We start from the raw sequence: 60,948 nt of genomic DNA, 5'->3' as shown, positions 1-60,948 counted from the left end.
CTGCAGAAGATCATCGACCAACGAAGAAGAAAGTGACAAAGGATGAGGGAAGTACTTTGAAGAGAAGAGTTACAGAAAAAGAAAAAAAATTGACTGAGTTGGTCATTTCTGGAGGGCATAAATGGAATCAACCCTAAGTTTACCATCTAAGGAAGCTAGTGGAATGGGACATTAAACTGGACCTAATGTTTGAAGAGATTTTGGAAGACATTGAAAATATAATGAGATATAGATTAGACAAGAGATAGGGGAGAGACATCTTTTTCTTTTCTCCCTTCCTCTCTTTTCCCTCTCTAGCCATAAAGGTAGTTATAAACTAAAGTTGAGTTTGATTGGCATGATTCCTAGGGATTTTGCCTTCAAGTTAAAGGATTGTTGTTTAACTTTCATTAAAATTTGGAAAATGAAAGATTAATTATTTCTCAGAAATAATGGTTCTTAAATAATATTTCATCTTTTTCACCTGCTGCCTTATACAAATAGAATTTCTTATTTGTCTTTGGTTTCTCATTTTCGGTGTTTTGTTACGAGTAGAAACATATTTGAAAAAAAATATTTAGGATATAGGAAGTTGTTACGTTATTACGTGGATGCACTTTTCTTCCCCATGGCAACAAAAATGAGCACTATAAGAGACATAAAAAGGTTTCGTATAGGACTCCATAAAGAAAATAGTGGATGAAAATGCAACAAGAAAATTTATCATAACATTTCAAGTTGTCAATCTGTTTAGCTATAAGAGTGAGAAAGGTGACTTCCAGCTTGAGCTTGACGAAGGTGTAAACCGATTGCAAACCCTTACAAAGAAGACAAATAGAGGAGTGTAAGCGTGCTGTACTAACAACGGTGAGGATGTTGACATAAACTCCAGAAAGCCCTGGAGGTTCCAGGTTCGAATCCCAGAGAAGGTGGAATCTTTGGTTATTTGAATTGGGATTATTAGGGTGTAAATAATGTTGTTGGCCTTTAGGGCATGTTCTAGTTGGGCTATAGGCCCGGTCCTGTTAGTGTTTGAGTGGGCGGTTATCGAGCTTATCACATCTATGATGTATCAAGTGCCAAATGTAACGACATACGTAGATCGTAGTCGACTTCCAAAAAAAAAAAAAAAAATATAAACAACAGTGAGGATGTTTAGAATTTCAATGTAACTGTTAGGTCAGCAGTTAGTTCATTAGGTCTGACTCTTTTGTTTCTATTAGTGATCAATACCATATAACTTGATTCTCTCTTGCTCCACGTCATCCGAAAAAAAAAAAAGATAAGGTGTATGCGATGAATGCCACACATGAGTATGTGAGATTAGTCCAACGTGGAGAAATACTGATCTAATAACTAAGAATAAGAATATAATATCTAGGTCATCTCCACTTGTTGGAGGTATGGGTTTTGGTTTTCTTCATGAGCTATCGTAAGTTGTTGTATTGTTGTGTGGCAATTTCTATCATCCCTACTCTAGTGAAATTCTCAAAGAAAGCAAATGATTGTTAAAAACTTAAAGATGAAGAAAACAGGTGGAAAATTGAAATTAATACCATATCTCCAAAAAAGAGTGGTCAATAGCTAACAACCAACTACATCATAATTGGTCACATTATTAATGGGAAAGCCTGATCAAAGCATCTTCTTATCAATATCGAAGATCTTATCTTATCTAAACTGTTCTAACCAAAACCCAGGCAATCGACCGGGTCCACATTTAACAAAGACATACATAGAGGATAGAAGATGACTCTCACTTGGCAGCATCGTCGAGAGCGAGAACTCCAGGGAGTGGCTTGCCCTCTAGTAGCTCCAAGCTAGCACCACCTCCGGTTGAGATGTGGCTCATCTTATCTGCAAGACCTACTTTCTCAACAGCAGCAACAGAGTCACCACCTCCGATGATTGTTGTAACGCCATTTCCGCTCAGATCTGCCAACTTCTTAGCAATTGCCTGAGATATGGGAAATGGACAACCATTAGAGAACACGAAGCAAGTTATAGATCATGACACTATTTAGCCATCTTGATTCATAAAAGAAGTATCAGGCGTCCCCTGAAAAGACTACAGCCAGGAAATAGTAAAATTGATGTCTGACTTATGAAACTCCCAAGAGATTATTTGTCGTGAAGCTTCCTCAGTTGGTTTTTTCTGAAAATTTGAATGAATATTTGAACAGAAAAAGAGAATATGCAAGGAGATCAGATCTTATTCAAACCAAACAACTTTGAAATGAAAAAATGTACCAAAAAAGCACACCAAAATGAGCCTCTAGATTGGCCAAAAAAGTTATCTACACTAGCCGTACGGTAGTAAAGCTATGATAAATGAAAACATAAGTTATTAAATTTCAGTTCTAGTGTGATACTCCAAAAAATTTAACAGATTCTGATATTCTAATTGATATAAAATACCTCAGTTCCACTAGCGAACTTCTCAAACTCGAACACTCCCATTGGTCCGTTCCAAATGACAGTCTTGGTAGTATCAAGAGCTTCACTGAATGTCTTGATGGAATCAGGTCCGATGTCCAATCCCATCCAGCCATCTGGGATAGCAGATGCTGACACAGTCTGCAACAACATCAAGACATTAATTTACCCATTTCTGAGACTCGGCAAAAACATTTAGCCGTCTAATTAGGAGCCATGATTTAAAACATAGAGTGAAGAAAGAACCTTGCTGTTAGCATCAGGAGCAAATTTATCAGCAATAACTACATCAGTTGGTAACAAGAGAGACACTCCCTTGGTCTTGGCCTTCTCAAGAAGTGAAGTCGCAAGATCGAGCTTGTCTTCTTCTACAAGGGATGATCCTACTGAGAGCCCTTGGGCCTTGTAGAATGTGAAGATCATTCCTCCTCCCAGCAATAGGATATCAACCTTCTCCAACAAAGACTCTATGACTCCAATTTTGGATGAGACCTTTGATCCTCCAACAATGGCAGCAAATGGCTTCTTTGGGTTGGAAACAGCTCCAACAAGATAATCAAGTTCCTAACCAGACAGAAACGAAGACAAGTTTTTAAGAGTTTGAAATACCACAAACCCAACACTTAAACTGATACCCTTGGCCTAATTATTAAGGGAAAAACGGCAGAGCTCCCTAGGCCAAATTTTCTTTTGTATAACAGGATCCATCAATTATTTTCGGCTTCTGAATTCCTAATCCCTATACAAGGTTTGCACATGGTAAACTTCGCACAAGTTTGCGCATAATATGCAATGTTTGCACTAGCTTTCACAGGTTTGCATAGTCTCTACCTAGTTTCCGCATGCCTAAGAAAATATTGACTTCTTTTAACTAAAATAGCAAGTAGGATCGGATCAACTTTCTGAATTATTAAAGTTGGCCAAATGAATTCAATCAGCTAACTGTAGTTAAACACCTAGACTGGAACAAAATCAGAACGACAAATAGGAGCACTAAAAAAACAACCAGTTGTTGAACCATACCTTCTGCATAAGAAATCCAGCTACAGAAGGCTTTAAGAACTTTGTAACTCCTTCAGTAGAAGCATGAGCCCTATGGGCAGTACCAAAAGCATCATTCACATAGAGATCAGCAAGAGAAGCTAACTTCTTCGCAAACTCGGGATCATTTTTCTCTTCCTCCTTGTAGAACCTGACATTCTCAAGGAGAAGAACACCTCCTTCCGGGATCGCAGCAACCAACTTCTCGACTTCCTCGCCAATACAATCATTGGCCATTTCAACCTTGATACCTAAAAGTTCAGATAGTCTCGGCACAAGAGGCTTCAAGCTGTACTTAGGGGTAACACCTTTCGGGCGACCCTGAAACAGGAAAACGGGTAAACATTATAGCTTCTGAAATGGAACTTCAATTTTAACTAACACACCAAAATACTGTTAATTCCGTCGTATAATTCCTTAAGTACAATGCTAGCACTACAAATTGTGAGAATAGTCTCACATGGGAGAAGGGTGACTTGGTAAGAAAGAATATAATATCTAGGTCCTCTCCACTCATCGCTAATTGGTTTTTGAGTTGGATGCTCACAAACTTAACATGGTGACAGAGCTAACCCACGTATAATAAGTTTAAAAATATCCAGCCTCGAGTATGACTCGTTAAGTATTATGCTAGCACTAGAGATTGCGAGAATAGTAATACACGGGAGAAGGGTAATCTACTGACTAGTTGGTGGTTTTGAGTTAGATAATTACAAACTTAACACAGATCTTGGTTTCGAAACACCAAATGAGAAGAGGAAAAGATTAAAATCCAGGAAATATCTTCTCCAAGTTTAGCTAACCATAAATCAATATGAACTAGAACTATAAATCAATATGAAAGTTACATCATTTGAAAACCTAAAAATAGATAAATGGGTTATATAATCTAATTGTCAAAAAGTACAGATCTTTTACTAGTAATCCTATTTACTAATCAAAACAATAAGATTAGTCATGATGATCTTCATCTATCTCCAATCAATCAAAATATAAATACTGATTTGCATTAAAAAAAAAAGAATCACTAGGGCTTACAAGATGGCTGGATAAAATGACTTTAGCTCCATTACTAATCAAATACTTGATTGTTGGAACAGCAGCTCTAACCCTAGTATCATCAGTGATATTCAAATTATCATCCAAAGGAACATTAAGATCAACCCTAACAAAAACTTTTTTTCCTTTCAAATCAGCTTCTTTTAAATCACCAACGCTTCTCTTTGTTGCCATTTTTTATCCAATCAAATATCTACAAATAAAAAAAAAATTGATTAGATCAATAACCCATTACTGATTAACAAACCCCATCTTAATTAAATCGAATCGGACTTACCGATGAGCAAGAACGAGATCAAGGTCGGTAAGGAAGGAGAAATGTGATGGTTCTCAAAGGCACTGTCTATCTAAGTGATTTATAGAGAGTGAAGATGAGATGAGGTTGGGTGAAGTTAATGTGGTTCTGGGCATAAAGTAAGGTATCAATTATGAGATCTGAACCGTTCATTTTCCACGACAAAATCATTCTGTGAGACATCCGACTAAAAAACTAGAGAATAAGTAAAACTAGGCAGACTCTGTTCGATCTGCGACTTGTTACAATTAGCAGTTCAATGGTCAGATACTATAAATTTTGTCCTAATTCCACGGCATTTTTCAATACATGATGACTCGAGAAACTAATTAGTTCGTTCAATTATCTATTGTACGGTTTCGTCTTGGGTCTCAGCTCCATCCGAAATGATAATGTTACTCTTCATTATATGGAACTTGTTTTTCTACCGTTGATCTACGGCATTATTTGCCGATTTGAAAACCAATAATTTGGCGTTATCATCCAGATGATCCATCATATTTTTTTTTTTGTGGAAGAGATGATCCATCATATTTGTTAACTCAATTCTTATATTTTTCTGTACAAAACCAAATGATGATTTTTCAAATTTAATTGGAATAAACAATCTCCCAAGAAAATTTATAGAAAGCAAAAGAGATATAAGATTTCGCTTGGTTTAAATGCTCATCACTCTAGCATCATAGCATGGGCTTTGCCAGTTACAAAAAAAACTATTATGAAATATATGAATATAAATAGCAGTATATGGAGTTTGTAATGTATATTAATATTATGTCTAGAACTTTTAATCTCCAGGACATCAGGGTGGGAAATCTTGGATGCCTCCATCATTCTTCTTCTTCCACACCGACAAGAGTCAACGGCGGACTGCTGGCGACCCTTTAAATTTCTTTTTGATCTTCTTTCTCTCGTCTCGCCACCACCCCGGACTACCACTGCCTCCAACCACTTCTCTCATTATATTCAAGAGAGAGGGAGGGAGAAAAACGATTAACAATTTCACCAGTCGCCAGGCAATACTCTTTCCTTCGTTCTTGTTGATCGAAATAAAAAAATTCTACAATAATCACTACTTTCTTTTTTGGTCCTACAAACAAAACCGTAGATTTACCTGTCTCTTGTTATCCTGCAAGAGTAATAGCTAATAACGGATTAATACTGTGAATCACAGTGTAAGAGTTCAATCCAATCTGGAAAGTGCAACAAAGAAAAAGAAAGCCATACCCTTTCCTCCGGCATACCGCCCCAATAATACCAACCAGGCTGCCACATTACTATCTTCTATACAAGTACCTTGATAGAGGGAAGTTTACACTTCTTGCAACCTACCCGATACCAAAGTAATCATTATTAGTTCGATTGACAGAGCGAGAGATTTCAATATCTTTGATCAAACAAGGTTAGAAATGTTGTTAACTTCATTAAATATGAAACTTGCCTCTAAATGGAAGGAGAATGAGAATCACGTACCGTTAAAATCATGTCTTCACTCACTGCGCATCTATACCTAGTTGAGCCTTCCAATGGACAGCTGGAACCCTTAGTTATGAAATTAGCATTGCAGAGAGTGGATAACTGCAACAAAACATCAGACATGAGCCCACTCTCCCCACCACCTTCAGTCCCCAAAAACATATTATCGTCTAGTTGTTGCTGCTCTTCCTCGAGTGAAAATTCTGCAACTGATGCTATACACTGGAATACAGCTAACAATCTCTCTAGTGGAAAACTTCCAGGCCCTTTCATAAGCAATTCTTGTTCTGCATTTTCCTTTTTCTCCATCGAAGTCTGAGAAACTCTAGGGGGAAAAAAGTACATACAAATATATACAGAATAAAACTAATCAGTTTACATTTGTCTGTTATAACATGCATAAGAGTCTTATAGTAAAGGTCTAAAGGACTATATCTCTGAGATTCTTTCCTACTTTATATGATTACTGATCAGTAAATATCCAAGGTATTACGATGGGTTAGTTCATTATTCTTAATAAGTTCTAAAAGTGGACAAAATAAATGATATGCAGTGCTAACAAGTACGTTAAAAAGTGAAATGTTGGAAATGTATGGTGCGTTATCCAGGTGCACTGATTTCATATTGGCGTATTTTTCAGTAGCGGAAGTAATTGGTCTCCAGTCTCCTTTTAACAGCACCTGGCCTTCGCTTATCACCTATATTAATATTAGGTCCATCTCCTTCTCTTGTGTTGGAAAGTTCAGTTATATAGATATCCACATTAAGTGCCCTAGCACACTATTGACTAGAATTTCTCTAATATAAGACTTAGTGACTTACTTTCTCTTGCGCTTTCGACTATCACCTCCTCCAGTTGAGTCAAACAATGCTGCATCGAGGGTTGCTGGGTTTCTTGAAGCAAGGAATGCAGAAATTAGAAGATACTTTGCGGAGACAGGCATATGAAATTCTATATCATCTGTCACCTCCCCATCCCCTAATTTTCTTACATTTCCTTTCCTCCTAATTTTCTCCTTGTTTTCTTCAACATCGAGGGAAGGATGAGAGGAGACCTTGAATATCTCATTAAGAGCTGGGGCTATGTGTGGCTTAAGGTGACCAAATAATCTCCTTTTCATGTCTTCATTGGGAACAACTCCAGTATCACTCAAAGGCTCACAATACTTTTGGAATAATGGTACCAGAGCAAAAGATAATTCATTGATTCGCTTAGTAACTCTACAAAAAGGCTTCAAAACAACACTGCTCTTGGTAAGAAACAAAAGTAAATATTTAGCAGACATATGAGAAGAATAGATAAAAGCAAAGGAAATTATAGTAGCATTAAGTTAAGAGGAGTAGCATACTTACTCGAGAAAGGGGGAGTAAAGCTTTGGGTTTGTCTGGTTTCTCATTAAGATCTGATGAATATCTTCTTCTTTATAATCAGGAAAGAAAACAGGAATTGGCTCGACAAAACCAGAGTTCATGTGATATGTATCAAGTGAGGAGTTACTGATAAATATAAAAGCCACTTCTGGCATTTTTAGCGTTTCATATAGCTTAAACAACATGGAAATAATACCTGAATGTTTATCCCACTCACGAACAAGTTCCATATTATCAAATATAAAGTATACCACCCTTCCGCTACCTTGTTCTCTCTTTTGCTTCAAATCCAACTCGCTAGAATTTCCTGTAAGATCTTTTATCACCTCTGTTACTCCTTCACGGAGAAAGTTAACAAAATCAGTGGGTCTTTCACAACGTTTAACACTAGCATAACCATTGCTTGCGTTCCTCCTATGAAGCAATAACTGATTCAATGTAGTTTCAAACAAAATTCTAGGATTATAACAAGTTCGAAAACTTGAATAAATGAAAGGGCGCTTAAGGTGCCTGAAAATTTGAAGAATGGCACTAGTTTTCCCAGTAGCAGCACCACCATAAATGAAAAGAGGAAGCATGGGGGAGTTCAAAGGACCCAACAAGTGTAAGAGCTCAAGAATCTGAAGTCGTCTGCCAGGGAAACTAGAAAGTAAAGCATCAAAACTAATAGGTTTCTCTCTAGATAGAACAAGATCATTAAGAACTGATGGAGGGTTTGACTCAACAGTATTTTTGGCTTCCCGTGTTTTGTTCGAACAATTATTTACCGAGAACGATCTAGTAGTTCTTTTGGTAACTTGGGGGGATTCTTCTTTACCCATATATCTTCAGAAAGCAATATCAATTGGTTGATGCCTTAAAGGTCTGCATTAACAACAAAAAAAACTTGCTCTCAATCTTAAAATTTACTATTTACCTAAATGTTGTATATTTCGTAATCAATAAGAATGTAACAAAGATAATCAGAAGCAAATACATAAGAAAGTCATTAAGAAAAGAAAACTAAAGCCCATGTTTTTTTACCAAGGCATACTGAATGGAAGGACGAGTTTTACATTTCGAACTACATAAAGAAGGTTTATTGTACACACACACACACAGCCACACGCACACACACAAGCGCACACACACAAGCGCACACACACAAGCGGGCACATAAACACACGCACAAGAGCGCACATAAAAACACACATGGAAAGATGGAATTAGGTTATTGTTTAATACAATTTGGGACATCGAAATTAATAAAAGAATGCCCCAAACAGCCTCCTTCCCTCAATATATGTACCAAAACACCGAGTTGAACGACACTCTCATATAAGTTCAACTACACCTTTCTCAATAAATAAAAATTCATTCCCGTCTCAAAACTTTCGAGTATGAAACACCCATCTAACATTGAAATAAAAACCATGAGAAAGCTTAAAATGACAAACAATAGAACAAACATCAAGCTCATACATTAAGCAAGAAGATCAGATAGTTGAAAAAGTCATTAATCTCACTAACAAGTAGAAACAAAAATGTAAACCACCGTCTCCAAGTTTCCTCTGCATAACCGTTCCTAGAGAGAGAGAGACTGAGATCTATTTTTCCGGCGAAGGGAGACCCTCCGCCGGAGTTTCCTCTTCTATATTTTTTTGTTCTTTTGTTTCCTCTTCTATGTAGATTTCTCTGATTACCAACAATGGAGGGAAAAGATACAACTACCTTTTTTTCTCTCTCTATCTATCTCTTCATCAAAATTGATCATCTGGGAGAAGACGGTGAAGGACGGTGGTTTTAACTGGTAAGTTGGAAGATGAGATCTATAATCAAACCTAATCTCACAATCCAAAAACTCATCTCATAATCACATTGATCACAAGATTGGTCCCATCCCTAATCTCACAATCCAAACACTCATCTCAAAATCATGAACTTCATATGAGATCTATAATCAAACCCTAATTAGAAAACAAAATCTGCAAACCTTGGTTGGTCTGGGCGGTTAAGTCATAATCTTTACCCTAGATGCTTTGATTCAAGAAACCTAAGGTTATGGTTTTTGATGAAGAAAGATATATTATCAGAAATTACATTTATTGATGGTGATGGGTGGTGGTGGTGGAGCGATTGGTTTCTACGGCAAGATCGGGTGGTGCTGTGGTGGTAATGTGATTTCTATGGTGGTGTGATAGCGACGATTCTCCGGTGACGGAGGCGGTTTTCTGGCGGCAGCGGCGGTTTTCCAGTGTCGGCGGCGGTTTTCCGGTGACGGCGACGGTTTTCCGGCAAGAAGGCGGTGGTTCTTTTATTAGTTTTACTGTAATATTTTGTCGACCTTTAGGGTCTTTTCATTCACGATCTTTAGGATCTTTTGTCGGCCTTTAGGGTCTTTTGTTTGAGTCAGTGTTTAGTCCAATTTCTTTCTCTTCATGAGGCACTTTGCATTTAAAGGTATGTAACTCTCATGAAGTTTTCATGAGGAGAGAAATAAGAATGATGTATCATCCATGTAAACATTGTGATTTTATCACTTATTAATGGAAATGGTTCCCTTGGCTTCAAAAAAAAAAAATGTAAACCAAACTTACAAAAAAAACCCCCAAATTTCAGGAAATATTGTCTTGTTTGTGATTAATCAGCCCACAAAATGAATAAATTGCTTATTATTAACGCATAATAAATGAGTAAAATACTGAGGTATTCGATGAGATTAACTGATAATGATCATCTAAAACAATGAATGAGTAAAGTTAATCATAGATTCATCAAAAACAGTTCTGGTAATGGTTCTTCACAGAATACCTAACAAAATTTCAACTCTTTACAACTTTCAAACCCTGACCCTAAATAAAAACAGATTAGTTAAGTTAATATCTGAACTGAACTCCCAAAAAGTATCCCAGATAGAACCAACCCCAAACAAATCCGAGATGTAGATAGAGAGAAAAGAAACCGAGATGCCGACAGAGAAAAAGATTACCTTTAGAGAGAGAATGGAACCCTAGAACGAGCTATTGAGAGAGCGGAGGAGCTGTCCGATGGAGAGAGATATAGAGAGAGCGGGAAGTGTAGAGAGAAAGAGAGGAACAGTTTGAAAGGAGGAAATCTGAGTGGCGCGGGTTTCTATCGGGCCCTTTTGGGTCGATAAAAATTCGATTTTTTGGTTGAGAAAAAAATGTGACAGAACTGTTGTTATATTTAGAACATTTCTCAACTGAGAAAAAGGTCATTTTGGGGGAGAGAATTAAGGTTGTGTTTGTTTTTTCTTTTGCATCTGAATCTGAATTGGCTGAATCTGAATTGGCTGAATCTGAATTGGCTGAACTGAATTGACTGAATCTGGATTGAATGAATCGGTTTATAAGTCAGAATGTTTGTTTTTTACATCTGAATTTTTATGTCTGAATACTTATTTTGACATTTATAACCTTACTAACAACTAAAAAGACACTTTTAATCCTTCCCTATTTTTTCTCTCCCTCTTGCTTTCTCTCTCTAGATCGAAAATCACAGTTGACCCTTTCACCTTCCTCTTGTTTTTCAACCATAGAGAGTAAATTTTATTAGTTCAAAATCTAAAAACCCTTTTCACACAGCAGCCATGTAGATGAAGGATGGAAGATGGGTGGGAAGATTGGTTATGAATAGGGTTTCAAGAACATTAAAAGGAGAAGATGAAGGCTAAGCAGGCTGACCAGAGATGAAAGCTTGGGATGGTTTGATCGATAACAGATTTGTAACTCGTGTTCTCTACTTATAGTATGTTTGTGTAAGTGATTTGTTTCCAGTAATCGAAAGGTAAGTTTGGACAAAATTTTAGGGTTTTTTTTGGGTGTTGGGATTTGGGGGAGTGGTTTATGTGGAGTTTTCAAGCAGGTATTATAATGGAGATTGACTTCTTAGGAGAGGTTTCTTTTGGGACGCCATCTCCGGTGAGGTTTCAAACGAAGAACACCCTCACCAGATCTGGCACTGGTTCAAACAGGGAATCTTCGCCAGATCTGGCTTGGGTCTCTCGAGAGAGATCAGGAGAGATAGAAGTTGGTGGTGGTCGGTGTGGCTGGTGGTGGTGGTCGGTGTGACTGATGGTGGTGGTGGTCGGTGTGGCTGATGGTGGCGGTGTAAGTGGTCGTTGTCGTCAATGGTGGTGGTGGCGGCATCAGGTGAAAAAAATGAAGATGGAGAAGGAGAATAATTCTTTATTTTGGTAGGGGTATATTCGACATTTATCATATTTCAGAAATTGGGTTCTCTTTTCAGACTTGTTTTAAAGTCTGAAATGAGTGGGCTCTCTTTCAGCCCATTCAGATAAATATCCATTTCAGAAAAAAATTCAGATTTTCTTAATTTAAAAAAACAAACATCTGCCAATTCAGATTTCAGATCTGAAAAAATAAAAAAACAAACACAACCTAAGAGTCTTAACGATATTTTTCAATCGATTGAAACCTAGGGTTTGAGTCAAATTTCTCAACTGAGAAATAGGTCAGTTTCTTTTAAGGGCCGGCATAGGACAATTTCTACTACACGACATGTGAGAAAATTTTCTCACTCTCTAAAAAATGTGCTTTCTCTCTCTCTCTCTCTCTCCTGTCGTGTGTCTCTGTAATTTGGCTCCCTATCTCAGATACTACTCTTCGGTGGCGTTTGTTTTTTTTTTATGTCTGAATCTGAATTGTCTGAACTGAATTGGCTGAATCTGAATTGAGTTGAATATTTTGTAAGTTAGTATGTTTGTTTTCCAAATCTGAATCATGAGATCTGAATAACAATTTTGACATATATACCCTTATAATATGTTTTTGAAAAACAAAACCTTAACCCTCAACCATAAAAAATTTATTTGACCATTTCTCTCTCTCTCTCGTTACTGTTCCCTCTCTCTCTTATGGCTGAGAAAAATAAAACCTAAACCCTAAATTTTTATTTCACCTCTTTTATCTCTTCCTTTATTGCTCCCTCTCTCTCCAATGGCTGCTACAAGGTTGTTCTTTCTCTCTTTGTCTCCCAAACGATCGATCTCTCCTAGCAGTTATCTCTTTCTTGCAAAGATCAGAAACCCTCTTTCTATCTCTCTTGAAGATCTGCAATTATAAATCTCTCTCGAAGATCAGCAGTACTAAATCACTCACGAAGAACAGCAGTTCCGGCGAGGGTTTCAAACAACCTAAATCTCTCTCGAATATCACAAGTTCTCTCTCTCTCTCGAATATCAGAATTGTAACCCTCGCCAGATCCGGTGAGGGTTTCAAACAACCTAAATCTCTCTCGAATATCACAAGTTCTCTCTCTCTCGAATATCAGAATTGTAACCCTCGCCAGATCCGGGGAGGGTTTCAAACAAGTCGAGGGTTAAGACCTGATTTAAGATTTTCAGATTCGGCAAAGGTTTGTAGTGGTGGTGGTTGTTTAGGTTGTGGTGGTGGTGTAGGTGGTGGTGAAAGTCAGATTTATGTAGTGCGACCTTTTTGGTGGTGTTAATTTGTTCCTAGTGATGTGGTGTTCTGGTGGCGGTGGTGGTGGTGTTCTGGTGGCGGTGGTGGTGGTGTTCTGGTGGCGGTGGTGGTGTTGTCCTGTTGGTGCCTTGGTGGTAGAAATCTGAATGAAGGAATTTTTTCTAAAACACAGGGGCACAAGAGTCATTTCACTCATTTCAGAAATTGGTTTTATATTTCAGACTTGTTTTGAAGTCTGAAATAAGTGGACCCTTTTTCAGCCCATTCAGACAATTATCTTATTCAGCTAATTTTTCAGATTTCTTTAGATTCCAAAACAAACATCTGAAATCTGAATTGAGTTCCAATTCAGATTTCAGATCTGAAAAATTAAAAAAACAAACAGCACCTTCATCTTCAAACAGAGCCACTACAACTATCTTCACCAACAGAAACCCAATTTTTGAGTCCATGCTAGAGTAGTCATCAAGTTGGTTTCCAACCTCCAGGTGCCGTGTTCGAGGCATTACGGTATGTACTCCCTGGAGTATGCTGACCAATACAAAAGAATTACGAAAAAATCATCACATTTTTAATGGAACCCCCATAGAGCATAACTAAAGTAGTAGGAAAGGAATTTAGTTGTGCATTTACATGGTATAATGGATTGATTGATGATCCCAAATAAAACAACAATTTCCTCCTATAACTGGATAAGCACGTTCCATATGTCACCATGTTCCTGCCCTAATTCTTCCAAAAAACAAAACTGCAGCCTCTCAAGTCTCAAGTGCCAATATCATCAGTACCCGCCCTCCAAAATTAGTTTCATGATGTTCCTGACCTGATTCTTCCCACAATATAAGAACAATTTTCTTACCAGATAAGCAAGTTTCTTCTACATAAGAACTTTTGAAGAACTTAAAAAATGAAGTCATCAACAAAATTCATGTTTCTGAGTTGTCAGACGCTCTCCAATCAGAGTATTCGTTTCTCAATTCAAAGATATCCATAATCGTTGCTGTGAAGTGTGCAATAATGCTTCTAACATTCGTATTTCCAGCGTTCCAAGTCTCTTCACGTGCAAGTGCATCCACATTGAACAGCTATAGAAACAAGTTGCAACATTTATTATTCCACATCACTGTGGGAACGTTCGGAGACTGGGCGTCATAGGTGTGGGCTCAAGCTTACCAACTGTCGGGGCCTTTTGGGTAGCCTTGGGTGCCTTCACCATGAACATTACCCTGCAGCCATTGGGCTTGGGACTGGGAGCAAAAGATGGACATTATAGAACTCGGGAATCACAGGAAACTGAATACCCATTGCCCGTCTCTTCACACATTTACCGTCTTCGAAATTGAAGTTTAAAAGGAACATTAACAATATCAGCAGCCGCAGCAGCTATGATGTATCCAAGATCAGAGGCATTACATTTATAATACCTTTCAAGGTTTTCCTGTCAGTCAGCCAGGTAAAGGATCACATCTGGTTGATCATCCCAACTAAAACGGCTGTTTATAGTTATTCCTTGGTACCTCACACCAATGTATTACCACGCTTCGAGCATATCTATGTGATAAATAGAAGATTGCAGGGTTAGCCACTTACAAAGTCATAAGGCTTTTAACCCCCAGCAAAGATAAGGTCACAGAGGCATTTCTCCAACGAAAGATCATCTCGGAACTGGCCAGTGCTTTCCAAGTTCTTCTTTTCTTTCCTGTAAATCCCTGCATCTTGAACTCTCCCAGCTTCTTCTAAACCAACTATTAAAACTCTGTATGTACCATATGAGGCATGAATGCCCTTTGTTTTCATTACATCAAAGATCTCAAGACCTTTTTCCACTTTGAGTGAACGAAAGTAGGCAAATATTAAAGCTGTATAAGTTGCGTAATTCTTCTGGTTATTGGGTAAACAATCAAAAACCTTTTTAGCATAACCAGTCATTTGAGCACATCCCAGTTGATATATCAAGATAGAAGCATGATATGTTCCAAGAGAAACCTCAGACTCGACCATTTCATCAACAATCTCCATTACCTTTGAAAGTGAATTTGTTCTGATGAAGAAGCCTATCAGGGTAAGATAAGCAACTACTTCAATTTGTATTCCGGTTCTTGTACCATAATGAAAAGCCAATAAAGCACCATTTGGTCTTAAATTTGCACAATTTGCCTGAATGATTTTGGAGAGAAGCTCTGAATCCAATTGAGTATCTTTGTAGATCAATTCGTTAAGAATGTGATCTATAGCAATAAAATTTTGCTTGGCCAATAAATTCAACACAATGCTACTATCAATAACAGAGTGAAGATTAATGCGTACTGACTCGCAATCAGATTGAGAATCCTGTTTGACACTTTCAGGAGAAATATGAGGATTGACTTCCTTAAGGAGATAATCACTCTCACCAGCTTTTTCTAGAGCTTCCAGTGCTTCGATATAGATAGAAAAACGAAGCACAAGAGAATTATCTTTCATATACTGGAGAATGTGAGTCATTACCTTTGTCTCCCCTGCTCTAGAACATTTCTCGACTAACATATTACATGTAGCTTTATCAGGTTGTACTCCAGCATCTTGCATTTTGTTTAAAATCTCTAGAGCAGCCTCGAATTTACCTACAAAAATGTCAATCAGACAAATACCTCAATAAAAACCAACGATCATACGTAATAACAGTACCTAGCTCTCTATAGGGCATCTAAGAAGCATCACTAGCATCAAGTAACTATACAATTTCAGCATGGACAGAGACATATTTTCTCATATTTAGTGGCATTTGGCGATATAAGTATCTAACTTAGAACACATTAATAGGGTTTAGTTTATAGTCCTTCACTTGAGCAATATGTGGATAATTCTCTTCATAATGTTCTCACAGAAAAAAATAACACGAACCTAACTACAAGAAACATTATGCACAACGCCGCAAATAGATAAACGTACCAGCTGTAGCAAGATATTCCATTAAGACCGTGTAAGTGAAACAATTGGGTGAGCATCCTGACTTGAGCATCTCCTTGTACACTTGTGTCGCCTCTTTCGACCTATTATTATAAAAAAGAACCTTCATAAACGCCGTATAAGAAACAACTGTGGGACAGCAACCCCGAGCTTTCATCTCATCCCACACCTTTATCGACGAGTCCACATCTCCATCTTTACAAATCCAACGCAAAACCGAAGTATAAGTAACAACATCAATCTTAATATTTTTCTCTTGCATTTGCTGAAAAACATATTTCATGGACGAAATTCTCCCAGCTTCTCCAAATATATCCAACATTGTTGTATAAGTAAATTGATCATGTTTAAATCCTCTCAATTGTGAAGCCCAATTGAAAAATAACCAAGCCTTCTCCATTGGTGGATGGGTTTTTAAGATCTGGTTAATTGTATATGAATCCCACCTTATACTCAGATTCTCTAACTGTTCTTGAGCAGAATCCCATGTCGAATACTTCAAGATTTTCGATATATTGCTAATAGTATCTCTCATATAAACTTTTGGGGCTTTATCTACTAGATTATCAACACTATACTTGCTTGATTTTCCCATTCTTTTCTTAAATGGTTTGGTAAATTTCTTCTTCTTAATTTGTTGAAGAGAATGAAATCCCATAAAATAACCATAACCATGGTGAACTAATTTACTCCTAGTTTTAGGTATATAAACAAATTGAAGATTGTTTATAATGAATCTACCAATGCCAAAAGAAGCTAACATAGATGATGCCTATAGTGATCTTCCTGAAAAAGTGATGGAGAATCAAATGATAAAATCAATCAAATAAGACATCATCAAATATATATAGAGAGAGAGGGAGGGAGGGAGAGAGATGGGGTTTGAATGGACAATTACAAGTCATCTTGAGCTTGGTATGCTTGAAGGACACTGTGAATTAGGTGGGGAGGTTCAATTCTCAAAACCCTAGCCATAGAATCCCCAATTTAGTCAATAAGCATTGATTGTTATTCCATTGGAGTAGAAACATTAACTGGGAAAATATACTATGATTTTGTTTACAGAAGGGAGGAATTGATGATGTAAAATTAAAGCAAAATTATAGAAAAACCCCAAATTTCAGGAAATCTTGCTCTTGTTTATGATTAATCTGCCTATTTTTTTTCTAACTAACGCACAATAAATGAGTAAAGTAAATCACAGATTCATCAAAAACAGTTCTGGTAATTACTCTTTACAGAATACCTAACAATAACTCAACTCTTTCCAACCCTAAAACGTGAGATAGAGAGAAAAAAAAAAACTTACCTTTAGAGAGAGAAAGGAACCCTAGAACGAGCTATAGAGAGAGAGGAGGAGCTGTTAGAGAGAGAGAGGTCGAGCGGGAAGTGTAGAGAGAAAGAGAGGAACAGTTTGAAAGGAGGAAATCTGAGTGGCGCGGTTTTCTATCACACCATTTTGGTTGGAAGATAAATCGACTTTCCCCAATTTTTTGTTTTTTTTTTTCTTTTTGGTGAAAGAATTTCCACATTTTTAAGTTTTTTATTTTTTAATATGGACTACAATCGTCATAAAAAAAATGTATTGTTTCATTGATACGATGTGATAAATACGATAACGGTTGAATTATCACTGGGCTAAACCCTGATGAAATTAAATGGGCTAAAGTCCAAATTAAATGGCCTAAAGCATTAAAGTCTACCGAAACTACTTTATTTATACTTGAGTCAATATTTCTGGATATGCACTTCCATCGGATCGAACCTGAGACCTCCGCATTGCGGATTAGATGTACTTACCAACTGGACTACCAGTTATTTGAAAAGAAAAGGTCACCCCTTTCGGAAAAAAAAATTCAAACCCCGCACCACCATTTTTTTTGTACACTAATGATATCATAAAAAATTTATTTTGGCAAGAGTCTTGCAAACTGTCATTGATGGCGATTTTAATATTTTTCTCTCTTTGACCGCCTCTTCTTTTTTTCATGTCTTTGTTAGATCTTTCTCTCGTATATCTTTTTATCATTGACTGAATTCCCATAATCTCAGCCAGTTGAAATATATGATTTAAGTTAGAGAAAGAGAGAGATATATCTGAGAGAAAGATAGGCAAAAATTGGTGGTGATAGTCAGATACGAGATGAGATGAAGAAAAAGATAAAAAGTTGTTATATGGAAAATTTTGACAATACCCACAATTTATGGACGAGTAGTTGTAATGGGGCGACACTGGCTATATGATCATGTAAGGGTTTTTTGGATTGAGGCCGTCCATCAACTATAGGTTAGTCGGTCTTGCACTGCCCCTCACGGAGCTTTAAAAGATATACATCTCTTCATCTTTCTGAGTTCCATATCCTAATGTCAAATCGAGTTTAAAAGATAGACCTGACGATGACCTCAATTCGACATCTTCTTTGTTATAAGGGTTCCTTTTGTGGTGGTGGTGTTGAGTACAGGCACATTGATAGCTCTTCGGACATAAAAAAATACCGAAAATCTAAAATTCGTCATGGACGCCGGACTCTATTAAAGGCCATAAACAATATAAATTTTGATGTAGATTCAACCGACCGTTTTGATGAAATAAACGGGTTGGGCTTGGATTCGAAAATGGTATCGGGCACCCAGCTCAGAATGCTTGACTCCGAAGGGGAAATTGCCCGGGGCGAGCCCGAAGTTTTCACATCTCGCGGAAGCCGTTAATTTTAAGTTGGCGGGCTTGGGCACTCTTTTAAAATTCTCTTACCCGAGCATCAAGCCCCTTAACCAAACTTAATTTCTAGGGTTTCTCAAGTTAGTTTCTAGGGTTTCTCTATTTAAGGAGGTAATTTGGGTTTCTCTCTACCTCATAGTTCATACGCCTCTTTCTGCTCTTCACCCAAAATTAGATTATCTCTGGAATAGAGCATATTTTTAAATCACGGTCCAGAAATTTATACAGCAGTTCTATAAGAACCCTAATAATCATTTCTTTCTGCAGTTTGTATCTTTAACAAATTTTCTTTATTGATTGCTTTGAACAGATCGGCTTTCCCAAATAAACCCTAGTTTTTTAGGTTTGGTATTCATTTTTGTCAATAGAATTATTTGTTTTTTTGTTAATTGAGATAGAAGATGATTGAGGAAGAATGAGCCTTCATAATCCCAGCCAAAACTAATGAAAAAATTGTTTGTCTGATTCATGGGAGGCTTATATCAATCAAAAAATGGGATGTTTCGCTGATAAACACCTTTTATTCTTTTTATCATTAGAGGTGTTTTCTAGTAGCTTCCCATACATTTTTTTTTCTCACTACAATTATCTCTCTCTCTGTGAACATTTCAAAACCCATAAAACATAATTTCAAAACCCTAGATTCCAAATTATTGATGTTGCTTCTTACTGGTGAAATCCTTTAAAATGAATGAAGGAAATATCAAGTTTGAGAAGCATAGATTAATAATATAATTGCCAGTATTAAACAATATGATGTGATCATTTATTCTATCATGTTACCTGTCTCCTGGCATATTTTATTATCTTTTATCATTTTCACATTTTCTTGTTTATAACAAGCCTTTTCTTTGTTGAAAATATTTCTGCCTCTTTCTTCATCATATCTATAATAAAAATAAAATAGAATGGTCTACTGAAGTGTGGCAAGCTTCCTTGAAGCTCTTTATTGTGAAAAGAAAATGTGGAGATGATTTTTTTTTTTTGTGTTTTTGTATGCATTGATTAAAAGGTCAAGTTTCAACTTTCGAAAGAATTTAAGTATTATCGAAACTTAAAATTTGACTTTTTAGTTAATGTATAGAAAAATACAAAAAAAAAAAATGTCTTATGTTTTCCTTTTAACTTGTCATCTAAGAAATCAGTCAAACTTAAGAGTGTCAATTGAGAGATTTTTTTTCCTCACATGCGGTTCAAGTAGGAGTGTCCGGAGGTTGAGTATACATTTTCTAACCCAAAATTTTATAAAGTAAACAAATTAGTTACAATTTAAACAATGAATCACTTGTACCTTCCAAATTCTATCTGCCTTTAAGATTCAACGAACTAGCAAATGCTAATAATGTTGAGTAGAGACTCAAATTGTAACTCAGGAAAACAATAAACAAGCCAAATTTATAGTCAGTACAGTAAATTTCATCCTGAATACTCCACAAATTTCATCCTGAATACTCCACCTGCAAGACTAGAAAACGTAGACCACTGAATCTCAATTTTTTTTCTGAATCTCAATTAACTTGGCAAAAGGATGTCCAAGAAGACCAGCTTTCAATTGAAACCTTATATTATAAATGTTCATTATATTTAAATATAGCTCAAAATTATTGCTCGTTTACATATATGACAGTCTATTCCTCCCGTCACTAATTTGCCCATCCCCGCACTCTCTTACATTTGGCACTCAAGCCCGACTTGATTATAACCCAAACCCAGTATTTGTCCGACCAAACCGAATACCAATTATAACGACTATAAGCCACTATGGGTTAATGATAAGCCAGGAAGCTGACCTGGAAGTGAAGTAGTAGTATGAGGAGGGGTGCTTAGATGCAATGATTCGAAGCATTGTGCACCTATGGGACGTAGAATAACGTTTAGTAGAGTGGAATCTGTCGTAGCTCGGATACACCGTTAAGTGGAAGATGAGCATCGCCAGAAAAAAAAAAATACTATAGTGCAAGCTGTACAGTCCCCTAAAGAATCTTGAATCCGTAATAAAGTTGATGGAGGGTTAGCTCTTCGAACAAGGACAATGGAGGTGGATTTAGTCTGCTTGGTGGATCACAACAATGGCCTAAAAAGAAAACTAGTCATAGTCTGGGTCTCACGTTAGAAGAGAAACACAACTTTTGTATTTAATGAATTGAACATCTTTTTTCTTAATAAATTCTTGACCCTCACATTTCATGCGTGTGTTGTTGGCCCATTGAGATAGGAAGCGTTCAATTTGCGTGGCATACCGACCCATTACTGGGTCTATCTTGAATTTTGCTCTGAGACCCAAACCGCCCTAATCGGAAAGACCCAATAGGGTATGCCAATTTGAACGGATTGTAGACACCAATTTTTCCTAAATTACCTGCTCCAGTGCGATTTCAATCGGGCTCGGGTGGTCCGGTCCCAACAACATTATGTCCGATTGGAATTCTTATCCAGGCCGGTCAAAATCTTAAAATCACCTGCCCAAAACCTGTCCGAACCACGGCGTTTCTTCAAGTACTGGGGTATTGATTTGGCTTGGTCCAAGTACAACTGAAATTACTAAATTTTAGGGTTAAGTTTGTGACAAATTTTAAGGGAAAAATTAGGACAATATATAGGACAAAGATAAGACAAAATTTAGGGCTTGGTCGGACAGCCAGCCAGAGATTCAAAATCGAGACCGGCCCGACAACTCTAATCGGTCGGTCCGGGCTTGGCCTGATCGAATTTCTGGCGGTCTCGGGTGTCTCCGAACTCGGGCGGACCCAGGACAGTTCTCGGATGAAGGAACTTTTTTCCCAGCCCTAGTGAGAGTAAGAATATTTTATCCAAAAAATGATATACAGATGGAGAAGTATTTTTTCCAAAAATAACATACCCAATAACTAAACAATATTAAGAAAAACGTAACTGATGGTACCCATTCACTATCCCTGTTTTGACATGTCAAATTATGTTTAATTCAATGATATTCTAGCTTCCTATAAAAAAAAAAGACATGTCAAATTATGAGTAAAAGTCTCGGCCCATCTCAGGTTGTGAGTCAAAATATGAGCGAACGTGTAAAACTCTACGAAGAAAGGCCATCTCTCTCGTCTTGGTCTGTTGTTCGAAACAAATACTCTATCATGTTAGTTAGCTAAGAAAACACCAAACCAATTTTTGAATCAAACTCTTAGCTAAGAAGACGCCACATCAGGTTCTGAGTCAAATTCTAAACTTTGGGAAGAAAGGACCATTTCTCGACGTTTTGGTCTGTTGTTCGAAACAAATGCTCTTTCATGTTGCTTAGCTAAGAAGACACCACATCAAGTTCTGAGTCAAATTCCGAGTAAACCTCTAGAAAGGGCATTTCTCAACGGTTTGGTATGTTGTTCAAAGCTAATACTCTTTCATGTTGCTTAGACGAGGAGACGCCACATCAAGTTCTGATTCAAATTGTGTGTAAAACTTTAGGAAGAAAAGACCATTTCGACGTTTTGGTCTGTCGTTCGAAACATATATTCTTTCATGTTGCTCAGCTAATTTCATTGACTCCTCCCATTTAACATAAGAGCGAAGATCAAACAGTACTACTCTCATTCTAAATCCAACACTTATAGCTAGTTTTTGTTTGGCATTGGCTTAATCATACATAATGTATACCAACATAAATCAACATTCTAGTATCAAGAAAAGAAAATCAAAGATCAAACAACAAAAAACCCTAAAAAGAAAAAAACTTGACATGTTCTTATAGATGATCATGGTTTAATCAGTTTCATTCTTGTCAAATTCTTCTGTGAGACTTTCTCCTAAACTCATCAATTTCAGTTCTGTCTGTTAGCAATATAATCTGCTAATGAAATCAATGGAGCAGCTTTTTCTGAATCAAACCCAACAAGTTGATCTTTAGCTTCCTTATTCAATTTCTCAGCAAATTCTCTTGATTTTTCGATTCCGATTAACTTAGGATATGTTGCTTTATCTGCTACCAAATCTTTCCCAGCCGTTTTACCTAATTCTTGAGATGATTTTGTAACATCAAGAATATCATCAACTACTTGAAACAATAATCCAATACATCTAGCAAATTTTCTTAATTTTTCGACATCTTCATCAGACCCACCTCCTAAAATTGCTCCAATCACAACAGAACCTTCAAGTAAAGCTGCAGTTTTATGAATATGAATGAATTCAAGTTGTTCTAACCCAATTTCAGATAATCCAGCTGATCCAATATCTACTACTTGTCCTGCAACTAGTCCTTCCGTTCCGATTACCCTAGCTAATTCTGCGACTGCTCGAACGATTTTCGTCGGAGAAACCCCCATTGTTGAATTAGCTAAATACTCAAATGCAAATGCTAAAAGAGCATCGCCTGCTAAAACAGCTACATTTTCACCAAAAACTATATGATTTGTGGGTTTTCCTCGTCGAAGATCATCATTATCCATACATGGAAGATCATCATGGATTAAAGACATAGTATGAATCATTTCAACAGCACAAGCAGCAGGCATAGCTGTGGTTTCATCACCTCCTACAAGTTCACAGGCAGCAATACAAAGAACAGGGCGAACTCGCTTACCGCCGGCGAGAAGAGAGTATCTCATTGACTCATGAAGCTTAATTGGGTCTTTTAGGGTAACAGCATTTTCTAGGGCTAGATTTACAGAGTTCCCTTTTTGAAGCATATAAGATTTGAAATTGAAAGTAGAATTTGGTTCTTTATGAGTTTCATCAGTTAGGGTTTGTTCATCATCTACTTTCAATTTCTCTTCTTTAGATAGATGAACAGCAGATATAGAAGAATAAGAAGAAACCCTAGACCCTTTTTTGAGTTGTGGATAAAACTGGGTTTTTCTTAAAGGGTTTAAAATTAAGGAAGATGGGGTAATAGATCTACCTGCATAATTAAACATTGAGCATGTTTGAACCCATGGACCCAGATGAATTGATGCAGCAGCAGCAGCCATTTTCTTTCTCTCTAAATTTCTGTGAAATTCTAATCAAGTAATACAACAACAGTGATTAGATTCTTTGAGTAATCAAATTGATGACATTTTCAGTTATGGGAATGAAGAATTTGTGGGGTTAATTTACTTCCACGAGTTCTTGAGTAGAAATCAAAGAGGTGGTAATCAGAGAATCATGAGTGAAGATAACAAGAGAGAGAGAAGATGAGATCTGAATTTGAATTGATGTGAATTTGGATGAACTTTCAGTCTTTACTTAACCTTTTCTATATTTATAATGTTTTCTACTTAGAAATGGTGAGGTTGGGAAGTTGGGATGTTTGTTTGGTGAACAATATCTAATAAGGTCAAAGAATCAAGGGTAAAATATGAAATCCCCAAAAATGGAAACCTCATGGAAAAAAAATTATACAGATTATTTACTCTCCATATTTGCGTGATCTTAATCTTTTTTTGGTTTAGCTATTTTTAATGTTATTTCTAAAACTAGAGAATAATTATTATGGATTATTACAAATTTAATGAAAATTTATTTTCTGCTTCGTTAAGTGTGATAGTTATACATCAGGGACGAGACTGTCTGGAGTCTGAACTACAAGCAAGCGCTCAAGCTAAGTGTCGAGGCCTCTTGGTGTGAAACAAAATTTCATACTACAGTGGGTTGAGTGAGGACATAATCGTACATGTGAGGGTCCATACATACTCTGATTTGTAGGGCAAATGGTGTGTCTTCGCCAGTATCGAGATCTTTTGGTGAGCTCGTGGAGCTTTCGCCAATAACAAAATCCTGTAATTGTGTTCGTAGGTGTGAGGTGTCTAAAGCAGATACAATATGGATAACTCTTAAGGTTTGGAGCGTTACACTAGTACATAAAAGTCAATAATAATAAATTTGGTTTTTTTTTGTTTGTAATGTGATTATACAAATTAATAAGAGTCCATGGGTATATAGTCCAAAATAATGTTCAAAAAGGGTTTAGGATCAAATCTTCCCAAAAAATAGATTTTTTAGTCCTTTTACCATATAGACATAAAACCCTCACTTTCTAAAACATATTCCCGTCAATGTCCCACCTTCATATTTCACGGGTTTTTAATTTGGGGACAAAAAGAATCTGGTAAGGCAAGATTTGGACGTGATTTGGGGGGTTTTTATAGGAAGTAACGGGTCAAGGATATTTTCTAAAACAGATTTTCCAAAACATATTTGGAAAACGGATATTTTCCAAAACAGATTTTCTCTCTCAACCTTTCAGATTTGGAAACCAAATCTATATATCACTTTCTCTCACTTAACTTTCAGATTTGGAAAGAGTATATTTTCTGACATCAATTAGCGTGATTTGGGGGTTAATATTCAAAACATATATATCAACTTTCTCTCACTTAACTTTCGTTTTTACTCATACATAAACACACATCGAATACAAATTATGAAACAAGTTCGTAAATTATGTGTTATTTATGACGAGGAAACCATCATTTGTCATGTATACAACGTAATTTGTCATATGTATGTGTGTCATGTCCATTATGTACCATTGAATACGTAGATTATTTTCTGACATAAATTACTTGTTTTTTACGTGTACATGTCCATTATGTACCATAAATTATGGTAACATGTTAGGAAATGTAAATCTGAAATCATGTTTTTTGTTATAAAGTATGTGATTTATCATAAATTATGTATACTGTATAGTAAATAACACAACCTTTGTACAACTGAAATGAAATTTTATTGAACAATAATCTGTGTTTTATTGTAAATGAAAATAACATAGTAGACTAGGTAACTTAAAAACAAACTCCGTTGGAATGTTGCCCGAGCTCTCGATTCTTACTGTCTTTAGTTTTCCAGGTCTACGGCTCAAACATGGTAGTGTTTTTGACTCTTCATTAAATGTACGTAGTTCATCAAAGTTAAGGGCAGGACTTATATGTTCCTTGTAAGTCTTCACATAAAACTCCGTTATCCAAACAAAATCATAGAAACAATCTTCTTCATCGTAATTTATACTTCTATAGTTTATGTGATGATTCTGTAGGAAATTCCATCAGTGCTGGTTTACTACAAGAAAAAAAATATGTACATTAGTTAGAAAAACTTATAATTTATCATAAACGACAATAAACAATGAATAAATTATCCATAATGTTTGATAAACTTCAACATGTGTTGGAGATAAATAATATTTTAGTTTGAATCACATTGACACTGTGATATAACACAAATATGTGTAATTTGCTATAAATTACATGTACTGTTTCAGATATTACGCAATTATACGTACTTTATTAATAATTAAACATTCTTTTTAAATAAGACTGCTAAAGTATGTATAACTGTTAACAGATTACATATATTTTACATTCTGTTATACAGTTGCAGTACGGTCGAAATTGGCGTAATGTACTTTAAAGTATGAACAATTTAATACGAATTACTTATAATGTACATTCTGTTAAGAGAAACCGTACGGAATAATATCTTGATAAAAAATTGTACGGATGCAAAGTTCTGATGTGAAGAAATGTCAGAGAATCAAAAACCTAATATCAGAAAATCAAAAATGTAAATTACAAATCTGAAATCTTCTGTATGAAAAAGAGAATGAAAGATGTTTCGGTTTTGGAAAGAGATCAAAATCTGGTTTGTAAACAAAATAATTAAAACGATTTATTATCAATAGGAAAACTAAATCTAATGAAATATGATATGATGATTCAATGATAAAGTGATTACAACCATTTATAAACAAAATCATATAAATGTTAGAAGATGTTAAGCGAAAACATAAATTTGAAAGATGGTTTCTTACCTTATAATAAGATGAAACTGTAGATCTTGAAAATAAACTTGATATGAAGAGATATAAATGGAAATGGGGTTCTGAGCTTGTGTATTGGATTAAAAGACGAATGTTTGAAAAACAATCTAATGAAGATGAAACAAGATTTCTGAGTTTAATGGAGAGTTTGTTATGTGAATCGGATTTAGAGAGAGAATAAAGAGGTTTCGGTTACTGAAAATAATAAATTACGTTTCTTTGTTTAGAAACGTGATTGGAGAGAGAATGTGGGAGATAAAAATGGAAGAAGATCTTTATGGATTTTAAAGATAAATCAGTTATAATATATATTTCTTTGTTTAGAAACGTGATTGGAGATAGAATGTGGGAGATAAAAATGGAAGAAGATCTTTATGGATTTTGAAGATAAATCAGTTATAATATATGAGGAAGGTTAGATTAGGAATTATGTTTTATTTGGTATTCTAGGGATTTGTGTTTTCTCTCTAGATGAGACCAAATGACTAGATATCCATTTATATTATTATTTTGATTTTGAAACCCTTTATAGCATTATAGAGGACTATATCTCCTATTAGGACCCATTTTTTGGGCTATAAACTCAAAAATTAAATTAATAATGTTCCAAGAAACTGAGTTTCCAATATTGGTCAAACAATATGGAGGGATGAGATAATAATTGTATTAAATAGAAAGGAAATAATAAAAGTTTAAGAGTTCATAAAAATGTAATGTATGCTGGTGGTGGTTGTAGAAGAGATTGAAAATAAATCACGAAAATAAAAGAAACTTTAATACATTTATTAGGCTGCGACTTTGAAGAATAAAGAAAAATGTGGGGGAATAAATTCTCTAGGAAATCAATGTTTCTATGTAAAATCTCTTGCGCATATTTTCCTGTGGAGAACACAACAAAAAATTTACAGTTTACAAAATTAACTTTTAAGTAAAAAAATTGTTTTTTTTTAATTTTAAGTCATTTCACTATCTTTCTTCTCCTCACTCATCTCAGACAAAATCTCTTGAAACTCTTTGTACATCTTCAATGCATGGAACATCCAAAGCAAGTTTCTTCATCCATTGATCCTCCCAAGAGAGGCAAACATATTCTAAACCTTAGAAATCGGTTAATTTTGATCCCTAAAACATATTTTTGATCACTTCTAAACATATTAGGTTTGTTCTCCATGTTTTTAGGATTTAGTAATTAAAAGAAAGCAAAGCTTTGGAGAAGAAGATGAAGAAAAGAAGAAACACGTGGAGCTTCGAAGGAGTTTAGGGTTTAGATACCTACAAAAATTTGTTTAAGTTTATAAAAGTTCTTTCTAAATTCTTTTATGGGATCTTCTAAAAAATTAATTCTTTACCTCCCAAAACTAGAAGTCCTATAGCAACAATAGAAATAAAAAAGTCAATCTCAGTTGACCAACTTTGTAGAAAATTTTTATTCTCCGGAGATTTTTCTTTATTCTCCAAAGTCGCGACCTTTTATTATTATAGTTCTGGGTTAAGATAGTTTTCAATCCCTATAAAATTTCTTTTTTATCTTCAATTCCTATAACAATGCTCCTTTAGTAAGAAGAAATCTGAAAAGAAATGACTTTTCCGAAATGTTCCAGTACCATAAAGCCATGTCCCTGTACCACACACCCAAGAAAAAAAAACCATAGAAAACTAAACTGGGAGAGGAAATCAAATTTATTTAATATTAAACTAATTTCTAAATGGCCGTGGCTTTGAGGAATAAAGAATAATCTCCGAGGAATAAATTCTTTAGGGAATCCATGTTTTTGTGTAAACTCTCGGGGGAATATTTTATTTTAGTTGAAAAACTCACTTGATCTAACATTTTCCCATAGTCTTCATCTTCTTTATCACTTTCACCACCACAACTTTACACCACCACCATTCCTCCGAAAAGGTAGTAAGAATCTAGAGAAAATAAAAGAAATCATATTTGGAAGGAGCGGAATAATAGGGTATTTAGATGTAAATAGACTCGGCCGACGACCGGGAGATATATGATTAACACGGATGGTGCACTCAACGAGGTGGAGGCAGGGTATGGAGCCATTATTTGAGACTCGGAGGGGACTGTTGCGAGAGCAGCCACAGGTCAGGTTGATGGACAGACTATCTTCATACACGAGCTACATGGTGTTGAGTTGGGATTGGAGTTAGCACTTAGTGCCGGATTGCAGGAAGTTGAACTTGGTCTTGACTCAATGAATATCAAGTTACTTCTTGCAAAACCACATCAGCAATTACCATGGAGGGCGAGGCGTCTGTGGAAGAGAGTTCAGAGGCTTCGGAGTCAATTTCATAGTTTTCGGGTTTTTCATGTCTATAGAGAAGCCAATCAGGCTGCTGATTTCCTGTCGAAGATGAAGTTCGGACCGGGGGTAACTCACTTGAATATTAGTCAACTTCCAGTAGAATTAGTCAATATTGTTAATGCGGATTCTAGAGGAACAGTGAGAATGAGGAAAGGGTGGGGCTAACGATATGATGTAATTTGATTTCTTAGCTGTTTTTTTTTATATCTTATTTCTTTGTATTCGATCGGGCTTCTCCCGCTTATCATAATAAAAAAAAAGAAAATAAAAGAAATCAATCTAAAATGAAAACGAATTTAAAAAAAAACCTAAAAAAAATAGAGGTTTAATTGCTTCACGAGCACGTCTTCTTGATGATGCTCATCCATATTAACTTTTATAATTTCTGAATTTTATCATCAACAACAATCCCTGCCAGTTTCATTTTAGGAGGACCCTTTTTTCTTCGGTTTCTTCTTCTTCTGACACAAGAAAATGGTAGTATACAATTCCAAACCCTAATAATACAATAAAAAGAGGAAGGGTATTCAAAAGTGTTCTGACGATATTAGTTATAAAAATTGACAAACTGTTTGAACAACAATTAATAAAGTAAACATAGGAGGAGAAAAAGGCAAAGATGATTACGATAATGATGGTGGATGATGTGCGGATGATTGATGGATGTATGTATGAATAGTACCTGTTTCTTGAAGATGATGAATGAAGGTTCTAGGAAATCTTGGAGAAGGGAGAAGGAGATTTAGACACCATTTATATTTGGGTAATTGTTTGTTTAGAGAGAGAGAGGTAGTAAGAATCTAGAGCAAATAAAAAGAATAAGAGAGAGAGATGGTGAGAGACAGTGGGGGAGAGAGATAGATAGAGAGAGAGATAGAGAGAGAGAAATTGAAAGGGAGAGAGAGAGAGAGAGAGAAAGAGATAGAGAGAGAGAGAGAGATAGAGAGAGGGGAGAAGAGGAAGATTAGGGACCAATGTTCGATCAACTCAATTTTTGGCCTAAAAAGAAAATGGGAAATGAGTCATTAGGTAGTAAATAATTTCAAAATAGCTAAAAAAGCCTTAATCTTTTACTATTAGGGCTTTCCTACCAAAATATTAAGGCTAATTAGAAGTTAGGTTTAAAATAATTTCATTAATTATTATTCAGGTCAAAAGTTTAAAAGAATTTTATCAATATTCCATTAATACCCTTAGGTCTATTTTGCTCTCTCTCTCTACCTCATGACTGCAACTCGACGGGAGAAATAGGGCACAGATTTTCGATTTTGATTGGGGAGAAGACGAAGAGAAGAAGATGATTTGAAGTTGCTTCCATCACTGATTCATATTTAGTTCTAGTTCTTCTTCTTATCTTGGTTTTCTTTTTATACAAAGAATTAGGGTTTTTCATCTTGCGGAAGTTTTAGTATTCGTCCCGTGATTTGTTCATCAACTATTCGATTTCGTTTCCTCAGTTCATCGTCTTCATCTTCTTCACTGTAAGTTAGTTTTCTTCATCTTTAACCTAGTTGTATTTATATAATAGATTGTTATTTATCTTTTGATTTGTTTCCTCTGTTTATATTCCTATACTTGATGAATCTTCAAACCTATATATGTTTGTTTTGTTTATGTATTATAGATTGCTTTATGTTTAGTGTTTTGATTTTTTTCATACATTTGTTTGTTGGTTCTGACGATTATCAATTTCTAATGATTTTTGTTCTGCAAATTGTGTTTGCACAATTTGGGTAGAACTGCAACTCGTGTTTGCACAATTGAGTAGAACATTGCTTTTGTATTTGCAGCATTGTTAACAGATTTGTTTTGATGTTCAGGAAATGGAATTAGTTGAGTCATCTAGTGCTTCATCTTGTTTTACTCAAGCTGATTCTTCATCGAAGTTGTTCCAACATCCTCTCCGGTCTGAATCTTGGGGATCTGTGTTTACTGAAGTTGGTCAGAAGTTTGAAGGAGGTGCTGATCAATTTAGGTTTGCATTGAATAGATATTGCATCAAATTTGGTTTTGGGTATAGAATGAAGAGGAACCATGCTCATAGGGTAGTAGCAGTATGTCCGGTTGAGGGTTGTGGGTGGAAGGTTCATGGTTGTTCAAGGTTTGGTATTTCATCGTTATTTTATTTGAAGAAATATGTTCCTGAGCACACTTGTGGTGGGGGGTTTACTGATATAAACAAGCCAGCAGTTCATTCTCGTGTTGTATCTAATTTGATAGAAAGTGAAGTAAAGGTTGATCCGAAAAAGAAAAACAAGGCTATTATTACTACTTTCCAATCAGATTATGGTATTAAAATCCCGTATTATATTGCTTATAATGCAAAGAAAAAAGCACTTGATTCTGCATTTGGTGATGAGGAATCTGGATATGCTAAACTTGATTGGTATACGAAGTCCATTATGAAGTGGAATCCTGGTAGTTATGTGCAGCTACAACTTGATATGGACACTTATCAGTTTGAAAGGGTTTTTATAGCATACGAGGCTTGTATTCATGGCTTTAAGTACTGCAGGCCTGTTATTTGGATTGATGGGACGCATCTTAAATCCAAATATAAGGGGACTTTGCTAACAGCTTGTGCAAAGAATGGCAATGAAGGTATGATTTGTAAGTAAATGAATTTGTTTAACAAGTCTTCTAGTTGCAATTATTTATTTAACTACGTTTTCTTTTTCAGGATTTTTTACTATTGCTTTAGCTGTTGTTAGTGTTGAAAACAATTCAAATTGGAATTGGTTTTTGGAGAATTTGGCTCGTGTTGTTGATAGAAGTCGTACATATACTTTCTTATCTGATCGTCACCCGAGTATTATCAAAGGAGTTAGTGATCTTTTTCCAGATGCCCACCATAGTTATTGCGTGTGGCATATTAGGAACAACTTAGTTAATGCAATTGGTTATGGTGCTCAAAGAGCAGATTACATTGAGTCTTTGTTATATCGGGCTGCTCGTGCGTTGACTAAGGATGAATTTATCATTCATTTTAAAGAGATGGAGTTAGTAGGTGGTAGACGTTTGACGGATTTCTTTAAGAATTGCCCATTTGAAAAATGGGCAAACTCTTATTTTGTCGGTAAAAGGTATGGTGAGGTTTGTTCATCTTTATGTGAGAGTTATAATTCCTGGATTAGAGAGGAAAGGGGTATGTCGATAGTTCTAATGTTAGAAACCATTCGTGTACGAATGATGGAAATGATGCAAACAAGACTTGAACTAGCTGGAAAATGGACTAGTTTGTTGTGTCCGGAGATAGATAAAATCATAAGACAAAGGCGTAAGTTCGGCTCTACATGGAAGGTTGTAAAATCATCGAAATTTGTATATGAGATCTTTTCAACACCAAGCCAGTTAGTTGATTTGAGTTCGTTCTACTGTTCATGTTTGAAATGGCAAGTAGAATGCCTCCCATGTGAGCATGCTATTATAGCTATCAAGTATGATGGACGACCTATGGATACATTTGTTGAACAATATTTTACGACCGAGAGCTTCAAGAAAACTTATGAACACACCATTATCCCCATTCCAAACAGTGATGAACCCAAGGAGTTTGCAACAAATGAGACGATAATCAATCCACCATCAAATAAGAGACCACCTGGTAGGCCAAGGAGTGTGAGAATTGAGAGTGCTGGAGCAGCCAAGTTTAAGAAGAAGAGAAAATGTGGACGTTGTGGCAAGTTATCGCATCACAACAAAAGAACGTGTGCAGCAATATTGAATTAAGATTTATTTTGACATTCATTTCTTTATTGTTACTCTATGTAAAGGATTATTTGACATTTCAATATGATATGTTTGTTTTGGTTAAATGTATGAAAATGTATTGTGTTGCAGGTAGTTCTAGGTATACATTTTAGGTTACTGTGTTGCAGGCCTGATGGGAACAATTTGATATGCAACCGTTTGTTTGCATCTGTGTGAAATGCAACCGTTTGTTTGCATCTGTGTGAAATGCAACCATTTGTTTGCATCTGTGTGAATGCAACCATTTGTTTGCATCTGTGTGAAATGCAACTATTTGTTTGCATCTGTGTGAAATGCAACTATTTGTTTGCATCGATATGTCTATACAAGCCAGTGCCTTCAAAGAGTTTTCTCCAAATAAATTTAATGAAAATGTTGTTTGCATTTTGTTTGTTTATTGCAAGCAGTCATTAAACAAAAGATAAATTATGGGGGTTCGGGGGCGAAGCCCCCGATTTTTTGAAAAACATTCATTATACATTTAATATATATGTTATTGTTCACATTGTATAAGATTCATAGATGAATAACTTAACTTCATGCTATGCTAATCTGGGATTGACCTGAGTGTAACATTAGCTTTTGAAAAACATTCATTTGCATTGAGATTTAAACAAACATATTACCTAATTATAGTAAATCCTGATGTTCAAACACTCCCATCATCTTTTAAACAAAATTAAGAAAATCAAATTGTACCATATCAATATTCAAATGTTAATCAATAATGCAGAGTTTTAATCTTCACTAATTGCTCCTGAAACCCAAGGTTTGTTTGCAGAATCACTCAAGATTGAAACTGCAATTTCAGCTCTCTTTCTCGATGCCATCTTATCCATATCTTCAGGCCATTCTACATTAGACTCTGGGAATTCACCTCTTTTGAATCTTTCAACATATAAAAGCACATACATTCCACAATCAACCCTACATTACATGATAAATTAATTAGCATTCATAATTTTTATGGCAAACATAATGAAATAAAAATCAATAAGTTTATACTTACGAATTTTGCTGTTTTGGGCATTTTACTTTTGTGATCTTTTCATTTTTTTTGAGGGGTTTATCTGTCAATTCTAGTTCATTGATTTTGTCCACCAAAGCATTAATGAATAACTTTGCATCCTTCGAACATCGTGCAGTTGTCTTTGGTGTGTTCTTCATAGAATCATAATGAAACCATTTTTGATGCATTCTGTCGAAAGCAACAAGGTGCCAATGGAACCCTTCATTACTTCCATCTGTAGAACTTGTGTTGAATGGAAATAAAAATCAAGGACTACTCTTTCTATAACCTTCTTTCAGCTTCTTGTTTACCAACTCTTCAATTGTGCCTTTGGAAGCATTAAATTTCATCAATGTCTACAAATATAATGTGGTTCATCTAATTAGAAAACTAAACTAAAACAAATACAAATTAGTAATGATTTAAATAAATAACTTACCCATATAGTTGAACTGAAAACAGTTGTGAATTTGTTGAATTTCAGTTTATGTAAAATATACCAATCTATTATTTGACTGTCAACAAACTGATTCATAAGTAGTGCTTCAATGTATTCTCCAAGGATGATTATGTTTGTATTCCTGTTCCATGCAATTGAACTACAAAACATATACAATGTAATTAGTTCAAAAATAGATTGCAACCCACTGTTTGCATTTACTTATTGCAACTCATTGTTTGCAGACCAGAGTATGCAACTAACTGTTTGCATGGCAGTGTATGCAACTAACTGTTTGCATGGCATTTGTTGCAAATCAATGTTTGCATAAAGTAAATGTGTTGCAACTCACAGAATTAAAAATAAATTTTGAAGTAAATTTGTCATTACCTTTTGTTTGCCAATGCATAGAATTCTTTAACTATATTCATTTCTTCTTTGTTGATAAGGTTCCAAATTTCCGAAGTATCCCACTTAGCAAATGCATCATTATCTCTCACAACAGTTAGAGTTTTCGAAGTATCTTCAGTTACTTCTACCTTCTCAATTGCAGAACCCCTTGTTATGTTGCATTTTACTTTTAACTTCTTTGACTTGGATTCTTTCTTCTCAGATGTATCAAAGTCCGAAGTTTCATCCTTTTCTTTCCTTTTTAGGTTAGTCTTTGTACCAACCTCCTGATTTTGTTTTTCTGAACTTACTTGATCTCCATCATTCAAACCCTTCATGTTGATGGTACCTTTTGACTTTGAAGCTACTTTTTTTTCAGTACTTTTTGACTTTGTAGCTGACTTCATCTTTGACATGTTCTCATCAACTTCTTCACTGCACTTTGTTTGTTTTGCAGCTTTCAATTGCTCATTTTCTTTGATAAGAATCAAATTTGATTCTCTTATGCAGTACAGTTCTTCTTTCAACTTATCTATTTCTTCATCTTTAAACTTCAAAGCTCTATTCTTTTCTTCACAATCAGCTTCAAGTTTCCTTACTTTTTCTTCAAGATGCTTCGAATACAAATCATCAGCATTTGAAATAATTAATATTCCACCAGCAATCAACTCTTCTTCACTTTCAGAGAGTGGAAACATAAAATTATCTGAAACCTGAAATTGAACAGTATGTTTAAACATATGAAAACATCATATGCAACTAACAGTATGTTGTTTGCACCACTGTGTTATACAAACAATTGTTTGCATAACACATGTTTGCAAACACATGGTTGCATCAGACATGTTTGCAAACACATGGTTGCATAAGACATGTCTGCAAACACATGGTTGCATAAGACATGTCTGCAAACACATGTTTGCATAAATAAAATGACTACAGTATGCAAATAAAAATTTAGGAGAATATTATAACATACCTGGTTCTCTGATATTTCTTCTAATGTTTGAAGAAAATCAAGCTTCATGTGATCCAGACTCCATCTCAGAATTCGAGGACATTTGTCCTTCTTTTGATGGATTCTTCTATAGAGGTTCGTATGCTCACAAAACCAAAACTGCATAAAGTTAAAAGTAGAATAGTTGTTATACAGTTCAGACTAAGTAATCAAATTACACAAAGTTAATAAATCACACAAATAATTGATTTTACCGGAAGTAGAAGAAGACATCCTGATGCCTTTGATGGTTTATCAACATTTTCTTCAATTGATTTCATCATGTATTTGTGAATCACAGTAGGCCATGAAATAGATTTGATGCTTTCAATTGACCTGACTAAATTTGTGAATGACATTTGAATTGTTGTTCCAGCTTGTGTCGCGAAAAGGAATGATGAAGCTAAATGCATTATCATCAATTTAACAAGATCATCTGTACGCTCATTTTTTTCTTCAATGAACTTTTCAACAACAGTTTCTATAAACGCTGTAGAAACCTTATGAGCTTTTTCTCCAAAGTAAGTTCTAACAAATTCTTCTTCTTTTATCCCTTCAAAGGGAGAAACAGCAACACCTTCCTTTGGCAAACCCAATAGGATAGCCACATCATCTATTTTAAATTCCATTTCAACATCTCCAAAAACAAATTTTCCCCGCTCTACTGAATATCTACTGACCAATTCATATATGATAGAGATTGGTCTTTCGTAATTTGTTTTCTCTATTTCATCATTGTAAAAAGCTTGGAATAATCCCCCGAAAGGTGATTCTGATAAAGCTTTTACTTGGTTTAAACTTAATTTCTCATATATTTTTTGCATGAAAACTGCACCATTCTTCATAGTGCTTCTATAACATGTTGTATCATAGTTTTTCTTCAATACCTTGTTGCTGTCTTTTATGACTATTTGCTTTTTTTCTTCACCCTTTTTAGCCATTTCTGCACACATAAAGAGAAACTATTAATGAAAATACTATTTGCACAAGTAGAATTTCCATATGAGCTAATGCAAATAGTGTTTGCATACCCCAGTTGCATATCTACTAGTGCAACTAGGGTGTGCATACCCTACATACCAAAACCATTATCAAATAACATTTGGTATGTAAACCCTAGTTGCATATCTACTAGTGCAACTAGGGTTTGCACACCCTACATACCAAAACCAATATCAAATAACATTTGGTATGTAAACCCTAGTTGCAGATCTACCAGTGCAACTAGGGTTTGCACACCCTACATACCAAAACCAATATCAAATAACATTTGGTATGTAAACCCCAGTTGCAGATCTACCAGTGCAACTAGGGTTTGCACACCCTACATACAAAAACCAATATCAAATAACATTTGGTATGTAAACCCCAGTTGCAAATCTACCAGTGCAACTAGGGTTTGCACACCCTACATACAAAAACCAATATCAAATAACATTTGGTATGTAAACCCCAGTTGCAAATCTACCAGTGCAACTAGGGTTTGCACACCCTACATACAAAAACCAATATCAAATAACATTTGGTATGTAAACCCCAGTTGCAGATCTACCAGTGCAACTAGGGTGTGCATACCCTACATACCAAAACCAGTATCAAATAACATTTGGTATGTAAACCCTAGTTGCAGATCTATAACTGAAACTAGAGTTTGCATATTCGATTTAACACCATAACAAGTAAGAGAAAAATCATGTTATCAGAATCCATTAAACAACCACGAACAACAAAAAAATATGTTTAACAAACTAAATGCTTCTGTAAAATTTGACTGATTTACAAACCCAAAAATTTCGAAAAAATCCAGAAGTCGAAGAAGATGAAGTATATTTTTAGTGAAAAAAATCTTGAGAAATGGAAGATTTAGTGAATTTATACTTACTTTAGTATTGATCAAGTATATTTTAGTGAAATCGAATGGATTTGAAACCCTAGAAGTCGAAGAAGATGAAGCGTCGTGAAGTCAGCGTCTCTGCTATTCGCGAGGGAAAAAAAGAGTTTTGATTTTTTTATTTCCGAGAAATCTTTATATAGGTGGGATACGGGGCGTCATTTTTTAATTTGTTGAGGGTGGAGAGGAGAATTTACTTTTTCGGGACAGCTGCGGGATTTTTTTGACCTTTTTAATTATTTCCAAATGTTTCAAACCTTTTCAACTATTTTTCATTTTTTTTTTGACCTAAATAGTTATTATCCCAAAAGAAAATATGCTCGCGAACCAATATTTATTTACTAAATTTTTATTCCGCAGAGAATTTTTTATTCTCCAATGCCGCGGGCATTTCTAAATATCTCTAGTTTTCATCTTTGAAGATGTTTCAATAGTTTATGAGACACATAATCTCTATATTACAAAACAGAATTAGTTTGCTGATTGGGACAAAATAAATGCGTGCTGACTAGGATAAAATAAATGTCATTTTTGCTTATTTAGAATAAAATTCATCTCATCTACTTCTCTATCATTAAATGTCATCTTTGCTTATTAGAATAAAATTCATCTCATCTATATGAACAGAGAGGATTACACCCCGTTGCGCATCCAAGGAACCATACTAGAGATCAGAGCACAGATGGCGCAACTGGAGCGAGTGCATTTTAAATCAGTTCCCCGGGATGCTAACACGTTAGCACACAATTTGGCACAATCAGCTTTATAGCCTTAGCCTCTCATTATATTCGTGTTTAGTCCCTCCGTGAATGGGACCGTTTGTGCTCGTCTTCATTGATGTAATCTCAGTTGCCGTTAGTGGCCTTTTAATGAAGTTTATTTTCCAAATAAAAAAATGTCTCTCCACATGCACCCTTCACTTCCCCGTAATGTTTAATTAATCTTTTCACCTTTACCTTGTGGAATTGAAAAGGTGTGCCTTTTTTTTTTTAGTAAAATTACAACAAACAAAGCGTTTGACCAATTACAAGGAATGACCAAAACAACAAAAGGGTTACAAGCACAACGCGTTACAAATCAGGGATTAGAAGACGCGAGAGAGTGAGCTTCACTGTTGTTGGAGCGGTGACAATAACCCACCACCAGCTGCCTGTCTCTCACTATATCACGCAGAGCATAGATTTCATGCGCGTGTCGCCAGGGAACGTCCAGATCAACGGTGGAGATGAGGTTAAGTAAAACCCTAGCATCTCCTTCCAATAAATAGGATTGGATCCCTATTTCTGCTGCTATCTCTAAGACGCAGAACACTCCTTGCATCTCACTATAAAGAGGTTATTTTGCTTCGATTTCTTTGACTCTTGAGATGATTTCTTCTCCTTTCCAATCTCTGGCGATGGCTGCACAAGATGCTTTGTTACCTCTATAAGTTTCGTCAAAGTTAATCTTAATTTTATCCTGAGGAGGAGGACACCATCTATTTTCCTGCATCATGTTAGTGGAGGAAGAGTCTTGAAAAGGTGTGCCTTTCAACAAAAAGAAGAAATGGTTTTTTTTTTGTTAAGGATAAAAAAAAAAATTGAAAAGGTATAGAAGGCATTGTCCATATTTCTAAACTCTACAACAATTTCCAACATGGTCTATATAGCTAGCAGTAGAATTTTGGTATTGATCTTTTCCCATTAATATCTGAAATTACATCTTTTCTATGTAAAAACTACTGCATTTTATTTGCATATGTTATTATATATTATTTTATTTGCAGCAGAGACGTTCTTTCTTTTCATTTTCCATTTGTGGTTTCTATGATGATGATGTTTCTACTTCAATTTTCTAAATATTGTAACTTAAATTGAAAAATAATAAAATTATCTTAATATCAAAACAAAAATTTATATTAGTCATTAATGTTTATTTCATGAATCATCATATTTTATTATATTTTCATTGTTAGTGTGAAATTTATAATGTACTATTTCGTCTTTATTTTTGTTTTCTATAGTCAAATTTTTACCACAGTTTGTTGTGGAAGAACCATGGAATGTAGCCCACCATTATATAAATAATGATTTTATACGCGTAAAGTGTTTAACGAACATGACGTGCTGTAGGCATGGGTTATGACTAGTAAGATATAAGACAAATCATATGAGTGTATTGAAAACTATCGATATTAAAATTATTTCAATATGAAACTGAAGTGTTAGTCTATGGTCAAAAGAACTTCTGATGTGACACGAAAATGTCACATTTGGAGAACTTAACTTAGACTAATTAGTCCTTTTCGAGTGTTATCAATAATATTTTATGTGTTTTTCATGTTAGGTACTTATTTTGGAGTTAAGCGTGTGATTCGGAATAAAATGAGCGAATTATCCCTATCATTTCATGTGCCGAAAATGAGAGAAAAAGACTTCAAGCAAATCAAATTACAAGTATAGTCAATGACGAGTCCGACGGTGAAAACGGTATTCAATTCGGAGTTAGGACGGGGAAGATATGAAAGAAAGAAGTCCGAGGGTATTCTAGTCCTTTGTGAGAATTTGAAGATGTAGAGACAAGGATGGAGGCACTCACTTGGTTTCTAAATCAAAGCCCAAGAGCCCAAGGAAGAATGACAAGGAAGAATTATATGGGCACCCTCTCTTTATGGATCCAAGTCAACAAAGTCTAAAGAAATTGACTAAGTCTTGACCTAGGGTTTGAGTAGTAAACACAAGTTGGAGATACACTATTCATCATCTTCAAGCTTGGAAAGGAGGCAAGAAAGGAGAGAGAAATAGGCAAGAGGGTTAGGGTTCTTCATCACCAAGGAGGGTTTGCTAGAGAGAAGAAAGAGAGGGGAAGGAGACCGGCCAAAGCTTGGCCGGCCAAGCTAGGCCTGCCAAAGCTTTGGCCGGACACAAGAGTTCAACAGCAGCTCGGGTGGCAGCTACTCCAGGCCGGAACAGCAGCTTACACGGAAGAGTGCATCTGCAGCACGGGAAGACAGTCGCATGGAGCAGCTGCAAGACAGTAGCTCGGGAGCTGCTGGACGCGCACCCGAGCAGCAGCTGCGGGAGCTTCCTCAACAGCTCGGGTGGAAGCTTCTCGGCTACTCGGGCGTGCACGGCTGCAGCTCGGACGGTACTAGGGACGCGCACACTTGCACGGCACAGCAGCTCTTGGTTCGGGACAGGGTGCTCATGGCCGGATCTTCAAGCTTTTGGCCGGAAACACACCCAACTTGGCCGGACTTTTTATGACTTTTCCGGCAACCTTTTTGATCCGAAACTTTAGGGCTTTTACTCCCCATGTCTTAATCTAGCTACCCATGTGATTTGATTTGATTTTGGACTACAAATTTCTAGAGAGAGAAAGCTAGGGTTAGCTTTAATGAAGGTTGTGTTCTAAATGGAGAAGATGATGGGGGTCGCTATGGGGAACCCAGAATTTGCTAAGGGGAAATTGGCTGAACCTTAAAGACTCATATTTTCCGACGATCTTAGGCTCGAACCACATCGAAAAAGGGGGATTCTCTCATCATCTTCTTTCCATTTCTTATTTAATCACCATGTTTAGCTAACTTTAGTGTGGCGATTATATGAGATGAAATGTGATGAATTCGTGATTATGTTTAATATGATTTCATGTTTTGATTATAAATTGATGTTCATTTATTTCGATTATCGTTTTGATCGTATTTTCATGTGTCTTGTCAAACACTTCGCATAGTTAATAGACGAAACGAAGTATTCGATATCGATCGTAGTCTAAGTTATAATTTCATGTGTCTTGTCATGCACTTCACATAGTTAGGCGACTAGACGACACTTTCGATGACTCGGGATTAACCGATTTAGACGTTTGTTTGACTAAGTATGATCTCCGGATATACGTAGTACTTAGAGACATCTACTTTAGGAGTCGAATATCGATTTTACCTTGACACATTAAATCGGACTACACATAGTCGTAGGTTTATCATTAAGGATTCCCGGACTTCGACACCTCTCTCACTTATTTGTTACCGAATCGAGTCTTACGGTCTCCTGATTCTTGTTCCTCCGACACTTCTCTCGAATCTCTCTCGCCCATTTACATATATTGTTTAGTTAGTTTTATTTGTTTTCTTTTGTTTCTTATTCAATATTATAACCCCCCATTTATCTTTGTTTCTTTTCCTTTCTTGTCTAAGTTAGCTTTTAATATCTAGACCGAGGGATAAGACCCTTCGTTATCCAAACTACCTTCCTATCCTTGGATCGACTCCGATTTTACCGGTTACTACTTGATACCTCCGCTTGGGTGTGCAACCTTTTCGGGTGCATCAACTTCTACTTGTCAACATTTGGTAGCCCAAGTGGTGGATAATGTTGACATAAAATCCAAAATTCTGGATGTCCCATGTTCAATTCACAGAAGAGGTAGATTCCATGATCTATTGGACTTGGGTTATTAAGGTATAAATAACGTTGTTAGACTTAAGGCCATAATTTAGTTGGGCTGTAGGCCCCCTCTTGTAAGAATTCAATTGTATTTATCCCCGAGTTTCTCTCTCTAACATCTTGTGAGTACTAGTCTATCCGTTTCTCTGTTTTTTTTTTGTTGAAATGTTATCATATAATTAAATCACATAGTTATTACAGTATTTAATAACTAACATATAAGGTACATTTTTCCATATTCTACTTGCGTTCTTCTTCCTCGACCATTTTGCCAGTTTATCTGCACTTGAGTTTAGAGATCTGTGGATGTAGTTGAATTTCACCTCCTCAAATTCATTGCTTTTTGCTTGGATTTCCTGCATGTGTATAAGAGATTGCCACTGTATAGTATAGTTTTTATTATGAAGATGATTAATAAGATTGATATTGTCATTTTCCACTATAATTTTCTTATGGTTATTCTCTTTGGCCCATTCGAGACCAAATAAAATTGCCAGTGCCTCTCCCTCTTCACTGTTCCTTGTTCTCGTTGTTTTAGCCTGCGCTTCAATGAATTTTGAATATGCATTGTGAACAATAAAGCTAACACCCACATTAGAAGTTAAATTCGTATAGGATGCATCAACATTCACCTTGATAAAGTTTTGAGGTGGAGGTTGCCATTTATCCGAGGTAGTTTGTTTACTGTTCTTCTGATTGTTTTTGATTTTAGGGAAGTTTTCGATCATTCTGATGATATTTTTTAGATCCATAATTTCGTGTTGGAAACAGTGATCACACCTCACTTTTCATATAATCCATAAAATGGTAGAAAAGTGAATATTATCTTTAGTGTAACTAAGATTTACATTGTCTTCCCATGAGAATATCCAGTCCGAGATGGACTTGATGTTTTCAGAGATGATATTATAGTAAACCAGATGTTTTTTTGCCAACGCACAGTGAAGCAGTGCATGTTCAATAGATTCAGGCATATTGCAATTAGGACACGTAGTAATATTATTGATATACTTACCGATCTTTTCTCGCACCGGTAGATATTTGGAACAGATTTTCCAGATAAATAACTTAATACGCGGGACCGCAGATAGAGACCAAATAAAGTTCCACTTATGACTGCTAGTATTATGATTGTTATTATTAACACTGAGATGTTGATACATCGAAGCAACCGTGAATTTACCAGATTTGGTAAGTTTCCATTTGGGATGGTCTTTACCTATATTGTTTACAGGGATAGTTCTAATAAGATTTTGGATATTAACAACAAAATTGGCCCTCAACGTTTCATTGTTCCAGCTGTTATTGGTGATAAGTTGAGCTGCTTTGGTAAGGGTGGATTGATTGTTGTTTTGGATAGTACCATTGATTTCAGGTATCCAGTTGTCAGTCCAAATATTAATTTCTGTCCCCGATTGCACTTCCCAAGTAGTGAGATCTTCAATGATGTCTAAGTGCTTTCGGATAATCTTCCAAATCCATGAGTGATGCGCTTTTGCTGGACCGGGGATGTCAGAGTGCGGGTAATACTTAGCTTTCATCATTTTCACCCATGTGGCTTCTGGTTCTGATTTGAGTCGCCAAGCCATCTTTCAGAGCAGAGCAGTGTTATCTATGTCCGGTAGATGAAGACCTAGTCCACCAAATTTCCTTGGGGTGCAAATTGATGCCCAGGCTTTAGTACATATACCAACTCCTCTACAATTCTTCTTTTGCGCACTACGACCACATTTGGACACCACCACCACCACCACCAATTTTAGATTGAAAAGAATATAGATCATCTTTTTAGGTTGTGAACATGGATCATCTTCACCGCCATCTTTCTAGGATTAATTTTATTTTTGTCATCAGTTTCTCGTGATTCATCATTTAGTTTGAGCTCCTGTTTATGATGGTAACGATCATGCAAATCGAGTCTGCGAGGTTTGAAGATCCAATTTATAAGGAAAAAAAGTGTTGTTTTCTTTTCTAATTTTTTTGAAGAAAATGTATTGAAAGTGGAACATATTAGAAAGATAACAATAAATACTAAAGTTTAAAGAGAAAATGTATTGAAAGTGGAACATATTAGAAAGATAACAATTTTACTTTTAAATTATAAATTTTATCCAAATTTGGTGTCATATGGAAAACACTTTAGAAAGATAACAATTTTACTTTTTGTCATCAGTTTCTCGTGATTCATCATTTCATAATTATAACTTTGACCAAAACAATCAACGATTTTAACTCAATGAGTCTCTAACCGAGTCATTGGCGAAACTGGATTTTATTTTGATTTTATTGATAAATTAACCGAAAACACTTTCGCTCCAAATTAATGAAGAAAGACTAAGTAAGAAAACCATTCAATATCTTTCGTTTTTCTAACCATTAATGTTCGTAATCCAGAACAGATGATTCGTAGTCGAATCTCCCTATCGATTTAAGATTGGAAAGATGAATTGTATTCCTTAATTATGTGTTTTCTAATTTCTTACTTTAAAAATAAATACACCTCTGATTCGAAAAATCAGAATGTCTTTGATTTAGAAATCATGTAAAAGAAAAGGAAAAAAAAATCAAAGGATTATAAGAAGAATATTTTTAATGGAGACGAGTTATTCCTCTTTCCTTAAGACAATCGACGCCATGTATACACACAGTTACCGGTGTTTGTCTCACATGATATAACGATTAACCTTTCTATTCAATGACATTTCGAATCAGAAAGCAATCAAAGTTGAAAGTATACTAGCCTCTTACTTAGTGCGAACGAATCATGTTTCATTCTTATGACACTCTTTCAAAACTCTATCAAATGTTCTTGTTGAACTCTCTAAAATGACATTCTAACAAATCTGACGCTATGGAAAAACATATATATATATATATATATATATATATATATATTAATTTGGAGTTCATTTGGGCCTTATAAACAGGAACTGAGTAGATACATTCAATAGGGACACATTTGTTGAGTTTTAGGGACACATCTATTAGAAAAAGTGACGTTTCACTTAATCAACTAACAAATCTTGGCCGACAACGTTCTTGGCCGTTAGACCTCGTTCAAAAGGGCGGAGGAATCACCCTCCATCAGATCTAGCCCGAATTTGCCCAACAGAGAAAGCTTGGTGGATGTTAGATGGAGATTGGGCAAGATCCCAACTTTATCACAACGCGAGCGGGACACAAATCGTGGCAGAGAGAGAGAGAGAAAGAAAAAGGTTGGTTACTAGATCGTCGATGACCCTTCTTCGCATATTACTTTGTTATTCAGACTTGGAAATGCAAAAAGGAGGAAAGAGAAAGAAAGTGAAAAACGATTACGAAACAAACGAGTAGAGGATGAAAGGGAAAATTGTAAAATAAATTATTGATATAATGATTAATTTGGGGGCTAAATTTGTCTCCTGGTCACAAATCAAAGGTCAAAAGTACATAATTTCAAGTGAGGTTTAATATTAGGTCATTATTTTGGAGAAATAAGAAAATTATCTGGGGCGCAAAGACTTTATAAAAAACTGGTCAGTTGACTAATATATTTTCTAATTATTATGGGGAATACAATTTTGTTCATTTTTTATTCTCCATACCGACAAGGGTCGCCGGTAAACTATCATTGCCGACGACCTTAAGTTTTTTTTTTTCAAATCTTTCTCTCTCATATCTCTTTATCTGACCACCAAATCCGACAACCATCATCATCACAAATTGGGTATTTATCTATTAGATATCAAATTGAAATTAGGGTTCTTCATGAAACTTATAAATTACTTCATTAACTTCACACCAATACTCATTTATCCTTCTCATTGATGAAAAGTATGTACATTTACAGCATTTTAGGTTAATTATCTTACTTGGGTAACTCTTAATTTCTCAAAATTTCTCATTTTCATATATGGTTTTGATCTTTTTGAAGAGTAGAACTTCAATTGGGGACAACAAGATTTGATCATTTGAAAAACTTCATTGTGAATCTGAATTTATTAGGCTTTCTATTAGAGTGAGCTTAATAGGATTGAGATAAAAATTGGGGGTATAGTCAGATCATGAAGATTAAGTTGTTGGGTTGATGATCTTTTGATATTCGCGGACTGTTTATCGAAGACTATGGAAGGAACCGTTTATATAAAGAAAATGTTGGAAGCAGAAGTATCTTCTTCTAGAGTTTTGTCTACTTGTCGCGAAGAAAGTGGCGGTGAAGAACTCTGTGTTCTTCCGAGACACACTAAAGTTATAGTAACCGAAACCCTGTGCAAACTTACAACGGGAACTTAAGCCTAAAAAATATTGACGACTGCTCATTCACTACTTCGATATGAACAAAACGCTTCCTTGTCCAAATCCGGTGTAAATTAGATTATTTCATCTCCCACGTTGATGATTATTAAGCAAGCAAGATGAAGAAAATGCTTCCTACATCTTGATTGGTTACTCATTCGCAAATTGCTTGGTTGCTCATCCGCAACTTGCTTGGTTGCTCAAACGCGACTTGCTTGGTTGCTCATATGCAACTTGTGTTGAAATATCTTTCTATATATTAAGATATCCCATATAATAGATATTAGGAAATATCAAATATTAGAAACTAGTAAGAATTAGGAACTAGTAAATATATTAGTATAAACTATTAAGAAACTAGTAAAGTTAGAAACTAGTAGTATTGTAACTCTATAAATAGAGTCTTATATTTCTTTTGTAATCCATCAAGGAATAAAACAAGTTCTTTGATCAATTTCAACTTGGTATCAGAGCCAAAAGTCTTAAATTTTTGTTTGAGAATTTATATTGATTGAAAGAGAAGAGCCTTTCATCTTCATCTTGTTTTCCTGGTTTACCTAAAGTGAAGGGCAACTGATGCTTCCGCAATAATGACTCTCAATAAGGAAAATTCAAATTTTGCTAAAGTTGTTGGTCAATCTGACAAAATTACTTATAAGTGTACTCACTGCAACAAAATTGGTCATACCAAAAGTCATTGTTATGAACTATTAGGCTATCCAGAATGGTGGGATCATAATAGAAAGAAAAACTCTAAGAAGACCCTTGTAGATCCAACTGTTAAGCAAGCTTCATCGACGGTAGCCACTACAGGTAATGTAGGCAAGACTTTAAATATGTCTACACAATTTTCGAATAGTACTTGGATAATTGATTCTGGTGCTACAGATCATATGACTTTTGATTCTAGACAGGTCTCAACCATAAACCAATCTTCACATAAATATGTCTCTACTGCCAATGGCACCTCAACCCCTGTTGTAGGGGAAGGACCTATAACTCTAACGAACACATTGAACTTAGACTCTGTTTTGGTTGTCCCATCTTTAGATCATAATTTATTATCAGTGTCTCAAATAACCACCACTCTATTTTGTGTTGTCATATTTTGGCCTGAATTTTGTGTCTTTAAGGACATCCGGACAAGACAAACAATTGGTTATGGTGTTAGGCGAGGAAAGTTGTATTACTTGAATTTAGTATCTGAAAGCTCTAATAAATTGCGTCAGGCATTAGTAGTGAACAATTCTGAAATAAAAAATAAAGATGAAATATGGTTATGGCATCGCCGTCTGGGGCACGCCTCTTTGGTTATCTTAAGAAATTATTTCCATCGCTATTTATTAAATGCGATCTTTCAAGTTTTCAATGTGATGTTTGTGCACTTGCAAAAAGTCATCGTGCATCGTTTCCGTTAAATTTAAATAAAAGTCCAACTCCTTTTATGATCTTACATTCCGATGTCTGGGGTCCATCTAAGGTTCCTACTTTGGGTGGGGCACGGTGGTTTGTTACCTTTATTGATGATTGTACTAGGATGACTTGGGTGTGTTTGATGAAATCTAAAAGTGAGATAAAGTTATTGTTTCAGAAGGTTCATAAACTGTTTAGTACTCAGTACAACGCAAATGTTCAGATACTTCGTAGTGACAACGGAGGAGAGTATATGGATCATGAACTTCAAACTTATTTGGTTTCTCATGGTATTGTTCATCAAACTACTTGTTCAAATACCCCTCAACAAAATGGGGTCGCTGAAAGAAAGAATCGTCGCTTGTTAGAAGTTATCAGGGCTATGTTGATCGAAGCACATATGCCATTATCTTATTGGGGAGAAGCACTTCTTGCTGCAACATATTTAATTAATAGAGTACCATCTAGTACTATTGAGTTTAAGACTCCTTTTCAAGCTCTATCGGATGTTACAACTTCTCCGACAGTATCAAATTTACCTCCCCGTGTCTTTGGGTGTGTAGCATTTGTTCATCTTCACGAGCATCAACGTACAAAATTAACTCCAAGGGCATTAAGATGTGTATTTGTAGGGTACGGTGCAAACCAGAAAGGGTACAGATGTTATCATCCTCCAACTAAACGAATGTTTGTTACATCGGATGTTATCTTTCATGAAAATTCTAAGTATTTTTCACCTGAGTCTAAACTTCAGGGGGAGAAAACTAAGCAGGAAGTTCTGACTCTTGATTATGAAGAAACAGATAATCATGTAGAAGAGAATAAAATTGGATCTAATATTGAAGTAAATTTGATTTCTGAAGAAATAAGTAGAGCTGAAATTGAAATTCCAGAATTACCAACACCTGAATCGGTAATGGAAGAAAGTGATAATGAAATCGTTGAACAAATTGTGGATTCACCTCTAATTGAAGTCGTTGAACCAAGGGTTAGTAATACACCAAACCAATCAGTTGTCGAGGATGTTCCTGAAGCACCGTCCCAACCACCTAGGAAAATATTACCGCCGCGTCAAACCAGAGGTATTCCTAAACTGACATATGAACCTAAGCTGTCTAGTAGAGTCAAATATCCTATGAGTCAGTATGTGTCAGATCATCGGTTGTCAGAATCAAATAAGTCGTTTGTAAATCAATTATCTACTGTATATATTCCTAACAATGTACAGGAAGCCTTATCTGATTCAAAATAGAAAGCAGCTATGAATGAGGAGATGAAATCCTTACAAAAGAATGACACTTGGGAGCTAGTTGATCGTCCAGAAGATAAAAATCTAGTGGGATGTCGGTGGATTTATTCAGTGAAGTATAAAGCAGATGGTACAATTGAACGTTACAAAGCGAGACTAGTGGCAAAAGGCTACACTCAAACTTATGGAGTCGATTACACAGAGACATTCGCTCCAGTTGTAAAAATCAACACTGTTCGCGTCTTGTTATCGTTAGTAGCAAATTTAGATTGGCCACTACAACAATTTGATGTAAAGAATGCTTTTTTGCATGGGGAACTATTAGAAGAAGTCTATATGGACCTTCCACCGGGATGCAAGATACCACAAATACATAACTAGAAGGTATGTAGATTGAAAAAGTCATTGTATGGATTAAAACAATCACCAAGAGCGTGGTTTGGAAGGTTTACAAAGGCTATGAAGGAATTCGGTTATCACCAAAGCAATTCTGACCATACCTTATTTACAAAAAGGCAGAAAGGAAAACTCACAACACTTATTGTATATGTTGATGACATGGTGGTTACTGGGGATGATCCTGAAGAACGAAAGGCTTTACAGAATTACTTATCTAAAGAGTTTGAGATGAAAGACCTTGGTCCATTGAAATACTTTCTTGAAATTGAAGTATCTCGATCTAGTAATGGAATTTTCTTATCCCAAAGAAAGTATACTTTAGATTTGTTACATGAGGTGGGTATGTCAGCGTGTGAGCCGCTTGATACACCTGTCGAAGAAGGATTAAAGTTGTCAGTGGAGCCTAATCAGATACCGGTTGATAAAGGAAGATATCAACGACTGGTTGGAAGGTTGATGTACTTGGCGCACACGAGGCCGGATCTTGCATATGCGTTAAGTATTGTTAGTCAATTTATGCACAATCCCGGTGAAAAACACATGAATGTTGTTTTATGCATTTTGAGATATTTGAAGGCGGCTCCTGGAAAAGGTATTTTTTTACTAAAAATTCGAGTTGTCAAACTATTGATGTATATACTGATGCAGATTGGGTCGGGGAAGTAAATGGTAGGCGATCAACTGCAGGATATTTTACCTTTGTTGGTGGAAATCTTGTTGCACGTTCAAGTGCAGAGTCTGAATTTAGATGGCTGATGGCATATGTGAAGCGTTATGGTTAAGACTCCTGTTGGATGATTTAGGATATCCTTCTGAAAGACCAATTCAATTATATTGTGACAATAAAGCAGCATGTGATATTGCTCACAATCCAGTCCAGCACGACCGCACAAAACATGTTGAGGTGGATCAATGTTTTATTAAAGAAAAGTTAGAAGACAACATTGTAGAGTTACCAAAGGTCCGATCTGAAGATCAATTGGCTGATGTTCTTACCAAAGCAGTTTCAAGTCGAATATTTTCGAAAACGGTAGACAAGTTGGGCATGTGCGATATCTATGCACCAACTTGAGGGGGAGTGTTGAAATATCTTTCTATATATTAAGATATCCCATATAATAGACGAGGGTGTAACCCGTGCCCGTGGGGCACGGACAGTTCTTTCCAATGCATTCAGTTAAATTGGAACGTAAGAAATATGTTATCTGGTCTAGAGATCGAACATCTTAGCTTTATACTTTATATCATTACTAACAATGTGACTTGCGATAAGATGCATTGTTTAACTCATTATAAGACATTACTTTGGAAAAGATACTTTAGAAAAGATGAAAAGAGTTTAATCTAACAAAAATGATAGTCCATTCGACAGTCCACCCATGAAAGATATCGCAAAGCAATCCAGTTGTTTGGTAGGTCTTCCAAAGTTGTATTGTGCAATTGTAAAAATTGGACAATTGAAATTTTAGGTCACAGACGTTAGTATATAGCCATACATGCAATCTACAAACATGAGACAGAAGTAGTTTACCTATTAGCTTGTTCCCTTGTCAAGAAATCTAACATAATTTTCAACAAAAAAAAGAATTGTAACATAATGCTCAAAATATTGCTTATAAAAACTCTTAATTCCCCTTGCATCACTCTTCTCAAATCTTGAAGTCAGACTTAATACATCATCATGTTCTCACAATCGAAGGGAAAAATTAGACGAAAAAGCCAACCACAGTGGACACATTTTACTATGGCAGAGTATCCCCAAATACTTCTCCATTCTACAGTTAAAAATAAACACATCGTCATTTTTCAACATACCCTTTAATTTTCACCAAACCTTATGCAGTTTAGAGGTGGCAGAGTACCCCTAGAAGTTTGCAAGCGTACTATGAAGGGGCAATATATTTTAAGTACGAAATAAAATCTCAAACATCATGTACATTTCTTCTGCAGTAACACCAAATTCTTCTGGGGTGATATAACTTGTGTGGTTGATGTTAAACTGGATTCATAGTAAACAAATCTTTGATAATAAGGTTTTTTTCGGTCATTATATGAGTTATCAGTTTTGATTATCTCTCATCGGAATAACAAAGAACATATGGGATTGTAAGGAAACAATTTTCTTAGTACCAATTCACCATTATGACTAATTCTGCATAGTATTTACAGAGATCAAAGGTAAGTAAGCAAAGTTAATACAACGAAATTGAATTCAGTTAAATATGAACAACATTTTGCGTATAAGAGAACCATCAAATATGTAGAGTGCAAAAGTAAATTGCTAGCAACTACAAAACTTTTCAAATGCAAAATCTGAAGTAAAGTCGTGGTTTACTTCAAACTTCAAAGTTCCGATTAAACATGATTTAAATGGTTAAAATTCACATTTTCGCTCCTACTACCTAAATTTTGTTTAGATTTAAAATAATGGTTACACATTGGCAAACTTAGTGGATTCAGTTTTACTTGAACATCGATGGATCTTGAAGCCCTAAAAGAGATGAATTTGAAATACACTTTTCTCAAATTAAGAGCAATACAAATTTTGATAATGTTTCAAACCAAAATATTTTGACAATGGTTGTGGTGTGGTTATTGGAGAGTCAAATACTATTAAACTTGTAAAATTCTTCCTAATTCAGAGCTATACTTAAACATGTTATTGACGTTTCAGTTGAAGTGTTTGACTCCATAAGACTTGACTAATCAAAATAGGTCAAAATCAATTACAATCCATGAAAAAGAAGAACAAAAAGAAAGCTTACCAAGTATGAAGTATTAGTGTCAGCGTTGTCACGGACACCTTCTTCAAACCCTGTGAAAAAAAAATAAGAAAATAAAAACCTTAACTAAATAAAAAAGAAAACGGTGTAAGCATTGCATCAAATTTCAAAGCTAACAATCATATGAAACTACAATAAAGAGATTCATATTCGATTTTACATCCTTTCTAGCTTAACATAGATCTTAATAGATACACAACTGTAAATGAGGCAACGCAAGTTAATTGACAGAATTAGCAAGTACAATCATTATTGTTGCAGTTCTCAGTTATCCAAATTTCTCATACCTTCACACGCAAAATGATGTGACACGAAAATGTCACATTTGGAGAGCCTAACTTAGACTAATTAGTCCTTTTTGAGTGTTATCAATAATATTTTATGTGTTTTTCATGTTAGGTACCTATTTTGGAGTTAAACATGTAAATCGGAATAAAGGGAACGAATTGTCACTATCATTTCATGTGTCAAAACGAGAGAAAAGGACTTCAAGCAAATCAAACGACAAGAGGAGTTAATGACAAGTCCGACGGTGAAAACGGAATTCAATTCGGAGTTCGGACGGGGAAGATGTGAAAGATAGAAGCTAAGGTCTTTTCTTGAAGGCACTCTCTTGGTTTCTAAACCAAGCCCAAAGCCCACACAAGCCCAAAGAAGATGACAAGGAAAAATCTTGGAGGCACCCTCTTTATGGTTCAAAGTAAAGTCTGAGTAAAGTCAAACATTGACTAGGGTTTTGAGTCAAAAAGAAAGGATCACAATAAGAGCACTTCATTTGAAGTGCTTAAAACAAGCTAATTTTGGTTGTTTGGTAATCTCTGTAGAAAGTGCTTTTTTATACGTAAAACTAGTAAAATTCATTTGGTAACAATAAGTTGAATGTAGGTTTATCCAACCAATGATATATTGAACTAAATAAGTAACGAAAATACATATTATCAAAAATAAAATAAAAATAATGATCATACGTGTGAGACAACTTAATTCTTAGATTAATTTTCTAGTTTCTATTTTTTTTATTATGTTACGCTACATTAATAACATATTCACAAAAAGTGAATGTTCGTTTGGAGTTACAGTTATGGATTACAGCCCAATCAGATTTGTCTTTTTGTAATAAGTTTTCTTTTTAATCTATTTAAAGCCGTGGCACTTGAAAATTAGATCAAATCTTAAATTTTGAATATTATATTTCGAACGAACACTTTATGGTTAGAAAAATAGACTCAAATATTTCACCCGTGTATGAAATCAAAAATTGAATTTATCCCATTCATCTTTATGTAAAACACTAGTATTTAAAAAATGGTCTACATAATTAAAAGAATTATAAAACAGTAACAACTCTTGTATATATATATATATATATATATATATATATATATATTGAGTTAATTCCTATATGGCCCCCTACTTTGTGACCAGCTTCCTTTATGGCCCCCTTTTTTTCGTAAATTCAAATATGGCCCCCTATTTTCATGGAAATGTCCTAACTACCCTTCCTTTAAATCTTTTTTCAAAATAAAAGGTGAGTTGGAGAGAGAAAGATGATTTGGGAAGAGAGGTGAGGTGGAGAGAGATAAGTGGTGGAGAGGGAAGTGAGGTGGAATTATGTTTGTTTTTTTGATTTTATTTTGAAAAAAGATTTAAAGGAAGGGTAGTTAGGACATTTCCATGAAAATAGGGGGCCATATTTGAATTTACGAAAAAAAGGGGGCCATAAAGGAAGCTGGTCACAAAGTAGGGGGCCATATACGAATTAACTCAATATTTAACCTAGAATGCAAAGGCATAAAGAGAAGTAGAGTAATGATTAGATTATTGATGAAAAGTAGTCAAGTACAATAAGTTGTTCCAGTTTTCTAGATAATGAAAAGAGAGAGTTTTAGTGAGAGGAAAAAAAAAGTCTAGAGAGATGTAAAGAGAATAGAAAGTGGTATTTTCAACAAAATTATGAAGTGACGTTTTGAAGAAAATTGGAGGGAAAGGGTTTCGAACCCGTGTAGTGTATGTCCGGCCTCAACACCGTGAGCGCTTCCCGAGAAAGCTAAATGTAGAAGCCACAATTTGTGGCTTTTGCTTTTTAGTTAATAAAGCGATTTTTGAGATTTTAAAAAGCTGTAAATTATTTTGCCAAACATGACAAATTTCAAAAACACTTAAAAATAAGTGAAAAGCTGCTTTTCCACAGCTTTTAAGCTACACCAAACGCGACCTTAGCAAGTACAATCATTATTGTTGCAGTTCTCAGTTATCCAAATTTCTCATACCTTCACACTCAAAACCACCACCAACTATGTGTTCGATTGTTTCAATGGTGTTTCTTAATTCATTTGCCTTCCATATCAAAATTTCGAAGAACCTTCAATATAATTATCAAGTTATACAATGGTGTTACTTAATTCCTCAAGCGAGTTGCAGTCTACAGAAAAAATTGTTTGCTAAAAGCAGAACACATTTACAATGAGAGAAATAACATTTGTATAATAACCGATCCACAATATAGGGGAGATAAGATAAAGTGCACCAAAATTAAAACATTACACTACAAAAATTAGTTAATCTATGATATGTTCCCAATAGATTTTGTGCTAGTTTAGGAAGCCTTAAGAAACATGGAGAGCAAATAGTACAAAATCTGTATAAATAAATAACATAGAAATTTTTTTATAAGAGGTCTCACCTGAAAGGATCTGAGAACTTGTACGTCGCGAACCAATGGCATTAACCCTGCAAAATTTTGAAACCTTTGAGTCGATTGCAAAACCCATAGGAAACACAATGCACTTCAAAAAGCATGCCAGCTGTTCGGCCGACCTTCCAAGTTGCACTCTGCAATTGTACAAATTGGACAATTGAAATTTGAGGTCATAGACTTTAGTATATAGGTAATGTACAAACATGAGAGGGAGAGAAAGTAGTTACCTATTAGCTCGCCCCCCTTGTCAAGAGCTCTAACATACTGTTCAAAATATTACCGATGAAAACTCACAATTTTCCTTGCATCACTCTTCTTAACCCTTGAAGTCAAACTTGATGCATTGTCATGTTCTCAATATTAATCTCGTACACATAGGTTAGGCACTTAAATTTTTCTCATATAGATTTACGGTTACAAACTGATGCAACTCCTTTGAGAGTTTTGTTCTACCACTTGAATAAAAAAGCTACTAAAAGGTAACGTACAGTTATAATAAAAAAGAAAGCTAAGCTAACATCGCTAAAATACATGAAAATGTGAACTGTACTTAAAATGAAACAAAATCAGAATAAAAAATGAAACCAAAACTAAAAATGTTAAAAGGTAATGTTTATATTTAAAACAAACATCGCATGAATCAATAAAATTCTATCTAGAATATTAGAGAACACAAAAGAGTTCAGCCAATGTGGATTTGGGTCGGTACACAACTACAAAGGATTTCAGCCATAGGTTTAGTTTAAACAAAAAAACCTATCTCAAAATCGGATAACCCAAATTGAGTTCGAAGAAAGTGGATATAGTGTGGTACATAACACAAATTGATGTAGTTAGAGAAAGATACAATCGGTGTACTAAGAGAGAAGGAGATGAAGCTAACCTTCAGAAAGATACAAACCTGTATAGAGTATAAATACACCTGCGTGAGAGAGATATATTTAAGCCAAAGCTAACAATACATCTACTTTAGAAAGGAAAATCAAATATAGTTAAGAACTTTTATCAATTGCTATATTGAAGTACGATTGATAAATGTATATGAACAAAATTGAATGGGGACCAATAACATACTTGATACTCCCTAGTATGATAGTGGTTTTCTTTCCCCTAGTGGTTCTCAACTAATGAGAAGTTGAAGAGAAGAAGAAAAGTTACCTTCAGGAGCGTGTTCTTTGGCTGAGTTGACACTACATTGTTATTATTGCTTGCCTTAATTGCAAGTAATACATCTTTAATGTCAATATCTTCGAAAACAATAATTTGCGTAACAACAACCGTAACATGTTGGGTAAATATTTCTTCGCTTGTCACTTTCTATTAATAAAATCTGAAATAAGTAATCAAACTTGTTGGCCAAAATTCAACTTAAAACAACGTTATACTTGCTCTGATAAACAAATGAATACTGAGAACTTGTTGGCCGGAATTTAGTTAGATAAAATATCTCATAGCCGATGCAAGCAATGGTTCTACAAATAATTGCTAGCTTTGCCTAATTGAAACCACACAATTTATGAGTCTCGTAAGTGGAATATGCTCTTCTGAATGATTTGTAGATCTAGGTTCATGGAATATTGTGGGGCCAATAAGCTACTGCAAAATCAAATAACTTTGAGCAGTTCAAGTATCATAAAATTGGTAGAAGTTACAAAACATCAAATAACCTGACCAAACTAACTCGATTAATATAGAACATCAAAACACACCCACCTTCTTAAGATTACTGAAACTGTATATTCAATCCAATAAACTCGATCAATAAAACATCAAAACACTAATCTTGAAGCTTCAATAAAATTAGAGATTAGTCAGCCAACCCCAAACACTCAAAATCAAAGCAATCTTGTCAAAATCCATAAAAAAATCAAACAATTAGATCATAGTCAACAAAGAAAAAAAACAGATGAGTAGATGACCTAAAACTCAAGCAAATCAAAATCCTAAATCAATTTCAGTAAACCTAACATCTATTGAAATAGATTAAAACCTAAATAACATAAACCCTCTCCCACCTAAACAAACTAAGCCCTAAATAACAAACCTTAACATCTACAACATGAAGTGTCCAACAACCCTAAACTGTTCAAGAAAAAAACAAATAGTAAATGTTCTCACACTTTTTAGGAAAAACTGAAAAAAATTCACCATTCTTGAGTAAAGGACAATAAATTTCACTGACCTGTATGGAAGTTTGAGTTAAATCTGCTTAAAATCGAAAACCCACAAAATAGGGCGCCTTACATCTTGATTTATGAGTCTTCAGTCCTGCGAGAGGTGAAGATGAAGATAGACAGAGAGGCATGCGAGAGATGAAGATGAGAGAAGATGTCGAGGGAGATAGCGAGAGAGCCTGCGGGAGATGAGATGAGAGAGGTTGCGAGAGAGCATGGAGGAGGATTGAGAGAGAGAGAGAGAGGGGGAGCTTCAGACAGAGAAATGGAGAGAGCGGGAGAATGAGATTCTCATGAGAAGGTCCAGGAGACTATGAATTTCAAAATAGACTGATTTTACCTTCAAACCCTTGTAGTTGAGTGAGGAGGGTAAATCTGAACCGTCCAAGACAAATGTGTGGGGATAAATCCTAGCCATTAAGTGAGGAGGGTATATTCTAAAAAGATACCCTCCTCTTTTATTATATAGACGAGGGTGTAACCCGTGCCCGTGGGGCACAAACAGTTCTTTCATACGCATTATAGACCAAGTACATTGTGGATGATTATAAGTTACAGCTGAATGAATGTTTCGGTATTTATTCGTCATATCAGTTCACAGTTTACTACACTGATAGGTAAATCTAATAAGGACTTACTATTAAAAGAGGTCGCAGGTCTTCTTCAGAAAAATATCTCATGTTCATCCAAATATCGCGTTTAAGGTACCTGAATAACATCACAAAAATTAGTAACATATAACATCACACTGTCAATGTAGAACCATCATAGTGAAAGATCTTAACAACACGTAAAGTAATGATATTGCAATGAGAGCATGTAACCATATCATTACCCAGAAAGTGTGTTGATGTACGACTCTGACACAACATACTTTATCTAAAAAGGTATTGCAATGGGAGCATGTAACTATAACCTATCTTAGCCGGTAAAGAATCAAGTGTTACTGTCATCTACTTGTTCCATGTAAGTAGCGAGAAAATAGTCCTAAAAATAATACTTTTAATAAAGACACAATAATATACGAATTTATAGGAATATAGATGATCCAGTCTAAGGATGCTCACTACAATATACTCATTTGGTACAACACGTAAACAGAAGTAGTAAAATTACATAAACATTTAAATATGACAGAAAAATCAATGACATTTGTAAAAATACTTACAGATAAAAGAATGAGCTCAGAACCTGATTAGATGTCGTCTTTACGGTACACCATTGTTGCCAATTAAAAGGAACGATTGAGCAATATCCAATTTGAATAGTTATGGACACAATAAAATAAATTCAGAATATATCTAATTAGTAAAATTACCAAATTTTAGACTAAGAAAAGTACTGACCTCTTAAAAATGTTCCTTTGGTGTGATTTGGAACACGGAGAAGTTAAAGGTTGACCTCTTCCAAATGGCATAATGACGTCAATGTCTACAGCATGAACGAATACAAAGGTCACGATAGCTAACTCACAAAAAATAACAAAAGTGGAATCTATATAAATTTAGGAATAACCTGACGCAAACATGTTTGTTTCAATTGTGCTTGATGCGCAATAAATGTCTGCTGCAATGTATTCTAAACCTTAATGATGTAAATGTATTATCATAGATTGTCATAATAGTTAGATTAGAGTCATAAATAGATTAAAATAAAATAGTTTCCTTTCACATAATAAAACTTCACATACATAGTTGTTGATGGTAACAAAAAATATTTAAACTACAAAAACAATCATCAAAGTTTGTTCCTTTGAACAAAAGTATGATTGTGCTATAGTTTCTATATGAAATGTGCATTCATTTGCAGATATCATCTATTCTATACAAAAAGTATCACAAAATACATAGAGTTGGAAAACTTTAGCCAAAGTAGTTTTCAATCAAAATAGGCATGTAAGCTCTTCGAATTACTCTTAAGAAAGTAATTGTATCTACACGCACCCGTGACGACCAGTGAGAAGCATGCACAACAATCTGAAAAGTTATATCATTGCAATAGTTAGGATGACATAATGATAGATTTTAAGGTCAATAAAATTATAAGCAATATACACTTACTGTGTTTCGATGCTTCCATTCTCCCCATATATATCTTTTATTTCGCCTCTCAAAGTCTTGTACTTGTTGATCCCAACTCTATTAGTGAAAAAGAAAGTTAAATAGTTAATACTTGTTGAATTTGGGTACAATGAAAAAAAGAAGTAAATATCATGAAAGATTACCTATAGCTATAATAAAACCTCAGGGTACACAATATTCGTAGTTGAGTTTTCTGAGGTTTCCGGTAATAAAACATGTAATCTATTTGAAGCAGTGCATCTTGACAATGCTACGTATAGTTGGCCATGGCTAAAAACTGGGCTCCGCAGATCAACTCCAACAAACTTAACAGATTGTCCTTGAGATTTGTTAATTGTCATTGCATAAGCCAATCGAATTGGAAATTGTCTTCTTGTCATCCGAACAGGAACGTCTACAGAAGATGTTGTAAGAGATATTCGAGGCAAGAAAACTAAATCTCCAGATTTATCTCCGGTAATAATTTGAGCTTCAATTATGCGTGGAGCACATCGAACCACAATCAACCTAGTTCCGTTGCAAAGACCATCTTTTGGAGTAAAATTTCTTAATAACATTATTGGACAACCAACTTTTAGTTGAAGCTTGAAGGGAGGTAATCCTGGAGGATCGAGAGAGTTTAAATACTCATTGGGATAATTACCTCCTCCAAACCTATTGTCTTCCCCCTCTTCAACTAATTTATCATCGGCTAAATAGACAATAGCCTCTCCTGGAAATATTTTTAATGCCTCCAAATTAATAAAGTCTACATCATCATTACGGGGAGATAAAATAGCTCTCTCTGTCAAGTACTTTGGAGATGATGTACCTAATATATTCAATCCAGGATAGGTTGAACACAATAACTCAGGTGGATTCTTACACCTGTGAATAAGTGGTAGTTGAACAATTTCACACGGGTTTGTTCCAATCTAAAAAAAATATAACTATGTCAACCATTTGAAGGTTTGTAATAACACATAATTTATTAAAATAATGAATTGTTTGTTGGAAGAAGTAAGGAAGTACCTCAACCAAGAATTTTGCAAAATCAACATTTTCTGGCTCTGAATCAGCTAACCTCATGTTAATACTCAATGTCAGGACAACAATAATCAACCAAAGTGGTGAACGTTTTAGTGAAGCGGCGACTATTTGTTCACGAACTCCTTTTGGTATTACAGGCAAGATTTGCCTAAAATCACCGCCTAGAACCACAGTAATACCACCAAATGGGTTTTTGTTATCACAAATATCCTGAAGTGTTCGATCAACTGCTTCCACACAAAATCTATGTTGCATAGGTACTTCATCCCATATAATTAGCTTAGTTTCCCTAAATAACTCAGCATGGATAGACTGCTTATGGAACCCACATATCGAATTATCTAAAATATCTAAGGGAATACAAAATGTTGAATGTGCAGTTCGACCTCCCACTAATAACAACGAAGCAATTCCAGATGAAGCAACAGTTATAACAATATGACCCATACTACGACATTTGGTTACAATCGTGTTGTATAAAAATGTTTTTCCAGTACCAGCACCTCCACTTAAAAAAAACACGGTTCCTTTATTGTTGGTGACCGAATTTAAAATGACCCTATAAGCAGAAGATTGTTCAGCATTTAAACGATCGACGTTAACTTGTACATCTACTGTCTGACATTCATGTTGAATCATTCTGTGCTCTAGTAATAATCTATTCCCAGGTTGATCATTCCAATTTTCAGTTGAAAGAGGCATAGGTTTGAAATGAGTTAAATCTTTGCCAGACTGTTGAAGTAGTTTATTTATAAGATATAAACCATAGTCTGTGACTTGATTCTGGGACGGTGTCGTGATTCCAAATACTGTACGCAACTTGTGCGCCAGGTCATCACAAATATTAAGTGAAAACTGATTCCACAAATGATCCGGATTTGAAGGGAAACAATGCAAGGGAATAACAACGAACAGTTTTCTTAATTGATGCCCAGTTTTCATTTTTATAGCTTCCTCTAAACACTGTACCCATTCGCCATTATCTTCTAAAAGTCCTCGAGCAATACATGCTAAATGATTGAGGACCTCTTATAATAGTCAACAATAATCTACATCTAACGATTGAGGACCTCTTATAATAGTCGC

General features: G+C 35.3%; 8 protein-coding genes, 1 long non-coding RNA gene and 2 other non-coding genes across 15 annotated transcripts in view; 3 read left to right on the top strand and 8 right to left on the bottom strand.

Moving 5' to 3' along the window:
• Positions 1-1,515: 1,515 nt before the first annotated feature.
• On the bottom strand, positions 1,516-5,072 carry LOC147565321 (phosphoglycerate kinase 3, cytosolic-like). Its single transcript, XM_086651813.1, has 6 exons — positions 4,793-5,072; positions 4,495-4,708; positions 3,439-3,777; positions 2,662-2,979; positions 2,398-2,556; positions 1,516-1,936 (listed from the first exon to the last, which is right to left on the bottom strand). The coding sequence occupies exons 2-6, from the start codon at positions 4,687-4,689 to the stop codon at positions 1,736-1,738; spliced, it is 1,212 nt and encodes a 403-aa protein (XP_086507939.1). The 5' UTR covers positions 4,690-4,708; positions 4,793-5,072; the 3' UTR covers positions 1,516-1,735.
• A 391-nt stretch (positions 5,073-5,463) lies between these two features.
• On the bottom strand, positions 5,464-17,533 carry ORC5 (origin recognition complex protein 5). 2 transcript variants are annotated; one of them, XM_086651805.1, is made up of 6 exons: positions 17,360-17,533; positions 7,640-8,521; positions 7,109-7,531; positions 6,284-6,611; positions 6,038-6,138; positions 5,464-5,939 (listed from the first exon to the last, which is right to left on the bottom strand). In XM_086651805.1, the coding sequence occupies exons 2-5, from the start codon at positions 8,476-8,478 to the stop codon at positions 6,088-6,090; spliced, it is 1,641 nt and encodes a 546-aa protein (XP_086507931.1). In that variant the 5' UTR covers positions 8,479-8,521; positions 17,360-17,533; the 3' UTR covers positions 5,464-5,939; positions 6,038-6,087. The 2 variants fall into 2 exon arrangements, with proteins under 2 accessions (XP_086507931.1, XP_086507930.1); XM_086651804.1 differs by lacking the exon at positions 17,360-17,533 and adding an exon at positions 10,626-10,894.
• EMB3111 (Tetratricopeptide repeat (TPR)-like superfamily protein) lies at positions 13,328-17,557 on the bottom strand. Of its 4 annotated transcripts, XR_015230166.1 has the most exons (5): positions 17,360-17,457; positions 16,949-17,017; positions 16,033-16,836; positions 13,735-15,704; positions 13,328-13,632 (listed from the first exon to the last, which is right to left on the bottom strand). XR_015230166.1 is itself a non-coding variant. In XM_086651806.1 (4 exons), the coding sequence occupies exons 3-4, from the start codon at positions 16,811-16,813 to the stop codon at positions 14,707-14,709; spliced, it is 1,779 nt and encodes a 592-aa protein (XP_086507932.1). In that variant the 5' UTR covers positions 16,814-16,836; positions 16,949-17,017; positions 17,360-17,557; the 3' UTR covers positions 13,651-14,706. The 4 variants fall into 4 exon arrangements, 2 of the variants coding, with proteins under 2 accessions (XP_086507932.1, XP_086507933.1); XR_015230167.1 differs by lacking the exon at positions 16,949-17,017 and having other exon boundaries at positions 17,360-17,481; XM_086651806.1 differs by lacking the exon at positions 13,328-13,632 and having other exon boundaries at positions 13,651-15,704; positions 17,360-17,557.
• A 1,640-nt stretch (positions 17,558-19,197) lies between these two features.
• Positions 19,198-19,338, top strand: LOC147565318 (small nucleolar RNA snoR83). Its single transcript, XR_015231673.1, has one exon. It is a non-coding gene; the product is annotated as a small nucleolar RNA snoR83 (small nucleolar RNA).
• Positions 19,339-19,427: 89 nt separating this feature from the next.
• Positions 19,428-19,570, top strand: LOC147565317 (small nucleolar RNA snoR137). The gene has a single exon (XR_015231665.1). It is a non-coding gene; the product is annotated as a small nucleolar RNA snoR137 (small nucleolar RNA).
• A 2,739-nt stretch (positions 19,571-22,309) lies between these two features.
• Positions 22,310-24,115, bottom strand: LOC147565316 (geranylgeranyl pyrophosphate synthase, chloroplastic-like). The gene has a single exon (XM_086651803.1). It carries the CDS (start codon positions 23,707-23,709, stop codon positions 22,561-22,563), a length of 1,149 nt encoding a protein of 382 aa, XP_086507929.1. The 5' UTR covers positions 23,710-24,115; the 3' UTR covers positions 22,310-22,560.
• Positions 24,116-30,681: 6,566 nt separating this feature from the next.
• On the top strand, positions 30,682-32,587 carry LOC147565315 (protein FAR1-RELATED SEQUENCE 2-like). Its single transcript, XM_086651508.1, has 3 exons — positions 30,682-31,081; positions 31,142-31,459; positions 31,539-32,587. The coding sequence occupies exons 1-3, from the start codon at positions 30,682-30,684 to the stop codon at positions 32,585-32,587; spliced, it is 1,767 nt and encodes a 588-aa protein (XP_086507634.1).
• Positions 32,588-33,233: 646 nt separating this feature from the next.
• LOC147565314 (uncharacterized) lies at positions 33,234-35,153 on the bottom strand. The gene is made up of 4 exons (XM_086666939.1): positions 34,447-35,153; positions 34,057-34,216; positions 33,618-33,973; positions 33,234-33,535 (listed from the first exon to the last, which is right to left on the bottom strand). Exons 1-3 carry the CDS (start codon positions 35,142-35,144, stop codon positions 33,884-33,886), a joined length of 948 nt encoding a protein of 315 aa, XP_086523065.1. The 5' UTR covers positions 35,145-35,153; the 3' UTR covers positions 33,234-33,535; positions 33,618-33,883.
• A 6,787-nt stretch (positions 35,154-41,940) lies between these two features.
• LOC147565313 (uncharacterized) lies at positions 41,941-42,513 on the bottom strand. Its single transcript, XM_086651492.1, has one exon. It carries the CDS (start codon positions 42,511-42,513, stop codon positions 41,941-41,943), a length of 573 nt encoding a protein of 190 aa, XP_086507618.1.
• Positions 42,514-58,673: 16,160 nt separating this feature from the next.
• On the bottom strand, positions 58,674-59,068 carry LOC147565312 (uncharacterized). Its single transcript, XR_015237550.1, has 3 exons — positions 58,977-59,068; positions 58,813-58,890; positions 58,674-58,728 (listed from the first exon to the last, which is right to left on the bottom strand). It is a non-coding gene; the product is annotated as an uncharacterized LOC147565312 (long non-coding RNA).
• A 15-nt stretch (positions 59,069-59,083) lies between these two features.
• LOC147565311 (uncharacterized) overlaps positions 59,084-60,948 on the bottom strand; it is a 3,813-nt gene continuing 1,948 nt past the window's right edge. The window contains exons 2-4 of the mRNA XM_086651450.1: positions 59,845-60,872; positions 59,220-59,747; positions 59,084-59,110 (exon numbers count right to left, since the gene is read on the bottom strand). Coding sequence (XP_086507576.1) covers positions 59,084-59,110; positions 59,220-59,747; positions 59,845-60,872 — 1,583 coding nt within the window. The remainder of the gene's footprint in view (positions 59,111-59,219; positions 59,748-59,844; positions 60,873-60,948) is intronic.

This window comes from Eschscholzia californica, unplaced genomic scaffold (genome assembly GCF_041429995.1).
Source record: "Eschscholzia californica isolate CP2 unplaced genomic scaffold, dmEscCali1.0.p SCAF_1, whole genome shotgun sequence".
NCBI lineage: Eukaryota > Viridiplantae > Streptophyta > Magnoliopsida > Ranunculales > Papaveraceae > Eschscholzia > Eschscholzia californica.
The sequence above is the reverse complement of the archived record's forward strand: the minus strand, read 5'-3'. Positions and strand labels throughout refer to the sequence as shown.

Bases quoted from the DNA above. Each gene is read 5' to 3' on its own strand.
- LOC147565316 (XM_086651803.1), bottom strand. From the start codon at position 23,709: ATGGCTGCTGCTGCTGCATCAATTCATCTGGGTCCATGGGTTCAAACA.
- ORC5 (XM_086651805.1), bottom strand. From the start codon at position 8,478: ATGGGTAAAGAAGAATCCCCCCAAGTTACCAAAAGAACTACTAGATCG. The intron at 6,612-7,108 runs GTAAGTCACTAA...TTTTCCCCCTAG, and splicing joins AGTCGAAAGCGCAAGAGAAA to AGTTTCTCAGACTTCGATGG. The intron at 6,139-6,283 runs GTACGTGATTCT...GGTATCGGGTAG, and splicing joins GTGAAGACATGATTTTAACG to GTTGCAAGAAGTGTAAACTT.
- EMB3111 (XM_086651806.1), bottom strand. From the start codon at position 16,813: ATGTTAGCTTCTTTTGGCATTGGTAGATTCATTATAAACAATCTTCAA. The intron at 15,705-16,032 runs GTACGTTTATCT...ACATTTTTGTAG, and splicing joins GGAATATCTTGCTACAGCTG to GTAAATTCGAGGCTGCTCTA.
- LOC147565314 (XM_086666939.1), bottom strand. From the start codon at position 35,144: ATGTTTCCACTCTCTGAAAGTGAAGAAGAGTTGATTGCTGGTGGAATA. The intron at 34,217-34,446 runs GTAATGACAAAT...TATGTTTTGTAG, and splicing joins TATGCATTGGCAAACAAAAG to TTCAATTGCATGGAACAGGA. The intron at 33,974-34,056 runs GTAAGTTATTTA...TTATATTTGTAG, and splicing joins TTTTCAGTTCAACTATATGG to ACATTGATGAAATTTAATGC.
- LOC147565315 (XM_086651508.1), top strand. From the start codon at position 30,682: ATGGAATTAGTTGAGTCATCTAGTGCTTCATCTTGTTTTACTCAAGCT. The intron at 31,082-31,141 runs GTGAAGTAAAGG...CTTTCCAATCAG, and splicing joins TGTATCTAATTTGATAGAAA to ATTATGGTATTAAAATCCCG. The intron at 31,460-31,538 runs GTATGATTTGTA...TTTCTTTTTCAG, and splicing joins TGCAAAGAATGGCAATGAAG to GATTTTTTACTATTGCTTTA.
- LOC147565313 (XM_086651492.1), bottom strand. From the start codon at position 42,513: ATGGATCTAAAAAATATCATCAGAATGATCGAAAACTTCCCTAAAATC.
- LOC147565321 (XM_086651813.1), bottom strand. From the start codon at position 4,689: ATGGCAACAAAGAGAAGCGTTGGTGATTTAAAAGAAGCTGATTTGAAA. The intron at 3,778-4,494 runs GTAAGCCCTAGT...TTCCTGTTTCAG, and splicing joins TCATTTTATCCAGCCATCTT to GGTCGCCCGAAAGGTGTTAC. The intron at 1,937-2,397 runs GTATTTTATATC...CCCATATCTCAG, and splicing joins AGTTCGCTAGTGGAACTGAG to GCAATTGCTAAGAAGTTGGC.